At 33.0% G+C, this 72,089-nt stretch overlaps 2 protein-coding genes and 4 long non-coding RNA genes across 7 annotated transcripts; 2 read left to right on the top strand and 4 right to left on the bottom strand.

The window, feature by feature from the left end:
- The first annotated feature begins 5,390 nt into the window (after positions 1 to 5,390).
- Positions 5,391 to 7,277, top strand: LOC109818966 (glutathione S-transferase F10). The gene is made up of 3 exons (XM_020384524.2): positions 5,391 to 5,588; positions 5,699 to 5,747; positions 6,544 to 7,277. Exons 1-3 carry the CDS (start codon positions 5,445 to 5,447, stop codon positions 6,996 to 6,998), a joined length of 648 nt encoding a protein of 215 aa, XP_020240113.1. The 5' UTR covers positions 5,391 to 5,444; the 3' UTR covers positions 6,999 to 7,277.
- Positions 7,278 to 35,872: 28,595 nt separating this feature from the next.
- LOC145955303 (uncharacterized) lies at positions 35,873 to 38,674 on the bottom strand. The gene is made up of 2 exons (XR_014431930.1): positions 38,469 to 38,674; positions 35,873 to 36,060 (listed from the first exon to the last, which is right to left on the bottom strand). It is a non-coding gene; the product is annotated as an uncharacterized LOC145955303 (long non-coding RNA).
- A 4,677-nt stretch (positions 38,675 to 43,351) lies between these two features.
- On the top strand, positions 43,352 to 47,694 carry LOC145954361 (disease resistance RPP13-like protein 4). Of its 2 annotated transcripts, none has more exons than XM_083068428.1 (2): positions 43,352 to 43,467; positions 45,308 to 47,694. In XM_083068428.1, the coding sequence occupies exon 2, from the start codon at positions 45,490 to 45,492 to the stop codon at positions 47,170 to 47,172; it is 1,683 nt and encodes a 560-aa protein (XP_082924554.1). In that variant the 5' UTR covers positions 43,352 to 43,467; positions 45,308 to 45,489; the 3' UTR covers positions 47,173 to 47,694. The 2 variants fall into 2 exon arrangements, with proteins under 2 accessions (XP_082924554.1, XP_082924555.1); XM_083068429.1 differs by having other exon boundaries at positions 43,355 to 43,467; positions 45,401 to 47,694.
- Positions 47,695 to 47,853: 159 nt separating this feature from the next.
- On the bottom strand, positions 47,854 to 51,434 carry LOC109789705 (uncharacterized). The gene is made up of 3 exons (XR_014431564.1): positions 51,150 to 51,434; positions 49,617 to 49,868; positions 47,854 to 48,340 (listed from the first exon to the last, which is right to left on the bottom strand). It is a non-coding gene; the product is annotated as an uncharacterized LOC109789705 (long non-coding RNA).
- Positions 51,435 to 52,461: 1,027 nt separating this feature from the next.
- Positions 52,462 to 54,013, bottom strand: LOC145954359 (uncharacterized). The gene is made up of 2 exons (XR_014431562.1): positions 53,511 to 54,013; positions 52,462 to 52,627 (listed from the first exon to the last, which is right to left on the bottom strand). It is a non-coding gene; the product is annotated as an uncharacterized LOC145954359 (long non-coding RNA).
- Positions 54,014 to 57,321: 3,308 nt separating this feature from the next.
- LOC145954360 (uncharacterized) lies at positions 57,322 to 58,901 on the bottom strand. Its single transcript, XR_014431563.1, has 2 exons — positions 58,370 to 58,901; positions 57,322 to 57,487 (listed from the first exon to the last, which is right to left on the bottom strand). It is a non-coding gene; the product is annotated as an uncharacterized LOC145954360 (long non-coding RNA).
- Positions 58,902 to 72,089: the final 13,188 nt, after the last annotated feature.

Here is a 72,089-nt window from a genome sequence, read left to right as displayed (position 1 = left end):
ATGCACATGTGGATTAAGATTTGAATTCAAATTTCAAATTTGAATTCAAATCTTGGCGCCACATGTGAAGCCTCCACATTGGCACCAAGTGCTTCCTAAATCCGGCCTTTTAAAAGCATTCTTCCTAGCTTCTTGTAATCACTTTTTATATGCAATAGAATTTCTGAAATCTTCAGCCAAATTCTTCAAAGAGTCGCCGAGAGAGAGAGAGTGCCTTCAAACCCTAGGAACCTTGTCTAGCACTACAAGAAAAATGTTGATTTCCGACGGAAACAGCTAAATTTCTGACGGATTTTTCTTTTTTCAACAGATTTTCGACGGATTTCAATCCGTCGGAAAAAAAAAATTTGTCGAAATAATTTTTTTCGACGGATTTTTTCGTCAGAAAATTCTGTCAGAAATTTTCGATGGAAATATCCGTCAAAAAATTCTGACGAAAAACCCGTCAGAAATTCCTGAAATTATAATTTTTTTTAATTTTAATAAATTTATTAATGTAACAACCCTCATATTTGGTCTCTTAAGGGTTCTATTTCACAATATTTCACTATTTAGTGTGTTTTATCCTTACTTGTGCAATTTCTGGGAAACTTCCCAGGAGGTCACCCATCCCAGTACTACTCCAGGTCAAGCACGCTTATCTCTGAAGTTTTGATGAGTAAGCTACCGAAATGTATATGTATGTTGTCAGTATAACTTGTACAAATTAATTCATTTAAGTCATCCTCAAATATACAATTTCATATTTGTACTATAATAATAATATATAATAATTTTATATTACAAATAATAATAATAATAATAATAATAATAAATTTATTTATTCTTTATTTATATGTATTTACTTTTATAATTAACATCTACTTATTTCTATTTAAATTATAGTTTAAATTATTTAATTTTATAATTTATAATGATAATATAATTTATAAAATTATAAATATTTATTTATTACATACTTATAAATTAAATTTTAATATTTTAAATAAATTATTAATTAATTTAATATATTTATTTACCTTAAATCAAACATATAAAATTCAAAAAATGTATTTAGCCTTTCTTTTCTAATTATCAACTATTAATAAAATACTAACTTAAAATCTTATCTAATTATATATAATATTCTCATATCAAATTTAAAATCAGATATTAGTTATACAAAAATATTAAGATCATATAGTAAATTGTCAATAAGATTTTAGTTAAATAATTTAAAATAATTAATGTTTCAATTATATTGTTAATTAGTAAATAATTTATTCCAAAACTAATTAGTTTTTTTATATTAATTATTAGTAAAATTTAATAACGTTTAATTATAATAGATAAATAAGTCATACGTAAAATATATATTTTAAAAAAATGTTATGTTCAAACCAACTAAATTATAATAAAATATAGTGTGGCCTAATTTATTTTCATCTTTAATACTAATCGTAGATATAAAAAACTTGTAATAAATAATTATAATATATATTTATACCTTTAAAAGATATATAAAATTTTTAATACTACAAATATATATAAGAAATTAAAAATAATAAATTAAAAATAATAAATTAAAAATAAAAAATTAAAATTAAAAAATTAAAATTAAAAATTAAAAATAAGATTTAAAAATAAGAAATTTTCGACAGAAATATAAATCTGTCAAAAATTTCTGACGGATTTATTTTTCCGTCAGAAATTTCTGACGGAATTTTATGTCGAAAATTTTGGACGGATTTATATTTCCGTCGGAAATTTCCGACGAAAAATTTTTGACGGAAAATTTCGTCAGAAATTTCTGTCAGAAATATAAATCCGTCGGAAATTTTTGACGGAAATGTCCGTCGGAAATTTCTGACGGAAATACCCGTCGAAAATTTTCGACGGATCTATATCCGTCGAAAATTTTCCGTCGGAAATTTACATTTTTCTTGTAGTGTAGTTTCCTACCATTGAAGTGAGCAATCTCTTGAGCCTTAAGCTAGGATAGTCTAGGCTCCTTTGTTCCGAAATCTACCATCATTCAAGCCTTCTTCATTCGGTCATTATTCTTCAAAGAAGAGATCCTACGCAAGGTGAAGTCAAGGAGGAGTATATCATCCATTTCTCCTAGCTCCACCATCATTTACCCTTTAAGTGTTTGATCATATGAATGGTTTGAGGTACTTATTATATTAATGCTTAGGAAGGATGAATTATGGTAGAAAACAATTGTTAATAGGTTATGATCAATGTAAGTTGATTGTTAATGACTTGGGGTGTTTTAATGATAATGATGTCTAAGGACTTCTTGTTTGATAGTGATAAAGTTGTCAAACTAGTTAAGCAATTGATTTAAATTCTTAATGACATCAATCTCAATGACTGTGGTTGAGGTGCTAACATATGATTAAAAAATCTCATAATGATTCTTACTTGAGGTGTATTGGATGATGTTGTATAATCATTGTATTACTTAATAACTGGTTGTAGCATGTGAGTATGCAATTGATGTGACATATTGTAAGCTATGTATGAATTTATTGATGTGCTTTGACATTAATGCATTTGATGTGTATGGATCCTGTGAGGGTCATATGATGATATGTTTGAGTGAGGATTAATCATGATATTATATGATAAGATGTGTGATGTGTTATGGTATAAGACCATGTGAATGTAATGCATAAAGTTTATTTGACATGCATCATATGCATAAAATGTTTTTAAAGGGTACGATATGGAATACACCGCAAGGAAGGTCCCTTGTGCAAAAACTTAGGAACCAACCTTGGGGATAACTTGGTTTGAAAGTCTCAATCCTACCCTCATGAGCATGGAATGTGTCTTGCACAACTTAGCTATCCCGACCAGACCCTAGTAGTATGTCGTTCTAGTGAGAATGCGTAGAGAGTGTGACCCGACATGTACTCCTAGACTATTTTATGTGTATTACTAGCAACAATGCACAAGTGTGATATGTGATGTTTTTACTGATATCACATGTATGATAACATGTAGTCCATGTCCATTGCATAATGCATCTTAGTGTTATGTGGTATTTAGTTGTTATATTGTGAATGAATGGAGTATGTTATACAAATAATATGATTATGTTATGTTGATGTATGTCTTGTTTGTGTTTGTTTGTCTAGCAACATCTTACGCCGTGAACCAGAGTGAGACGTTTCTCACTCCCCTTATTTTGTATTGCTCTTCTTATATGTTGTTGCAAGTGATCTTCAACATGATGTTGAGGATGTTAGTGGTGAGACTTAGTCCTTATAGAAAGGTTATATGCTCTGATAAGACACGTGACACTAAGAAATTAGATAGGATTTGATTTATGTTATTTAATTTGAGTAGTTTAATTTTAATTCCTTTGTAATTTAATATTTTTGCTGAGTTCACCTGATGTTAAAATGTGATTCTTTCTATCGGTATGATTTTGAGTTTATCTATTATATTTAAGGTTATTCAATTATTCAATATATTATATGTTATGGCATGCAAGATAGAGGATGTCAAATAAAAAAATAATTGTTTGCACAGATTTTATAGAGGTCCAACTATCATTTTCAAGACTACATGGTTTATCATACAAAATCTACAAAGATTACTCACACTACAAGAAATACGATATACAAATAAATACAAATAATATTATTATATGTATATCTGGTCTTTTTGTAAAAATCTTTCTCACCACACTTTTAGGGGGCATTTGGTATGTAGGAAATAACTTTTTTCATACTCAAAAATCATGATTCACAGGAAATACAAATTTTGGGAATAACTAAAATTTGTTTAGTTACTCATTAAGGTTCCTAGGAATGTGATTTCTAATAATTAAAAACTTTCATGTTTGATTACAATAATATATTCTTGGATATATAAATACCTTTTACAAAAATATCCTTTATTAAAATAAACTGATAAAATATATTTATTTACTCAAATTTTATTACAAATATGACATTAAACTATTTTAAAAAGTTAAAAAACATATAGTTAAATTATTTAAATATAAGATTCAATAAAGAAAATAAACAAAGACAAATGCTACATAATAATTAAGAAGGATGAAAATATATTATTTCATTTCATTCAAATAAATAAATAAGTATTAATAAATATTATTAAATTATAGAAACAAAACATATTTTATAATATTATTAAAATTGACAAGATCTAAAAATAATAAAATATAACAAATAGAGCATGAACATAGGGAAAGGGAGAGCGGAAGAGAGGGTGTGAGAGTGAGAGAGAGATTTTCTATTTTTTTTAAAAAAGATAATATGATATTTTTATTATATGTATGAAACTTTCTTCCTAATTTCGAAAAGTTAGATTTTCACCCTCTATATAAATGCTTTTATAGGAAAGTAAGATAAAAATGATTCCTAAAAAATTATATTACTAAGAATTTTTATTTTTTTGAAAATAGTTACCAAACATGGAAAACCAAAAATTTAATTTAAGATTTTTAGGAATACCCTTTAAAGTTATATTAATATGATTTATTCTTCTTAAAGTAAAAAAAAAAAATAAGAATATACTTAATTTAAATTCCTAAGATTTTTAATAAATTTATTTTTTGTGGAAAAATTGATTTGATTTAAGTTGATAGTAGATGCAGTTTTACGTTTTTATTCTACACGTATATTTATTTTAAGAAATTAATTCTATATTCATTTTCAAAAAAAAAAAATCTATATGCGTGAAAATGTCTGATTTATTTTTTTCTTAAAAAATTGATCCTGATTTTATTTTCTTCAAATGTTAAATTAGTTTCTCAAACATTTAGTTTACTACTAAATAATTTTTTGAAAAAAATAATATTTTATATAATCACTTAAAGCATAATGTCATTAAAATATTTGAGGAATTATTTGATGATAAAATACTTGAAAAGATAAATACAATAAATTTGTTACATTTTGATGTAAAAATACATTTTTTAATAAAAAATATACATATATATAGACTTGAATATGTTAAATTTAGAATAAATTTATTTTTATTTTCTCAAATTTTAAAATTATTTTCTTTAGTGCTTTTATTTTCAAAAATTTTATGTTAATATCTCATATCACTAATAATATATTTAAAAGTGATAAATTAAAATAATTATGTATTATTAGTTAAATTTAATAAAATATTTTTATTAATAAAATATTAGTAGATAAATTTTACACAATTATATTTGACATATTCTCTAAAAATATATTTAAACATAAAATATAAAATATATGAAGCACAGACAATGGAAACAAAGAGCTAATTATCACTAAGTACTAAACATAATAAAATACTAATTGTTTATCCTCAATAATTTTCTAAAGAATTGAATTGAATCTTATTAGACAATGACGTTGGCTTTTTCTTCTGAGTGGACAGCATAAAAGCACAACTTAAGAGACTTAGAAAACCAAACCAAAACAAAGAGAAACAAAAGTTAAACACGAAAAATGGTGGTGAAGGTGTATGGTCCAACATATGGATCCCCAAAAAGGGTGCTGGTGTGTTTGATTGAGAAGGAAATTGAGTTTGAAACAGTGGATGTTGATCTCTTCAAGGGAGAGAATAAGGAACCCGAGTTCCTTAAGCTGCAGGTTCAAATTTTTTTCCCCATTTAATTCTTGATTTTCTGCTTTTCTGGGTTCATTTAATACTTTTTTTTTGCATGGTTATGGTTAATTATACCTGTGTTTAATAACTGCAGCCATTTGGATCGGTTCCTGTTATTCAAGATGGTGATTATACTCTCTATGGTATGACACTTAGCCCTTTATTATTTTCTGCAATTTTCCTTTTGTTTCCTGTGGCATGCAGTTAAGGTTGGTGGTTTTGAACTTTTGATCTTTCTCCTTGATGTTTTTCACCTTGTAGAGACCTTATTGATACGGGTAGTTCAAACTTTCAGTCAATAATGTTATTTTAGTTGTTGTGAGGTTAGGATTGTTCATTCTTACCCTGCAATATTATTGCCTTTCCTAATTATGATTCTTCTGCTTTAAAAGGAGGCAAAAGGGGGTTATAATTCAGTTACTCTGTGCAATTGGTATTTTTGTGGTTTGATGCATCTTGCATGTAACTACTGTAACAAACCTTGTTGGAAATATTTTGTGAAAAATATAGAAAAATTGGATATTGCAGACAAATTAAAATTAAAATTAAAGATGAAAAATTATCATTAAAAATTCATCAGAGAGGATATCTATATATAGATTTATAATTAATTTAAATTTTTTAACAAATTCATCTACTAACAATTTTATTTATTGAGGTTATATTGAATAACTAAAAATAAAATATAAAAAATAAAACTGTAACAATAACAAATATCTTATCTAAACTTTATTTAAAATTCAAAATTTAAATAAAGCAAAATCTCATAAATCTAACAAAAGGGGCAGTAAGACTTGGTTTTTGTTGTGTGAAATTTCCAATACAAATTCATTCTGAAAGGCTGAATGCCTACTCCCCCAACTTTATTTTCTTTGCTATTTGCAAATGTAGGATAATCTATATTCATACTAATGCGGTGATTGTAAACCAATTTTGCAGAATCTCGTGCAATAATCAGATACTTAGCAGAGAAGTATAAAGACCAAGGGACTGACCTCTTGGGAAAGACAATAGAAGAAAAGGGTCTAGTGGAACAATGGCTTGAAGTTGAAGCTCATAACTTTCACCCACCAATCTACAAGTTAGTTATTAATCTTCTGTTTGCCCCATTAGCAGGTGCTCCTTCAGATCAAAAAGTGATAGAAGAGAGTGATCAAAATCTTGTGAAGGTGCTGGATGTGTATGAGGAGAGGCTGTCAAAGACCAAGTACTTGGCCGGTGACTTCTTCAGCCTTGCTGACCTTAGCCACCTCGCATTTGGTCATTATTTGGTGAACCAAACTGGGAGAGGGAATTTGGTAAGAGAGAGGAAGCACGTGAGTGCTTGGTGGGATGACATTAGTAACAGACCATCTTGGAAGAAGGTTCTTCAGTTATATAAGTACCCAGTCTAGAGGCTTAATTGGTTCTGCTCCAACATTCCAAGTTGGTTTGAGTTTGAGGGAAGTGCCTTCAGTGCTTGAGAATAAAATGGAGGCTATCTGCAAGATGTGGACCTGTAGTGTGTTTTTCGATTTGGATCTTTTCCACTTGAATAATGTAACATTGAATTGTGGTAAAAACAAGTTTTATCATGTATGAACTATTGTGTTTAGTTATTGGGTCCATTTGTTGTAAACCAAGGGCCTCTTGTGTTGAGAAGTAATAATATAAATATCCGTATTTACATCTTACATGTTCGAGTTTCTTGACATAAATACTAGAATTACCATCTGCAAATGATGCTTATGATTAGAGGAAATGATACAAGAGTATGCATTTAGAAAGTTGTGCTTGCCAAGTCTTCTTCGGGCAACTTCAGTTTTGGGAGTTAAGTTGTTGTGTATTAGAACTATCAAGTATCGATGTATGGTTTTAAATTTATGTAAAAGTAGCTATCTTAAGAACATAAAGATGAGTCATAATCTCATATGTCCAAGATTCGGTCTAGAAGAAAGTTAAAGGATGGAAGGAAAATGTATTATCATTTCTCAAGGCAATGGCCTAAGCCTTGTGATGAGTTGTTTCAAACTCCTGGAGTCTGTGTGGTGAATTGGAGGGAATGACCAAAGAATTCTTGATGGGGAAAAGGAGAAAAAGATGCATTGGCCATGTTGGAATAATTAGTGCAGAAAACCAAAAAGAAATATAAAAAAATAGAAGGGTTGAGCTTTAAAATTTTCAGATGCTTTAGTTATGCTAGAAAATCCCTCTGGTTTAAGGTACGAAATGGCATAAATTTTCCCAAAGGAAACATTAAATTGGATATCAACCTAGTTATTCCTGGAGAGTTGGAGGAGCATTATATAAGTTGGTAAAGCAATTGTTTTTTGCCTTAGATGATGTATTAGAACAGGTTCCTCTGTTAAAATATAGGGAAATCCAAGGTTTCCAAATCAACCAAGCTTAAGTTTGGAGTCTATGTTGTTGGAGCCTACATCCTGATTCCAAGGTTCCTCTTCTTTTTCTCTATACTCCTTTCTCTTTGGACTCTGGCCTCCACCCTCATTTTTTAGAACAGAAAAGTTGATATAACCAAAATTGAGATTCTAGCTCCACTCAAAATAGAGTCACAAAATGGTACCTCGTGGACTCATAACAAGAAATGTAAGATTCTACTAAAATTATAAAATCCAAATGTATGCATATAAATTACTATATATGCATCTAACATAGTATAAATAATAAGAGGAAAAATCATCATAAGTTCATAGCACATAAAATACTTAATTATTTAAGCTTAAATTTATAATAAAAGTATCATCAGCATAAGAAAGGCAATATCTTATATCTAAACTTCATAAAAATTTGAAATAATCAACACAACTAAAAAGGGGTTAAAATAATGCTCTGTAGTAACTGAACAACTTAAACCACCTATTTAGACCTCTAATAGACTTAGGTAGCGTTTGACACAATTTTTTTTAACTTTTTTTTTTTTGCTTAAAGGTAAAAGGTATGACAAACATTTTTTTATAAAGGTTCTTACAAAAACTATCTATTCATATTATATATATATATAGGGAAGGATGCACTTGTACCATTTGATACATACATATTTTTTTATCTAAAAATAATAATATATTTAAAAAATATTTATATTTTAATAAAATAAATATTTATTTAAATTATCATATGTATAAAATATAAATTCGGAGGACATATTCATTTATTTGATGTCTTTCAAACTTTCAAAAGAAATTAATTCTTATATGTGATAAAGAATACTCCTTAATAACGAATCAGTTTTTTTTAAAAAGTTTAATTATAATATATATATATATATATTAATGCTCACTTGTATTATGTAATATATTAAAAAAAATTAATTTTTGATAAAATAAAATTTGCAATATACATGTTTTACCTTTTGTACTTTTTATTAAAAAAATCAAAATAGCAAATATGGAAAGATTTATATTCTACTTAGAATTTTTATTATACAATATATTTTAAAATAAACTATTATCTAAAACTTTATATTAGATATTATAAACATGTTTGTATCATAAATAAATTGAATTTGAATTTTATAAAATTTAATGTATTTGTTTTTATATTTTTATTAGTGATAAATTATTATAAAGCAGTTCTTTAAGGTTGTAGTTCTAACCAGACATTTAAAAAATGTCTATGACAGATAAGTAATTCATACTTAAAATATGTATTTTTAAATAAAGTTAGGTTCAAACCTACTAAATTATAATATAATCTAGTTTGACATAATTTATTTTCATCTTTAATTATAATCACATATATAAAAGTTTGTAAAAAGTAATTATAAATATATTTATACTTTTAAAAGTTATATATATAAAATTTTTAATACTACAAATATATGAATAGGTATTGTCCCTACTATTTAAATTTTATCGATCTATCACTATATATATATATATATATACCAGATGTCCTGGAGTGGATCTAGGAGGGTAAAAGGGAAAAAGGAAAAATGCAACAAAGAACCAGATTTATACGGCGGTAGTCCGCACAATACTGGGTATATCAAGGGCACACCTGACGAATCAGGCTTACAAATCCTAGGTTTTCACAAAGACTTTATGAAATAAATGCAAGAAATGATCAAAGAAAGAAAGTTTTATTAATGAGAAAATCTTACAAAGAAGTATCTCAGCAGAGCTTCTCTATCTAAACTCTCTCTCTAAGATGTTGTGTAATGAAAGGGTGCCTCACATCATGGTCGAGGACTCCTTTTAAAGAATTGAAAATGACACTGTTTCTACAGAACCGGTATCATGACTGGAACTGTTGTGAAAATGACACTGTTTCTACAAAACCGGTATCATGACTAGAATTGTTTTTACCAAAAGTATCACTTTAGACCGGGTAAATATCTACATAAATTGTTGGGTTGAAATGGTGTTGGCAAACAACCACAATGATATGTGGTGCAGGGTATTCACAATATGTAAAGTGAATATACCCACCATTAAATAAAAATAACATGATTAATATTTAAATAAATTTATAATTGTTAGATTTCTGCTAGGTTTATACCAAAGCAGTCATCTTCATTTTGATTGAAGTCTTCCAGTGATGATGTCGACTGGGAGGAGCTTGGTAAGGAGTGTTTAAAAGATTCTCCTTCTGTTTTGAGTAAGGCCAAAATATCTTCAAGATTCCTCGCAAAGCTCTCTTTAGTTTTTGTTGCTGCTAAAGAAGCTGTAATCCTGGCCTTTTGATTAAGAAATAAAGAAGTCTCTGGATTAGCCGCCTTTAAATACTTTGTATTTGAAGTAAACCAATTTCTGACTTCTTGAACACTTGCTTTGCTTGCATCAAACTGAGGCCACCATTTGACAAAAGAATTTCTTTGAAAACATGGTGGTCTAAGAGGATGATCTGGTTTCCCAAATTTTATATTTCCATGAAAATATCCATGATAAAGAAAACTTGAGAAAAATTGGAGGTCTGCTGGAATCCATGTACTCTGACTATCATACATAGATTTAAAGACCTGGAACCCTTCATCTGCTGGGGAGGGAAGGATTTCTTCTATTGGACCAAAGAAGTCCAACCATTGGAGAAACAAGTTGGGGAACTTATATTGGACATTGCTTTTAAAATATATTAGCCACGAATGACGGTTGGTCTTATTTTGATACCAGAATGTTTTATTTCAGGCATCAACATAATCCCAGTAATTGTAGCCAATGGGGTCAAAAAGCATTGAAAATTTCTGAGTGGTACTCGGGTTTTGGCCAAACTGGCTTGGAGTTAAAAATTTTAAAATTTGGAAGGTTGTATGAGTTATATTAGAAGGATCCTTAGGATCCTTATAATGCTTGATTGCTACAGAATCTGTATCAACCAGAATAAACTCATAAAACTTTCTTGTTTTGTTGAGGGCTAGAGGTTTGAAATGAAAGCCCTCAGGAAAAATTTTCTATGGAATTTTATTTGGGTTTTTATCCCAAAATTCATATTCCATTTGAGTAATTACCCAAAATTTATTCTTTGGAATGTAATGTGATTGAGTTTTTTGGGATTTGGATTGGGCCGAAACTGGATTTTGAGAGGTGGATTGGATCTGTTTTTCTGGTATTTTTGCAATAAGGAGATCCAAGGCTTTTGATTCTGCTTCATCTTCTTCTTCTGACATAATGTCAGCCCAAGTCTTGTTTGGAATTGAGGTAAGACTTTGGGTTTTAAGATTCATGAGGTTTGAGATTGAGATTGGTATGGCATAATCTAGCTTGGTTTGTTTTTGAGGTTGGTTGGTGTGCTGAGTAGATGACTCCGCAACTTGATTTGGTTGAGTCAATGACTCTAAGAGTTTGAGGACTGGAGTGGATGGTTCCATTGATTTTGTTGACCTTGTTAAAGTCATTTGATTAGTTGATGATTCCAAAGGTTGTTCCGTTCTGGAAGAGGCCATCTGTTTCCCTCTACCTCGGCCTCTAGTGGAGGCCAAAATTGCCTTTTTAGGCATCTGACGTATTCTGTAAATATTCACGAGTTAAATAGTCAGGGAGAGAGTTACAATGCCTTTGAGATATTCAATGTCAAAATCAAAAACACTTAAAATTGCTTACCATCTAGCAAAAATATGTTTTGATGCAAGATTTTTTACATCTTTTTTTAAAATTTCTTTGGCTGATTTGCAGTTAACCCTAATTATGGTTCAAAAGATCAGATTGAAATTTTGAAACACACAAAACAATTGCTAAAACCTCTTTTTTAACAATTGAATAATTCTGCTGTGCAGGGTTCCAACGTTTGGAGGTATAGGCAACTACATGCTCTATTTCTCCTAATTTTTGTTTGAGAATTCCTCCATAACCAAGATCAGAAGCATCTGTTTCTACAATCTTGAAGGCTTGAGGAATAGGTAGAGAAAGACAAGGAAGGTTTTTTTAGCAAGAGTTTGGCTTGTTTGACAGACTCGGTATGTTGGTCTTTCCAGGAGGGAGGATTTTTCTTTAATCAATCATGAAAAGGTTTGATAATGTTGTTTAAATTGGGAATGAAATTCCCCACATAATTCAAACATTCTAAAAATCTTTGGAGTTGAGTTTTATCAATAATTTTGTCAGGGAATTTATCGGCAAATTCTATGGATCTACTGATAGGAGTAATTTTTCCCTGATGGATAATATGACCCAAAACCTGGATCTTTGTTTGGAAAAGATTAATTTTTGAGCTTGAAACTGCTAAGCCATTTTGCATAATAGTTTGGACAAAGATGTTAACATGTTTGAAATGTTGATCAATAGATTGGGAAAAGATTAAGACATCATCAATATAGACAATGGAAAAACTTGTATAAGGATTAAAAATGTCATTCATAATCTTTTGAAATTCTGAAGGAACATTTTTTAATCCAAATGGAATAAAATTCCATTCATATTGCCCAAAGGGAATAGTGAAGGCGGTCTTATACCTCTCTTTTTCTTGTATCTGAATCTGCCAATATCCAGATTTCATGTCAAATTTTGAAAAGATTTTTGGCAGAATAAAGACGGTTGAGAAGATCTTTTTTGTTTGGAATAGGATACCTAATCCATTGAATAGCCTGATTGAGAGGCTTGTAGTTTATGACTAGTCTAGGAGTTCCTCGTTCAAGTTCAGCTTGTTTATTGACATAAAAAACTGCACAAGACCAAGGGCTTTTACTAGGTCTGATGAGATTTTTGCTTAAAAGATCCTTGATCTCCTTTTGACAATATTAGAGCAGTTGCTCATTCATTTGGATGGGTTTGGCTTTGGTTGGGATCTGACTTTCTTTGAAATATTTTTCGTAGGGAAGACTAACAACATGTTGTTTTCTATCCCAAAAAACATGAGGAAGGTCAGAACAAAAAGAATCTTGAATAGAAACCAAAAGATTATTGATTTTATTTTTGATATGGGATTGATTAAGCTGATGCTAGATAGTCTTAAAAGAAATTTCTTCTTTTAAATAATTGATCTGGTTTGATTTTTTTTCTACCATATTGATAATTTTGTTTATGGGTTTTTTGATAAACTTAATGGATATGGGTTTATTTCCCTTTTTGGTAGAAATTCCTTCATCAGTAATTTCTAAAGGAAATAAGGCTCTGATGAAAGGAGTTCCTAAGATAACTTCATTCCTAAGATCTTTGACTAATAAGAACGAAGTTTCAATTTGTTGTCCTTGATTTTCTATGGAGGCTTTGGATAGTTTGTATCTGATTTGGAGTTTGGATCCGTTAGCAATGCTAAGTTTTTCGGGGGTCTTTTCGAAATATTTGGTTGGGATAAGACCTTCTAATACCTTCAAAATCTTCAACAACAATCCTGATATTGATGAAGAATTTTTGAATGGTTAGACGATTTATAAGACCTAAGAAGTCAGTCCAATCAACTTCATTATTCTCCAAATCATTTTCAGAGGATGGCTCTTCATGGTCAGAACCATTATGTAATTGGGAAAGAATATTTTGGTGGAGGATCTGTTGTTCCTTAATATTCCTAATTTCTCTTTTGAGATTGTTAATCTCGGCTTGAAGATCTTGGATAGTAATTGGTTTGGTTGAGGCTTTTTCTAGTCTTTTGAGAATTGGGTTAAGATCAAACTTATTGGTGATAACTAGATTTTTGGGTTTTTCTTCTAAAGTTTGTTTGAGTTTATTCAAATAAACCTTTTTTTCTTCTGGGTCGGGAATGGCATTAATAGCTTCAAATAGAAGATCTTGTTCTTTTGTTAAGACATTAATAGTTGGTGTGTCAGAACTATTTGATGATGAAACTTCATCATCTTGTTGGATATTCTGAATTTCTTCATCAGAATAGTCATTTGTAGAATCCTCTTCAGAAGTAGCAATTAGGAGATTGTTGATTTGTTCTTCTAATTCACGTTCAAGGTTGAGGTTACTAATTCTTTTCCTAAGTCTGCAATATTTGCTGATATGACCAGGTTTTCTACAATTGTAGCAAATTATAGTTTTATTTCCCGAAGGAGGTTTGGCTTCTTCTTTTGACTCTTTTTTGGATTTTCTAAACTTTCTCTATGGCTTGTAACGGGGTTTGTATTGACTATTACTAGGTTGTTCATACTTAGAAACTTTCTTAGTTTTCTTCTTGGAACACCCAGGTAACCCAAATTGTTCACAAAAGGTTCCTAAGTCCTTTCTGTTTTGGTTCTTTTCCCTGGCCAATTGCCTTTGAAATTTTTCATTTTGACAAATTTCTAAGGTTGTTTTCTGGACAAAAGAAACCAATTGTCCATAACTCATGTGGTCATAAGGGATAATGTTATCAGGTGTTAAACTCCTAATTTTATCCCTAACCTTGTCTCCTAATGACCTAGGAAGGCCGGCTAAGAATTTTTCTTTCCAGAAAGGTTGATGGCTATCTTCCCTTATAAAAACTCTAGTGAGGAAAGTATCCTTATACCACTTAAAGTCTCCTAGGGTTTTACACTTGAGGTTGGATAACAATTCGGCAGATCTATCTTTCCGTAAATATGGATCTCCTATGAAATGTTGGGCAATCTTGAAAACTAATGTATTCACAGCATCTGGAATAGTTTCACCATTATGGAATATCTGGTCGCCATTATCATCTATCTTAATAGCTGAAAATATTCCTAGTTTTTGTTCTTCAGTGAGATAATGATCCCACCATCCTTTGAGTTGCCTTGTAAATCCTGAAACTATAACATTAGTCATGGCTTCTTCAGAAGTTTCATGGGCAGTTTGGTAAGCAGTACAAACCATGGTCATATGTTGTAACATATGTAGGATATTGTATTCGGATTTGCCATCAATATTCCATTCATATACATTGTTGGCATTGAAACTACTAGAGTTAAGATCTCTATCCTCTATAGCCAAATCTAAAGCTGTAGAGGGATAAGGCTTTGTAAGACCTTTCCATTTCTTAATAGATGTAGTCATTACTGGATTGATTTGAAGAGGTTGAGAATTACTAGAATTCGAATCCTGGTCATATCCTTGATTGATGACTCCTATGATTTTTGTGGCCAATCTAGTTTTGGGTCTAGAAGAGGCTTCTTTAGTGATTGAAGGAGTATCTGGGATTTTGGTTACTTTGAGAAAATTATTAATCTTGTTTAATAATTCACTATTATCATAATTGGCTTTGGCTTTGGCCTTTTGGAAATTTTGTTTTTCCTTCTGACTAAGCTTAAATGGTTGAAATAAGGGTTTTTCTAATTGGTTAGAGCTAGCGGCTTGAGTATAGGATATACTACTAAGCTTGATAACTTCAGGTTTTTGGACGGCTAATTTATCACCTAGAACCTGGAGATATTTATTGGTATAATTAGCCTGTTCCATCAAACTTTTGATATCTTTAGAAGACAGACTTTCTTCTACATCCTTAGTTTTGAAAGGTTCAGCTAAAACAGGATTATTCTTTTCATCCCTAATCTAAGGGAGTTGGTATTGGGTTTTGGAGGAAGTTCAGGTTGAACCTTTTCTCCGTCTTTGAGATGCCAAACAACATTTGTGGAATGTTGTCCTATAAGGTCATCTTTGAAAGGATAATCTATATTTTTCTTAATGGTATAAGCATGAAACCAATCAAGAAAAGGTATATTGAGTTTGACATGGCTCAAGAAATTATAATAAATCTCATGAATCTCTATTCTTTTTGAACCTTGATAATCTTTCAAAAACCAAGATCTTTGAGGTTGGTTTTCCTCCGAGGAAAAATCTTTACGGAGGGCCTCCTTATCAATTTGGAACTCAAATTGTATCATAATGATCATTAAGGGAAGAATAGGTTGGAGATTGGATAGACTTTTGGTCATCCTTCTCATTGGTTAGGTAAACTGGTCTAGGAATGGTTGAATTAATTTATATGCCCCTAAGGTTGGTTTCTGGAACGATAATCCTAGGGAACGAATTTTTACTAAATTGTGAGGCTACTGAAAAAGATCTTCTAGCGGAGGTGTATTCAAATCTAGTAGCTTCTGTTCTTAAGGAAAAAGAATTTCTCCTATCGAAAATGATTTCTACCTTACCAGCCTCAGACTGCCTAATTTCTTGGAATTCAGGGGCTTCTCTGGGTAGGGTTGGTGTTGCTCTTTCAAGTTGCCAAGCTGTAGGAAGTTCTACCTCATCCCATTTTATGAGTTTGGGAGCAACAACATTGGCTTTTATCATGTCTGTGATGAACAATGTGGTTTCCCTATCATTTGTTTTAAGAAGAACCCTTGAGTTACAAGTGTTCAAGACTTTGTATTGGATCCTATAAAGGAGAGCTGCAGGGATAGAACCTTCTTTCATGTTTAACCCGTGCAGTCTAATGTTTAAAAACAATGAATCTAAGACATTTCTATCTAAAAGACTCATAGTTTTATTTGGAAAACAATTGAAGTAAACGGGACCATGTCCTAAACTTGTTTCTACGGTTCTTATAAGGGAGTCATGGAAGTCATTGTGCCTAATATCTCTAAGACACATAAGGATTGAGGCATTAAGACCTTTCCTGATTAGGGGTTTAACAGCAACTTGGACACATCCTATATGGAGGTACTTGTACTTCCTAGAATGTTCTGTAACAGATTGTTTAGTAAGAAGATGAAACTCCTCACCAGCTTGGGGGTCCAATGGTATGTTGTTTTCAGCAGTCTTGATAATATAATCAGAACTGCGAACATGTTTGTTTTCATCAGGAATATATAACTGATCCTGGGGTATTTTGGGAATTTCCCAATTGTCAATTGCTTGGTTGATATCTTCAAAGCAGACTTCTTCTTCGAAGATGTTGTTTTTAGGAGGAATTTCCTCCATGGTTTGATTTTGCTCAGTGAGTATCATGGTGTATTAATATCTAGTATCATTACCCTCATTTGGTTCCATAAGATACCATAAACTAATATTAAATTAATTTCTATCCAATGAATCTGGGTTTATAGACGACGAGAAAGGGAGCATATATTTTTTTTAAAGACGATCTAAATTCAATTTTAAGATAACATCGACAAATTAGCCTTACTGCCACTCACGGGTCTTACTGCTACAGTTACTTAAGAACTGAAAACATAGATCGAAATTATACTGAAAAATTTAACTATACAAAATGAAATAAAGACGAACTAAACATGAAAGTAATACCAGATTCATAGTAACAGATATTAACTTAATATTAATAAATATTATCCTATTTTCCCATGAGGCTCTTAATATATATATATATATATATATATATATATATATATATATATATAATATCTCTAAATCATCATTGAAATAATTTTTTTATTAATATAAAGTAATTTTTAAACTTTTAAATATTTTAAATGATTAATTAATTCTAATATTTTTACATTAAAAAACTGTTAATAATTAATTAATTTTCCACAATTTAATTTTATAGATGTACCATTATATCTCAGGAGATTTTATTTTTTATAAAGTATGTTTTCATGTTAAAAAAAGAAAAATAACAAACAACTCTTTTACTAATTTTTAACTCAAACTTAAAAATAACTTTTAACTAAAATATAAGTGGGGCCAAACATATCATTACTCTATGGCTCAAATACTGAATAGGTTAAGTTTGAATGGCTATATTTTTATCAAGCCCATAATGAAAATGAGACCCAAATTCTACGCCTCAACACATGATTTTCACTACCTTAATCTCAAATCATTTCCATTATTAAGCATTTAACAGATAAAATAACTTATCATTACCACTCAAAAATGTTTTTTAAGTTTCTATGACCTCATATAGACTACACACGATGATAAGATTACTCTTATTTGATTTTCCAATTTAATAGAAACACAACATGAAATAACTAAGGAAAAACTATATACTACTAAATAATTTCTTCCCCTTTCCATATAAAAGACCAAAGATCCCCTAAATACAAATATGATGTTAAAACAAAAGGGTAAAGTAGACTAAATTATTCTAACAGTTAAATCAAGACAAACATAAACATAAGGACCAGCACAATAAAAGTTTCTAACGGCTAGATAAGCAAGCAAACTAACAATTGGACCGCCAAACATCTATTTTCATATATAGTTTTTAAGCCAATTAGGTTGTTTAGTTTCAAGTTTGGGCCTAGTTGTATTGATCTCCTCAACTGGACCTTCTTCCTTTGGACTTAACGTATTACTCAATATCTGAAGTTATACATATGTTATTAAATTCAAATTAATTTTGTTATAAAGTTAAGACAATTATTTACAAGTTATACATTGACCTCAAAAGTTGATTTTATCATCTACTATATTTAAAAATTATAAAATCATAGTGTTTAAGCCTAAATTTAACAGCTTGACATTCTCTTTGATTTTGTACCAATTCACAATTAAATAATATTCTAACACTTTCATGACTCATTACACGAACAAATCATTCCAATTTCAACAACATAAATAAATTTTAGCGAAACCCCCAAACCATTCATGAACCCTAAACTCAAATAACTAACACAAGACAAAGAAAAATCCAATACATTTTTAATAAATTCACAACAATAAACAATCACATTCATAACAATCAGTCAATAATGTCTACAAATTCATCAAATGCATAGGCTTAAAAATCGCCTCACTACCCAAAGTGTCCTTATACATACCTATATGGAGAAACAATCTCATTCCCCCTCTTACAGTGAACAATGATATTTGATGCACACAATGTTATTTCACACCTCCAAATGTCATTCCTCAATATTCTCCTCTAGAGTTTCCAAATCATAAAATCTCCATAACTCCAAAATTGACTTACGTGACTAACCCTTCCCTATTTTAAGAAGTTACACTCTGAGTTGGGTTTCTAAAGTCAAAATCCAAAAGCTAACTCATTAATTAACCCAACATATGTCTTATTGTGGAGAAAAGATAAACACTAGAAGGAGGGTTGAATAATGTGTATCAAAAACTCGCACACTTTTCACAGTAAAGTAGTAACGCTAGTTAGATGGAGTGCAAAACTCAGTCAGATGGAATATTGAATATTTTTATACTAGTTTATCTCAACTACTAAGATTATGTTCAATTTTCAGTTCAACTATATTGAGTTCTATTATCTTTTGACAAAAATACAAGCATTCTTTTAACAAGTCACTTCTGGTTCAACCCTAAATATTATTTGACTTGCCTCTGTAAGTGTACTATCCGTACCGCCTTACCGAGCTCGAGCTCGGTCTTAACTCCTCGACCTACCGCCTTCGGAGCTCGGGGGGCTAGTGTACTATCTGTACCGCCTTACTAAGCTCAAGCTCGGTATCACAGCGCAGGATGACCTCGGACATGCGCTGGGAGATCTCGGTCTAGACGAGATCCGCTATCTAATCAGATCATAACTGATCTCAGGCCCAAGGCCCAACGTAACCCTAATTCACACCAAGGTACGTGCATTACTTATACGAGACTTATACACACACAAACCCTAACTTTAGCATCGGAGTCTCTTTTGCAGGTACCACCCCCATCTTGGAGCATTCAAGCGTACCAGTGAAGGAGGCTCGCCGAACTTACCCAGCAGATCATCCACCACGACAGATCTCCAGTAAGAACATTTGGCGCCCACCGTGGGGCCGATCAAGACAGCTCTTATCGGCCACCTGTATGGTTTTCACCAGAAGCCATAGCAGACGAGTAACAGACGACGTTGATCACACGACAACCATGGAGAAAAAAGAATCATTGAGAAGACTGATCGAACAGGTCGAGCAGATACGGTAGCAGCACGCCGTCGATCTGCAAAGCATGCGTGCCAAGCACGAAACCGACCTGGTAGCAATGCGGACCGCTAATGACGCTGACTTGGCGGCGCTGCGCCCTGAGAATGAGCAGATTCGCGCCCAGCTCCCTCGACGCCCCTCCGATCCTCCTCAGGCGAGCAACCTCCACGAGGAAGAAGGGCATTCAGTTTCTCAACCTTGGACTGCGACTAGGGCACCGACTCCACGACCTGCCACACATCGTTCTCATGCACCGACGAACAAGTCGGCCCATGAAGTCAGCAAGGCCCCTACTCATGTCACTGGGGGTCAAGCAACCTTTCGTCGTCATCCTTTTGTGGATGGTATCATGGAGACGTCACTCCCTCACGGATGGAAGCCTCTCCACCTCGCCCGTTACGATGGCACGACAGACCTGGACGAGCACATCGACCTGTATACCACACAGGTAAACCTCTACACTAATAATGATGCTATTCTATGTAGGGTTTTTCCGACCTCGCTCAAAGGGGCCGCACTCAATTGGTACACCTAATTACCAGCTGAATCCATCGACAACTTCCACACTCTGGTGAGGCAGTTCACGGCCCAGTACGCCACCAGTCGACCCCACCATGTCACATCGGCCGCCTTGGCTAGCCTCTGCCAGGGTGGCGATGAGTCGTTGAGAGCATTCATGGAGCGTTTCGCCAACATCTCGGTCAAAATCCAGAATCTAAACCCTGAAGTCGCCTTGCATGCCATGCTCATCGCACTCTAGCCCGGACCGTTCATCGACAGCCTATGTCGTGAGGCCCCTCGCGACATGGACGATCGAGCTCCGTGCCCGTGCTGCTGGGTACATCCAAATGGAGGAACATTCTACTTTCTGTAACCAGGTTCGTAGAAAATCACAAGCAAAACCTGATAGTGGCCACAAAGACAAGATGAAGGTCACCAAAGACAGCCAGTTCAAGAAAATTGCTCGGACAAACAAGGGGGGGAGATACGACTTCTACACTCCCCTGAATACGCCTAGAGTTCACATCCTGGAGGAGGCCAATAACAGCAACCTACTCACCCTTCCACCACTAGGTCATACTCCCAACAGTGCGGACAAGTCCAAGCACTGTCGGTATCACAAGAACCACGAACACACCATCGGAGAATGTCGCACACTTCGAGATCACATTGAGGAACAGGTGGGCCACCTCGGCCAATATGTTCAATGACAGCAGGGTCACCGAGGAGGCCACGGAGGACGAGGGCGAGGCAGAGGCCGTGGTTCAGGAGCTCGCACGGACCAACCCTCTAGCTCTCAGCAAAATGTCGGCGGAGCAGTGCAAGCTGAGGTAAGCCAGGAAACAGGATCAGCTCCCCTACGGGGAGTAATCAACACAATTGCAGGTGGTTTCGCAGGGGGAGGTGCCAGCAGCTCGGCCCAGAAGAGACACTTGCGCAATATCAACAGCGTCCATTCCACCACCTCGGCCTCGCACCAAAGCTCACCGCCGATCTCTTTCATCAACGATGACTACGCTGGCGTCAGCCCCAACCAGGATGACCCCATGGTCATCGCCGTGGAACTAGCTAATTGGGAAGTCCACAAGACACTGATCGACCAAGGGAGCTCGGCTGACGTCCTATATTGGCCGACGTTCCTCAGGTTAGACATCTCCCACTCTCTCATCCAACCTCACACAGAGCCCCTAGTCAGTTTTGCAGGAGAGCGAGTACATACTCGAGGATACGTGGACCTATTAACAACCTTCGGGACCTCTACCGACACAAGGCGGATCATGGTCCAGTACCTCCTCGTGGAAGCCAACACTTCCTACAACATCATCATTGGGAGGCCGACCTTGAATCAACTCGGAGCAGTAGTGTCTACCCCACACCTCACCATGAAGTTCCTCGGGAGTGATGGGAAGATTATCTCTGTCAAAGCAAACCAGAAGATAGCTCGGTAGTGTTACACCAAAAGTCTAAAAATCTACTCGTACGGCGAGCGATGCAAGAGTGATCCCCCTACGGTAGCTCACATTACCCACGTAGATATCACTGACCTTGACCCGAGGTCCGACTCCCATGATGAACGGCCTAGTCCCATTGACGAGCTCGATGACCTCCAAATCGAAAAACTCCCGGGGCAGTGCACGAAGATCAGCAGGCAGCTGAATCTGGAGTTGTGACAGTAGCTCGAAGCCGAGATCCTCAAGAACGTTGACCTCTTTGCGGGGTCCAGCACCGACATGCTAGGTATAAATGCCGACTTCATCTGTCACAGGTTAGCAATCCATAAGGAGGCGAAGCCAGTGGCCTAGAGGAAGAGGAAAGTCGGTGACGAGAGGCGGGAGGCCATCATCCCCGAAACACAAAAATTGTTGAACGCTGGCTTCATCCATGAGGTCAGATACACCACATAGCTGGCAAACGTGGTGCTGGTAAAAAAGAACTTAAGGAAGTGGCGGATGTGCGTCGATTATACCGACATGAACCGAGCATGCCCCACGGACTCATACCCCTTGCCGAGCATTGACAGGCTGGTCGACGGAGCGTCCGGTCACGCCCTCCTCAATTTCCTCGATGCCTACTCCAGGTACAACCAGATAATGATGTACCCACCTGACGAGGTGCATACATCCTTCATCACTGATCACGCTAATTACTGCTACTGAGTGATGCCATTCGGTCTCAAAAACACAGGGGCTACTTACCAGCGGTTGATGGACAAGGTTTTCCACCAGTAGATCGGGAGGAACATGGAAGTCTACGTTGACGACATGGTGGTCAAAACCACCTTGGCCGAGGGACATGCTGCCGACCTCGCCGAGGTCTTCAGCCAGATCAGGAAACAACAACATGCGCCTCAACCTAGAAAAATACGTCTTCGGTGTCCAAGGAGGTAAGTTCCCGGGCTTCATGATCACTAGCAGGGGGATCGAGGCCAACCCGGAAAAGTGTAAAGCCATCATTCATATGCAGAGTCCCCAGACCGTTAAAGATGTCCAGCGTCTGGTAGGCAGGTTGGTCTCCCTTCCCCGGTTTATCCCCAGGTTGGCAGACAAGGCAGGGCCCATCTTCACCCTGCTGCGCAAGCCAAAAGACTTCGAGTGGACAGACCAATGCGAAGAAGCTTTCAAGAGCTTCAAAGCTTTTCTCACGACCCCTCCAATCCTGCAGAGGCCGGATCACAAAACCGACATCCTCCTCTACTTGGCCGTGGCAGAAAACGCCATCAGTGCAGTCATAGTACAAGAACACCAGAAAGTACAAACGCCAATCTACTTCATCAGCCGAGTCCTCCAAGACACAAAGAAACGATACCAAATGATCGAGAAGCTGGCACTAGCACTCGTTACCGCGGCTCAACATCTCCGACCCTACTTCTAGAGTCACCAAGTAGTTGTCAAGACTGATTACCCAATCAAGCAGATCTTGAGGAAGCTGGAGCTCGCCGGATGAATGATTGCATGGTCGGTCGAGTTATCCGAGTTTGACATCCATTACGAAAGTCGTGGTGCCCTGAAAGCTCAATGCCTGGTTGACTTCGTAGCCGAGCTCACGCCCACCTCTACCGAGGAACCACAGGTATGGACTTTACACGTTGACGGGTCCTCCAACTCTAAGGGTGGTGGTCCAGGTATCATATTAGAAGGACCAAACCAAGTCACTTTGGAGCAATCCCTAAAGTTTAGCTTTAAGGTGACCAACAACCAGGCGAAATATGAGGCACTTCTCGCAGGACTGAGGCTGGCTCGCGACCTCGGGGCCCGAAGAGTGAGTTGCAATAGCGACTCGAAACTCATGGTGGAACAGCTCAGTGGGACGTACCAGGCTAAGGATACCCTTCTACAATGGTACTTCCACATCGCATCCCGCCTGATCTCGTCCTTCGGCGAGTTCACCATACAACATGTGCCACGAGAACAAAATACCTGCGCCGACCTCCTATCAAAGCTCGCCAGCACCAAACGACCTGGACAACATTGTACCATCATCCAGGAGACCTTGCACTTACCCAGCCTCGACGACAAGGTCGTCAATACCAACAACAGCGAAGACCAGGGATGGATGACAGGCATCTAGAGCTACTTGAAAGAAGGAGTTTTGCCCGAAGATAGGGACGAAGCTTGGAAGATGAGGTTGAGGTTGGCCAAGTTCGTGACCGTCGACGATGAACTGTTCAAGCGTGGCATCTCCACGCTACTACTCAAGTGCTTAACTGCACCTCAAGTAGCCTATGTGATCGAGGAGATTCACCGAGGCATATGTGGCATGCATTCTGGGGCACGCTCAATGGCGACCAGAGTACTCCGAGCAGGATACTACTAGCCCACGTTGAAATCGGATTGCCAGGACTACGTACAAAGGTGCAAAGAATGCCAGCAGTTCGGCAACACACATCGACAACCACCCGAAGCTCTTCACCAGATGATGTCGTCATGGCCTTTTTCCCAGTGGAGAATGGACATCCTCGGGCCATTCCCCCCCGCAAAGGGTCAGCTCAAATTCCTCCTGGTGGCAATCGACTACTTCACCAAGTGGATCGAGGCATGCCCACTCGCCAAGATCACCATTGAGAACATACGGAAATTCACCTGGAAGAGTATCGTATGCAGGTTCGGGATACCCCATTCCTTTGTTACTGATAACGGGCGATAGTTCATCGCACAGGACTTTGAAGACTTTCTTCGGGAACTCGGAGTCAAGCATCTTCCGACCTCAGTGGAACACCTGCAAACTAATGGCCAGGCCGAAGCAGCTATCAAGGTGATCCTCCGAGAACTCAAAAAACACCTCGGGAACGCTAAGGGACAATGGGCTGAGGAACTTTCTAGCATCCTCTAGGCATACCACTGTACCCCCCAGTCAACAACACAAGAAACGCCTTACAGGCTGACTTATGAAGCTGACGCAATGATTCCAGTGGAAATCGGAGAGACGTCTCACCGACGCCAAGTCTTCAACAGCGAGCAAAACGCTCGAGAGTTAGCAGCCGACCTCGACCTAGTTGACGAGCTCAGAGACGAAGCTCAAATCCACGAAGAAGCCTACAAGCTTCGAGCTTCCAAAAGGTACAATACACGAGTACGACCTCGCTCTTTCCGAGTTGGCGACCTGGTGTGGCGTTTACTAGGCGAAGCTCGGAAAGACACATCAGATGGGAAGCTTGCACCCACCTGGGGTGGCCCATTCCGAGTGACAGAAGACTTGGAAAACGGAGAGTACCGACTAGAAGAACTCAGCGGAAAGCCCATACCACGAACTTGGAATGCCACGCATCTCAAGTTTTACTTTAGTTAAATTTGTATGAATGAGTTGTGCACTCTTTTCCCGCCTCAGTCTTTTGTCCCAAAAAACAGAAACATGGGTTTTGGCTGAGAGGGTTTTTAATGAGGCACATTTACACAATTAAATAAAATAACTCATTCTTTTCATCCATATTCTCCTAACTTTAATTTTATGATTAGACCAAGGTCAAGCTCGAACCTTGGCACAACTTATCTTATTTTACGACGAGGTCGAATCCGAACCTCGGTCCGACTTATCTTTCTCTTAGTTTAGGTCGAGTTCGAACCTTAACACAACATATTTCACACTACGGCGAGGTCGAATTCGAACCTCGGTCCAACGTATTTCGCTCATATTTACGGTCGAGTTCGAACCTTGGCATAATCCGCTCAAGGTCGAGTTCGAACCTTGGTGAAACCCACTCAAGGTCGAGTTCGAACCTCGGTATAATCCACTCGAGGTCAAGTCTGAACCTCATGGCAAAACATCTCAATGTCGCCCAAGATCGGGTTCAATCCTTAAAACAAATCATTTTGTTCTAAATCAAATCTAAGTGCCACACAGCACAAAAACACACAGCAAACGCTGAACGTGTCTTACAAAAATCGCGCAAACAGGAAAAAATCAAGCCTAAAGCGCAAACGCGAAATTGGAGGCCCAACCAAAATCATCAAAAGCTCGAAGGCAACCAACCAAAAAAATATATACACAACCATGATTGCAGAGTTCAATACTTGAGTTCAAAGAAAAAAAAAACAAAGCAAAGACAAATAAACTAAACTATTACAAAGCGGCCTAGGCGGAGGCGTTTTCACTGGAGCTATCCTCGAGGTCATCCTCCTTCACCAACTTCCCAAAACGAACCACTTTCTCCACGTGCATGGCGGAGAAGTCGAACCCTGGGGCAAGTAGCCTCGCCTGGCGAGCTGCCTTGAGGAAACCCCTCTTATGCTCGACCATAATAGACCGCTCGGTCTCCTCGAGTTTCCACTCCAGCTCCGCCCTCTCCGCCTCCAACCTTGCAAGGTCCACTCTCAAAGCGGCAACCTCCTCCTCTTTTCCACCGAGAAGGACCTCGTCACAGAGATGCTTCTCAGCTGCCGCCACCAGTTCCGCCTTCAGAGACGTCACGTCATCTTCCAGGGAGCGCACCCGACCTCGAGAGGACGTCACCTCATCCTCCAAAGAATGCACCTGCCCTCGAGAAGCGGCGGCAAGCTCCTGCAGTTCACCCACTTGGGAGGCGTAAGTCTCATTGGAACGCAAGGCGATCTCCTGAGACTTTTGAACCCTCACAAGGTCTCCCCTCGCAGCTCGAAGCTCGGACCCCTGCATTTTTGCTTCGCCAAGGGCAGAGGTCCACCGCGTCAGCATCAGCAACCTTGGAGGTCACCTTCTCGGCATCCGGAGGGGCAAAGGTCCCCCCGAACTCCTTCTCGGCCCTCTTTCTTTTTCTGTTTGTTTTTAGAGGGGCAACCTCCTCCTCCCGAGGCTCGGGGACCTCAATTTCAGTAACATTGTAGTGGTGCTTCAGCTCGCGCCACTTGTTCCTGCCCATTATGCCTGCAAACATAGCAAATCAAACACATCAGCAAGAAAAATAGCAAGAGACATTTTAAAGAACCCTCACAATCTAAAGAAGACGAGATACCAATAGAAGGGGAACTTCGGCAACCCACCGAAGTAGAATGCCCCATCCTCCAACGGGTCGACGTCCACAAGCGCCACCCAAAAAAATTCTTACTTGAAATTTTTATAAGATTGGGAGTAAAGGGTAAATAAACCCCTATCCTTACTCCCACTCAGAGACAACAAGCCATAAGGCGGAACGCCTATTTTTAATTGGTAAAAGTGGAGAAAAACGGGAAGAGACACCTCTATCCCTAGAGCTGAACACAGGACTTGAAAAGCCCGCAAAAAACCCCAACTATTTGGGTGCAACTGGCAAGGAGCCGAGTTGATAAAGTTCAAAAAATCGCACTCAAATTGAGTAAAAGGAAGGAAGACGCCCAAATCCCTAAAAAAACACTGATAGACATAGAAATAAGGAGGGTCAGTAGAACTCCCCATGTACACACCCTCACCGGCCTGACAAGGTTCAAGCCGGATCATCTGGGAGATGGAAGGGTCACAAATTCTATGCGATTTCCAAACCGCATTGACCTCAAGGAAGGACCTAAACACACTTTGGGCCTCCCCCACATCGCGCCTGACCCAGTCGTAGCCAGGAATGCCTGGAACGAGGTTTTTGGGCGGATTTTTCTTTTCAACGGCGGCTGCCCCGGCAGCCACTGCCTTGCCGCGCGCCTTTCCTTTACCCTTGACAGGCACAGAAGAACCGGCACCACCCTCTCCAGCCATCAAGAAACAAAGACTCGAAGAAGATTTGGGAAGAAGGAGAAAGAAAACTGTAGAAAGGAAGTACCTGGTACTCTTCCTAAAACAACCCTAACAATGACTGGGTTGCCAGAAACGGCGGCGGAAACAGAGAAAATGGAGACGGAGGAAGAACAGAAATGAACAAGAACAGCGTGCGCAAGAAGCCACAAGAATGAAAAGAGTAAAGTGGAAAGGGGAAGAGGCGCGAGAGAGAGAAAAGGGCACCCCAAAATTCAAAACGGTCACAACACGTGTCACCCAAGGGACACACCTGACCACGCATTAAATGAGGCCCATTATGATGGATGAAGCCATCATTGCATAACTGCCATGCCCATTAATGCGCCGACCTCGCATTTCGAAATGGGAAATGACAGTTGTGACACATGGCATCTCGACAGGCAAGCATACGCGAAGGGTCACGGCCACTTGGCGAGCTCGGCCTTAACTCCTCGACCTATGGCCTTCGGAGCTCGGGGGCTAGTGTACTATCCGTACCACCTTACCGAGCTCGAGCTCGGTCTTAACTCCTCGACCTACGGCCTTCGAAGCTCGGGGGGCTAGTGTACTATCCGTACTGCCTTATCGAGCTCAAGCTCGATATCACAGTGCAGGATGACCTCAGACATGCGCTGGGAGATCTCGGTCTAGATGAGATCCGCTATCTAATCAAATCATAACTGATCTCAGGCCCAAGGCCCAACGTAACCCTAATTCACACCAAGGTACGTGCATTACTTATACGAGACTTATACACACGCAAACCCTAACTTTAGCATCGGAGTCTCTTTTGCAGGTATACCACCCCCATCTTGGAGCATTCAAGCGTACCAGTGAAGGAGGCTCGCCGACCTTACCCAGTAGATCGTCCACCACGACAGATCTCCGATAAGAAAAGTAAGTAATTATCCAAGTATCCTTTTTACAACAAGTCTCTCTAAGCTTAACAATCAAGTATTGTTTTCAACCAAGCTTCTTCAAGATCAAAAAAGTATTGTTTTTCAAATTCTCTTTAGGCTCAATCAAGTATTGTTTTATAAACAAATCTCTCTAGACTCAACCTTATAACAATGGTTATAAAGGTTATGGATATGTTGTGTTTGTCTCACTTAGACATTATACAACTAGTATAGTGTAGTAAGCTTTTACAAAAAAAAAATGAGTAAGTATATTTTATAGAGTATATGTTTTTGTAAAAGTGTGTCTTCTCTTTTTGTTTTTGTTCTCTTTTTTGTTGTATTCTTGAGCTTCAAATATTCTTATGCAGTAGTTTGGAGAAGATAACTATTGCAACACTTTGATTCCAACTCACACTACAAGAAAATTGTCATATAGTGACACACATCATATAGTGACACAATACGTGTCACTAAAAACTATTTTTATCCACACAATAAATATAATATATGTTGGTATATTGTTAAAAAGTGTAGGTATAGACTATATTGACACACAAAATATGTTGTTAAATCTCATTCAAAATCAACACTGAAATTATATGTAGCTATATGTCAAATAGGTATATACCTACATATATTATACCTATAGTGACACTTTTTATATGTCACTATATGGAACATTTTTTGTAGTGTCACAAGTTTGCTTCATTTATCTTCAACGTCTTTTCTTGAGATAAGAGGTAATCATTGACTTATTTAATGCAAACGTTAAATACATTTTACCAAATGGTACCTCTTATATGATCTAGGAAGCTACTTATCAACTTTCCATACCAAACAGAGCTTGTAAAAGCAATGTTAGAGCAATGCAACAACAGTTGTGACTTTATCTACTTTTCTTTGTGATTTTAGGCATTTTTGTCCTTAGTTTTAATGGAAAGCATGATCTTGTACTCTCTAATAGACTTGAGAGTTCCAAGATGATTTTCAATTTCGATCTGTTAAGGAATGAAGTTTTTAAAAAGAACTTTGTTGTTAGTCTCAATAAATAATGAACATTTAATGAACATGAGACAAATTGTATGCTTCATCTAATTTACACCATCTTATAGATGATCGGCGTTTTACACTTCGTCCAATAAACGTTTTCAAATATATTTTTGAAGATAGTTTCTCTTATAAAAATGTTTTATTTGTTACTATTAAAACTATAAACCTAGAGGGATCCAAAATTATCTTTTAACTTAACACTTATTTTATTTTTTCTATAAAATATCCACTACTTATATCATAAACTCAATTAATAAATTAATTAAGCACATAATATAAATATTATTTAAGCAACTTTATTTTATTTATTTTTAAAATATGGGATATTACATTACATATGAAATAGGCATTATAAATATAATGGGTAGTAACTAAACACAAACAACAATAACTCAAGCTTATACATCATAAGACACAAGACATTTGAATTTCATGCTCTTAATCTCTATATGAATGTGGCATCAATCACACTTTGCATAAGGTGCATGCATATTAAGTAATCTAGAGGAGTACATGGACAAGAAAATGATTTTCATATTATGGGTAACCAACACATAATTCACTCTCACTAGAATGATATCTATCAAGAGTTAATTAGTTGGGGTATCACAATTGCACATGATTGCCTCTCACTCCACTCAAACAAGAGGTTTCCCGCCATAATACCATTGGGTTGAGATAAAATATCATAGAGACCCTTCTATATATAAACTCACAACTCACCTCCAAACAAACTATGCATGACTACATGGAATCCAAACATATCATACAACCACACAAAATGCATAACATGCTTATCACATGGCTGGTAGAATTTGCATGTAAAGGAGCCCTTTTTCTTATACTCCCATTGAACCCTAACCTGTCAATTCTACACTTCCCAGAAGTAGGAAAGTAAAGTAAATAGATCAAAAAGGTATAAGGTAGGCATAAGGTAGATGGAGTGAGTCGTGAAACCTACACTCACAACCTTCGCCACTCTTCCCAACAACACTCACCTCTTCACTTGTTCCTAATTGAGGCTCGGGCTCTTCTCCTTGGACAAAACCCTACTAGTTTCCCAAAACCCCAAGTTTGACAATAAATGTATTTTTCGCTTTCTCTCTAAGCTTACCTTAGAAAAAATGCTCTTTATTGTTGAGTTGCTCTTTTTTATTTTTGTTTTAATACGTGTTGGATTTTAAACTTTGTGCATTTCGTGGGGGACTAGGGGTTGAGGTTAAGGGACAATATTGTATACTGGGTCAATATTATATATTTAGAATGAGCAAGTGGCCATGTGTCGTTAGGTGACTAAAACACATTCACAAATGGTGTTGCTTGTGTGGTATTTTAGATTCTAATCTAAACTGAAAATGAGTGAAAATGTGAAGTTTTAAATGAAAATACGGACACAGAGGTTAGATTGCTTGAAATTTTGCATTTTAACTTTATAGGAAATGGGTGAAAATGTCAATTAGGATGCTAGTGAAAAATTTTGAATGTGAAGGTGGTTAATGTTTTTATTTCTTCTATTATAAGATGAGGTTTGAGGATTGCTATTGTTTAATCTGCATTGGGTTGAAGGTATTACTTATGTAGGATTTTAATTAATAAGTATCTTAAACCATCTTCTCTTAGAAGGATTGCAAGGTTGAAATGCTATTTCTCTACAAGAGTGACATCCCTATGTTCAATTTTTGTTTAGTAGTTATCTATGCTATGATGTTGAGTTGTATATGCAAATTACATTTGTGCCTTAAATTGAATGTACTTGCTCAAGTGGACTATGAAATGCCTACATTTATATTTATGTGGACAATTGACTGAACTTCAAATTTTGTCCCTCTATTCTACATTCATCACTACAAGAAATATGATTTGTAGTGACTAAAAAATTGTGACGAAAATGAAACTTGTCACTAATAATATATTATTAGTGGCTATATTTATTTTGTCACTGGTATTATTTGTAATAGTGACAAAAAATAAATTGTCACTATATTTTTATTAATAGTGGCTAAAATATATTTGTCACAAAAAAAATTTGACACTAATATTTTAAAAGTTACTTTTTTATTTTAAAATTTTATGGATACAAATTTTATTAAACATAAAAAATTGTTTTTGTGGCAAGAAAAAAGTTCACTTTGTCATAGATATTATATTTTAAGTGTGACTATTATAGTAGTTATAATTTATTTTTAATTATAAGTGATCATTTATTTATTATTTATATTTTAAAAAAATTCTTATTATAATTTATCTTAAATACTTATTATTAGTGTATTAACAAGTTATTAGAATTAAATTAAAATTGTTGGTTTGATATGAGACTGATTTGATAATTCTTTAACTTTCAAAAACACACCGTGAAAATAAGTTAAAATTTTCCAATTTATAAAAATTAGAAGGTTAAAATGGTGTCTAAGAATTGATTTGAATCGATCTCCTTTTACTTATTATTCAGTGTCTATGCAACTACCTAAAAAAATATTTTCCTTGATTATGGATCTCTGTTATTTTTCATTTATATGCATTTATTTTTATTAAAACATATTCATTTGTATTTAAAATTAATCTTATCTCAAAATTTAAATTATTTTTTAAAATTTTATAAACTTAAATATAAATTTTATATTTAAAATTTTTATTTTTATTATTTTTAATTATAATTTTAAGTTTATATCTAGTAATACATTAATGTTTATTTTTGTAATATACAAACTAAAATATTAGATGAATAACAATGAATAAATTTACAGTTTTAATTATATATTAAAATTAAAATTATTTTATTCGACATTAACTTTATTATTGTGTTATTTATAGCCTATAAATATAGATATTAAATAAATAAATTTGGAATGGAGTCAAACTAGCACAATTAATTTGTTGCAAAAATAGTAAGTAAATTTGAAATTTTATTCGAATAGAAAAAAATTAAAATAATATTATATTTTATTGATCAAAGAAATATACAAATTCAGTTGAAAATTTAAATTTGAGTGAAACTTGAGTCTTACGAGTATTGAGCCTTCTCCCTTTAGAAAGTTAAAAGCTTTTTAAGCACTAATAATTTATCACTATGTGAAAGTTTTAAATTATGAATAGTTTTTTTTATCATAAAAGAATGATAGATATATAAATTCATGAACTTAAATAAATGATTTAGTTATATATAATACAAGAACAAAAATATTAGTTGAATGACAATGAATAAATTTATAATTTTATTTAAATATTAAAATTAGAATTATTTTATACAAAGTTAATTTTAATATTGTTTTATTCATTAACCTATAATATAAATATTAAAGAATTAAATTTGGACCGAAGTTGCACTAGCACAACTAATCTTGAGTAATAATAATAGCAATTAAATTTAAAATTTTATTTGAAAAGAAAAATTAAAATAATATTATTTTTTATTAATAAAAGTTATACACAAATTCAATTAAATATTCAAAATTAAAGTGAAATTTTGATATCAATGGAATTTGATCCTTGTCCTTAATTAGAAGGTTAAAATAAATATAACCACTACACCAAAACTAATCATCTAATGTTATGTGAAAATTTAAAACTATATATAATAATTTTGTTAATTTTTTATATAGTTTTCATTTTCGGTACAGTAAAAAATATGTTTAATATATATTATTTAATGCAGTTCAATAAATGATGGTTTAAGTTTAATACAACATCTATTCCCTAAATTTTTTTTTTGAAAATTTTTAATTAGATACCTAAGCCAAAAAAATTAATTATGCCTTTTTATCTTTCTTATATTTTGTAACTTAGTTTTAGTTATAAAAATTTCATAAAATATTTTTATTATTTGTCTATCAAAACAATAATTTTAAATTATTATTTAGTTTCATCATTCATATATATCAAAAATATTTTGTAAAATGTCATAAAATGTTGCAGTACTAGGGACAAAATTATAAAAAATAAATGAAGCAGCAATTTAAAAAAATTACTTTAGGAATCTAATTGAAAAATCATAAAAAAAAATTAGAACTAAATAATATATTAAATAATTTATTAATTGAATTAGTAAAACCCAATATAATAACCAAGTCAATGATTGGCTTAGATTTGATAATATCAAATTTAATTATCCTCACCTTAAATTAATACTGCCAAAGCATTATCATCAATTTTAAATGTGAATTTAATTTTTCTTTAAATATATCATATTAAATTAGTTTTGTGTTATCTTTTATCAAAATATATTTTTTATTAATATAAATTATAATAATAACAACAACAAAATTTGAACATAAAATATTATTGAACAATTATCTTTAAATATTCCACTAAATTCAAAATAATTACTTTCTTCTTTAATACCATCAACAACTTTTACAGGTTTCACCAGATCTTAATTAGATATAGATTAGACTAAGCCATTATTGTCAAAAGAAAATTTTTATTCATTATTTAGGACATTAAAATTAGAAGTACAATAATATATTTAATTTTAAATTTTCATTTTAATAGATAAGTTATAAAAGATAACATATTATACTAAATATCTATAGTGTAGTTATGTGTGATATATTTAAAATAATATTATAATATCTTTTATTATTAAATAGTTTTTAATAAGTTAAATATATACAAATTTAATTAGTTGTATAAGAAATGAGGTTAAATTTATATGTATTTATCTCTAAAAATAAATATTATTATCTAAGAATAACTCCTAAAATGTCTTTTATTCAACATAATTTCTCTATATATCTCTACTATTAATAAAAATTATATATTTTGATCTAGGTCACCAACTAGAGTTGCTCCAAGTCTCTTGATCTTTCTTTAAGTTCATCCTTTGTCAAGATTGATTGAAGAACACCTTGAGAAGGTGCTAAACCTCTGGAGTTGAAAGCACTCAAGCTAAGGATTCAAGTGATTGTTCACAAAGATGGATGAACCTAGAGTAGGAATTTTTGGAATTCCTAAAGTTCTAAGCTCTAAGAAACCTAATTTAAACTAACTTGCCTATTTAATCTTTTCTCCTCAAAATTTAATCTAATGGCCCAAATACAATGACCTACATATCCTAAACATCAAGAAATAATAAAAGAAGCAAAACAAACTCAATATTAGATACCAAAAGACCTAAGACCCACTAAGCCCAAAATAGGCCCAATAAAGACCTATGGTCCCAAAATCCTATTCTACTAGGCCTAAACTACAAGGCCAAAAATATGACACGTAATATATGATAAGAGACTATATACAAGCATGTATTTGGGAGGTATTGGACTTTTAGTTAGTGACCCATAACACAAGACAAGCTAAGACCCACTAACCTAAAAATGGACTCAATCCTCCTAGAGTCTTCATGACTAACCCATTCCTCTTCGATCCTTCAATGTGTCACTTCTTATCTTTTTTGTCATGATTCCATCATCTTTTTGGTGTACACATTCTGTTAATGTTTTTGTTCTTTAACTTTAAAACACTTATTTTCTCCCATACTTTTATTTATTTAGTTTTCATAAATTTTTTCTCTATTTCTCTATAAATTTATTTTTCAATTTTGTTATACTTTCAAGCAACAACTAAAAATTGCTCATACTCTATCTCTAGTTGTTAATCATTCACACATATTTACCTTCAATTATTTTTTATCATTTGTTTATTTTAAAATGAAATATACTGAGATATAAAATGTTTTTTTATGCTAGTAAATTAGAATGACTATCTAGATCGATTGATTTTTTAGTGTCTAAAAAAAGTATTTTTAACTGTATTTTTATGATGATAACGTTTTTATGTATTTTTTCTATGTTGTAAATTCATTTTTAAATTACAATCCTCTCGGAGAGGTCAATTTACACCATAATAATAATTTTTTTTTATCAATTATTATATTGTTCAATAACTTTTAATTAAATAATGTTTTATCAAAACCTATAGCTAAAGTGAAAGTTTCTTTCACCTAGATTACATATAAAAATTTGATATAGATTTAAAATTATTTGATATCTCATTCATATATATCAAAATTGACATAATATATATTTTTTAAAATATATTAAGATATGAATAATTTGATTACCTTTGTATCATTGTATTATTGATGATGTAATAATTGGTAATAGTTACATTGATTTTTTTTTCACTTTTTATCTAATTCAATTTTTTTAGCTTTGTATCTAATTTGATTTTTATTTATTATAATTATTTATAAACTAAATTTTAATATTTTAAAATAAACTATCAATAAATGAAAAAAATTATACTATAATATAAATTATTTATCATATATCTAAAATATCATTTATATGTTTAAAAATATTTATATATTAAAATTTTAGTAATATAATAAATATTTAGCCTATTCAAATACTAGTACAATTTACATGTTTTAAAAAATTATTATAAATTTTAATTAAAAAATTATAATATAATTTATGTATTTAAATTTAATTATAAAATAAAAATTAAATCTGTATATCAAACATACTAAAATTGTAACGACCCAGCTGGTCACTACACTCGGCACAGCACACCGGAAACACCAGACAGATAGAACAAGTATATAGATATAGGATCTAGAATATAAATATATACAAAGTTCCAATCCGACTAGAGTTAGAGTGTGCACAAAATACAACAAAGCTATTACACCCAGTAGCTAAAACAACAAAACATCTACACCAATCAGCTCCGTCTGCCAGCTACAGACCTACCGCCAGCCACCAACCTATCCCTGCTCTGCTCCCATACATAGTATGATCATCGCAGTCCAAACATCATGGAAACAACAAAGGGTAAGCTAGTGTGAAGAAATCAACATACATATATAAATATGTGAATAAAATAAAATAATAAAAAAAAAACATCTACAGCTATCAGCACGTCCGCACAGCTTACATTACACCACAACAATTCAGCAATATCAGCACCGCTCAGCGGCTACAACAGCACCACAATAGTGGCTAACAGCACCGACTTAGCGGCTATAACAGCACCACAATAGTGGCTAACAGCACCGACATAGCGGCTATAACAGCACCACAGTAGTGGCTAACAGCACCGACGTAGCGGCTATAACAGCACCACAATAGTGGCTAACAGCACCGACATAGCGGCTATAACAGCACCACAGTAGTGGCTAACAGCACCGACGTAGCGGCTATAACAGCACCACAATAGTGGCCAAACACAACATATAGCTCAGCAATAGACAGCACAACAAAACAGCTCACAACGCAGCACAACAAAAAAATAGCATACGACACAGCTAAGTAGTATTCAAAACAGATTACTACTCACAACTCAGCTCATCATTCTAGAGCACAATCATATTATAAATCAGCATTTAAAATCATCAATAACAGCCCAGTTCAGCACAGAGATATACATCTATTACAGCTTAACATCATTTTTCAGCTTTTACATCTAGTCAGCACAACATATTTATCAATTACATCTCAGCTCAGCAATTTCAGCATAATTCAACAACTATCAGCATATAATTCAGCTCGACTCAAACAATAAAGTTCAGCATTAGCATCACACAACACAACTCAGCGTTACATCATTAACAACATACAACACAACACAACTTTTCATCACACGACATTGGCAGCATTAATCAGCATAAACAACATTCAGCACAGCTCAGCTTGATAACACAACCTATCAACTTACAGCACATCTAAGCATCTTACAGCAATATACACCTAACACAGTTCAACATCATCAAACAGCAATTTCAGCTAGTCATCACATCATATTCATCAATTTCGGCTTAGTTCAGCATAAAATAATATTATCATCAAATTTGGCATATAACTTCACATCCTCATACACGTCCGGCGCACTCATGGTCGCGCCCGGCGTGGCACAACCAGAGGGCTCCAGGGCCAGCGCGCCCGGTGCAAGCGTATCTGCGCCCGACGAGACTTATCCAGAGAGTCCAAAGCCCTCTCTTGCGCCTGGCGCAATACCCAATTGCGCCCAGCGCAGGCCAGACAGAGACTCCAAGGACTCTCACACGCCCGGCGCGCCCCAACCCGCGCCCAGCGCAGGTAAGGCAGAGACCTCCCTTGGTCTCGCGCCCAGCGCAAACCAAATTGCACCCAGCGCCCTCGAGGCAGAGACTCCCAAGGAGTCTCACGTCCAGCGCGACAAGGGTCGCACTCAGCGCAGCACATCAATATCATCATTCAGCTTAATAATCATTCATCACTAACAACTTAAAACAACATGATCAACACCTAATACGACCCAAACATCTTGTTTACAACTCATCTATCTTGTCAAATTACTCACCCAAACAACAAGAGTACACCTAAGCACCTAAAACAACTTTCAAGTTAACCAAATTCACTAAATGTGAAATGGCAACCATCACAGCAAACAGTGCATCAGGAGTTATACTACTCCTATCATGCTCATCCTTATCTCATATGAAAGATAATCAAATTTCCTACAACTCTCATGAAGACACCAAGTCTTAATTCCTTCGTCTACCATGCTAAAAATGATAAAAACCGCAACAGCTATAAACAAAGCTAGCAGCTCGACCCCTCTTCACTAAAACAGCCATATCTAGAGTTCTAAAACTCCTTTTTGAGTGATTCCAGCGCCATTTGAAAGCTAACATCCAAGGCTACAACTTTCATGAAGACTATAAAGTAAAATTCTGAAAACAAAACAAATGCGCGCCCGGCGAGTTAAAAGCGCGCCCGGCTCAATTCTCAACCAGAGACATATAAAGGTCTATTGCGCCCGGCGCGGTTCTCCCCGCGCTCGGCGCGATTCACCCAGAAATTACCCAGTTCAAGTCGCGCCCAGCGCGAAGAACTGAGCCCGGCGCAAATTCAAACGGAACCCTTACCAGCTTCAAAAATTTCATCAAAACCTGCGAAAAATACTAGGAAAACAACATGCAAACCATCCAAAAGTTTACACTTCCATCAAACCTCAAGAAAAACAGCTCATTTGCAACATGCATCCAAAATCAAGGGAAAACCCCAAAATTTCACCCAACCCCGAAAAACCCCGAAAACTAGTTTTTCTCAAATCTCAGCCAAAGATCAACCACCAACGAACAGCAGATGAGTTTCTAAGACACATTCTCAACCAAAAACAGCAAAGTAACTAGCTTCCCTTACCTCAGTGCGAAGATCCGAGCTTCCGGGAAGAGAAACGGAGAAGAAGAAAAAGAAAGCTCCACGAAGAAGAAGGAAAGAAGCTCCGCACAGTTCAACACGAAATCTAACCTTCACTCAGCACCTTCAATCCAAAAGAGCACCACCCAGAGAACAAAATCAGCCACAGTAGAAGAGTAAAGGAGAAATGGGTGAGAGTGAAAAGGAAATCCGGGAAGGAAGAGAAAAGGGGGAAGGGTCTCACAAAAATGATAGTAGTTATATATTTAATTTAATAAACTTAAGAGGGTCGGTTAACTTGAGAGACTACGAAGTTGATGAAAAGAAATTAAAATTTTTAATATATTTTTATATATTTTTAAAAAGGTAGAGAAGTTAGAAAAACAAAAAAAGAGAGAAAAAGAAGGTCACGTTTATGATAACTTCCTTTGTGACACCCCAGCAACCCGCATGTGGATATTGTCCGCTTTGGCCGCAGCCCTCACGGTTTTGCTTCTGGCAATGACACGCATGCCACCCCAAAACGCGTCCACACAAGGAAGGTATTCACACCCATATATATGGCATGCTTCGTTCTCCTTCCTAACCGATGTGGGACTTCACAATCTACCCCCCTCATGGGAGTCCAGCGCCCTCGCTGGCACACCGGCCCGGGTCCCGGCTCTGATACCAAATGTAACACCCCAGCAACCCGCATGTGGATATTGTCCGCTTTGGCCGCAGCCCTCACGGTTTTGCTTCTGGCAATGGCACGCATGCCACCCCAAAACGCGTCCACACAAGGAAGGTATCCACACCCATATGTTGCTGGGGTGTTACATCCTTCACGTTCATGATTGTTTATATTTCCAATTTGTGTTAAATTGTTTATGCAATTGTTGTGCGTAGTGCGTCTTCTTCTAATATCTTTTTTTCTTTTCTTTTCTTCTTCTCTTCTCTAAAACATTGCATTATTGTATGCTAATTTGAATAGTGCCACTGCCATGCTATAATTTTGAGTTTTCTAATTGATGGTCATCTTAATAAGTCATGGTCTTGTTTTTGCAGATACTTCGCAAATACTTTGGTTCACCTCAACAACAAAACTCTTGTAGTTCTTTGTCTCGTCAAGAATGGAAACTTCAAAATAAAAACGTGAGTTTAAATTGTACATTAAATTTATTTTTCTTTTATATTGAACACTTACTCTCATGAAAAAGAGACTATTTTGTTTGTCAATAGTATCTAATATTTTGCTTATGGTTTTATAGTTGTAATTTCCTGTAGTACTACGAAATTGTATCCAAGTTTTTCTTGATAGAAGATTGAACCAGCAAACGATGGATATGTGAACAAGATTATCATAAAAGCGTATAATTTGATTAAAAGATATAAAAAGAGATTTTTTTTATCATGTATCTTATTGGCATTTGTTTCAAAAGTGATCCTTTATCTAACATTATATTTCTCTTCCCAAATATTTATTTTAAATGCGAGGTTCCCACATTTTGAAGGAAAGTGATCTAACGAGATATGTTTGACTTCCAAACAAAATAAACTATTTATTAATGTGAAATTGTTGTTTATGTCATTTGCAGATATTTTTTTTTCAATCATGATGACCTATCTAGCACCTTAAATGATTAATTTATCATCTATTGAATTATCTAGCACCTCAAATGCTTCGGTAAATTATGAGTTTTTTTTTATTTGAAGTCTTTTATATTAATATTTGTATGTTAACTTTTTAAGTAATTATGTTTTTTTAAATACCAATTACTTTATTTTTGTTAGTACTTACTATTCTTTTGGGGTATTTTTTTTGCAGGTTTGAAATTCATGAAGATGATTATTTTGCTATTTTAACTGTTTGTTTAATTTAAAAATTATAAAATTTGTGATTTTATAATAAATTAATGTATAATATTATGGATCAATGAATTTGTTTTATTATAATGTTATATTTGAATTATCAAAATATATGTTTATTTTATTTCATATCGATTTAATATTTAAAAAATTGATCGTATGAAATAAATTATAATATTTATATTTTAATTCTTGTGTATGAAAAGAAAAAAAAACTCAAGCTGAAAAGTGATTGATGGTCGTCAAATTCTCAAAAAGATAAGATATTAATTCTCGTGATTGATAAGAGATACTCCATCGTAATGAATAAAAAATAATATTTAAAAAATAATTTAGTGATAATTATATAAAATATTATTTAAAGAATTTAATGATAAAATGATAATAATTAATTGTGAATTTTTTTATACTAATAATTGTGACGATTGATTCATCATTATTATTTATTATATTTGTGGCAACTTGATTTTGTCACTATTACATATGAATATTAGTGACGATAATTTTATCACAATAAATATTATTTTTTGTGACAATAAAAAATTTGTCACTAATTTATTAGTGACTCGCATATTAGTGATGATCGGTGACAAATCAAAATATCGTCACTAAATACATCTAGTGACAAATTTTTAAGTTTTTAATGACAAATATTTTCATCACAAAAAACACTTTTTCTTACATAATGGGAATGCAAATGTTGAAAGTATGATTTATCTAATTATTTTTATTATTTGAGTTTTTATGGATGAACTTTGTATATTTTGAGTTGTCTGATCTATGACCAATATGTGTTTTTTTGTGGAAATACTACCACCAATTATATGTAAATAATTGGCTACATGGCTTTTTTAGATATGTAGCATGTAAGGTAGTCTATATGAATTAAGAGATTGCACAGATTTAAAATACTATAATCCTGTTAGAAATCTGTTGATTTTGATTGAGAAGGCTATTTATCAATATGAATTGCTACCTATGTAACTCTGTTAGATATGTGTTTGAGAAGACTGAACATTTTTGTTCTTGGCTTTTTTCTGTATGAATAAATAACTTTTGATTTTTTTCTTAATAAGGTTGCTCTTGATTCAAAAATAGGCTAGGAACAATAAACTACTTTAGAGTACATGCAACTTAGAGGTAAAAAGCATTGATATGATTACTATTTAAGTTTTACCTATGTCAACTCCATTATAAAAATACTTGAATGCGAGGTGACCTATTTCAATTCATGTGGAGGTGAAATAATTACTTATTTGCTTAGAGTACATATAAGGTTATTATATGGGGTCACAAACACTTGAATGTCACAGCTGTTTTGTGCTGTTGGAGAAGCTATTTGAATAGATAATGACTAGAATGAGTTTGGACCTTAATTTGGGAGTTAGTCACCTCAAACACCCATGCTATATTGAACATAGGACCAAAAATTCGCACAGCTCAACTGCATTGTCAAAGTCATGAAGCTACAAGCTATTGATATCAGCAATGAGGATGGTCAAGGAAAACATTCTATTTCAATTATTAGTTTATATTAGTATGTTATTTCAATAAATATTTACACTCCTTAACTTAAATTATTTATGACATCTGTCTATGCTGAACTTATATAAGTTAATTTTTACAGATTCTTATCAAAATTTGTGGCTTAATGAGTTCTGCATCTAAGTTACTATCATAGTCATACCTTAAAAACATTTGTAAATAGAACATCATTTGCATATTCAATTAACGTACATGCGGCATTGTTTTCTTTAAGGAATTCAAATTCGGGATTAATACTTTCAACATTCATTACTTAATTAATTCAATCCAATTTACATTGGCTTTAATCGAGCATTTGATTCCTTTTAACGTTCATGGAACTATATCATAGTATCATTACAAGTTATTAAAATTTTGGGTTTCAACTCCATTATGCAGAAAATGTCGATTTCAACTACATTGCTTTGTATATGATTAAATATATCAAACTAATATAATATAAAAACAATCATATTGGAGTAAATGAAATAAAAATATCACTTGATTGGAGTTTCTATTGTTGATATTAATTCCCTAATTTAAAAAAAAAAATCAAATTTTTACTCACAAATTCTATATTAAATAAATAAATAAAATTTGCGTGCACTGCACGGATAAAACAAACTAGTTTATATAATTTCTTTAAGATCTTTAGCTGAAACTGATAAAATAAGTTCTGAGTTGTTTCCATCCTCTCTGGAGAATCATATCACTCAATCTCAAATCCTAATGTCAACCCAACTCTTTTATTCATTTTCCATTTGAAAATTATTGGTATTCTTTTAGGTCTCGATCAAGCAATGGATTCCATTCTTGAAAGGAGTAATATAGACTATTGTATGTGGCAACTCTTCAAGGGAAAAAGAATGATGTCAAACATGTTTTTGGATTCTTTGCTCTTATTGTCTGTAGGAATAATTCCTTGCAAAAGTTAAACCAAAGGAAAGATACCATTCTTTCATCAGTTCCCCAAGCATAGAATGTTCTTCATTAATTATTGCCACCCTTAATGATTTTCAATGTTCCAATTTAATAAATTCTTTATTGTGTTATTTCCCTCCTATTTTTAGCTCATTAAATTACAAACATATATATTGTATAAAATTAAAAAATTAATATTCTAAATGTAGATTATATATTTTTAAATTATAAACCTTTTTAGTTTTCTTTTCTTGAGAGTAAAAAAATTACCTGAGGCACCATTTTTTTGTTATGCATAAATTTTATCAGTTTATAATTGTTTTAATATAAACAAAATCATATGTTTTTATAAATTTAAGTTTATAAAAAAACTATACATGATACTAAAATACAATAATTTCAATTATAAGTTCTAATTAAATTTTATCATTCAAGCAAGAAATCAAGAATTTTCAACTTTACTTGTAAACATGGATCCATTGATTAAATGCTATGTTAAATTAAACTTCATGTTAAGAAAAGAATAACCTTAAACTTTGTGATTCGATGTCATAATTTATAATTTATTTCAGTTATATATATTGTAGTTCTTTCATGAGGTTTTCATAAAGTCACAAAATCTCAAAACATTATTCTTTACAATTGTAATTTTTGGGGCACAAACATAAGGATAATCCAGAAATTGAGAGAGTTGACACACAAGTACAAGGTAATTTTTTTTTCTAATTTTTTTCTTAAATTTTTTTCTTTCACATGATTTGAGATTTGATAACCTACCTTTATTTTTTTGTATTCTTTGCCATATGAATCTTTCTTTTGTGAAATTTTATGAAATTCCTATCAAACTTATTTTTCTTATTTATTTTGTCAAAATATGTATGTTTCACAATTTTTTTTTTATTTTTTTCCTTTTATTCTCTTCTTACATCACTCTTTTTTTTTCCAAAGTCTTTTTTCTCTTAAAAGAGTTAAAATATGTATCTTTTTATTTAAAAATTTTAGTTAATTAAATTTTAATTTTTATAAAATTAATATTTGTGATAACTGGTTTAAGCAATATTTTCATTGCTAATCAGTATATATATATATATATAAAGAGAGAGAGAGAATTGGGTTCAAACAACATTGGTGTAACTTTTATTAAGTATTACACTACTTAATAACTTTATATTAAATGTGAATTTTTTAAATTCAACCATTAAATTATAACTTCATATCACTTTGTATGTTTACATCAAATTTTGTTAAAATTGAATAACAACTTGAAGGTAATCAAAGTGTTTATATTTTATTATATTTTGAAATGTATATATTACGTAAATTTTGTTTTATAAGAATAAAGTATCAAATCATCTTGGATTAATATAAAATTTTGTATATATAATCTAAGAGTAAATAACTTTCAATTTAATGGTTAGATTTATAAAATTCACATTTAATATAAAAGTTATTGAACAATGTAATACTTAGTTAAAGTTACACTGGTATTGTTTGAACCCTCCTCATATATATATATATATATATATATATATATATATATATATATATATATATATATATATATATATATATATTATTGATTACATTAACTTTAAATTAAGAGACTAAATTTAATTAAAATATTAGTTATAGAAAAATAATAAATAGAAAATAAATATTATTAATTATTAACAAAAAAATGTAATTATTAATTATATTAAAATATTTATATTTGTTATGATTAGTATTGAGTAATTTGAAATTAGTATATATATATATATATATATATATATAATTACATTAATGTACAATTAATAAATTGAATTTAATTAAAATGTCAGTTATAGAAAATAATTAATAGTATGTAATTATTACTAATTATAATTGAAATAAATATCTATTTATATTCATAATTTATTCTTATTAATTAAAAGTTATAAACAAAATGATACATTATACTATTTATTTATTTTTTAATGACAAATGAGCTAATATGATATTTATTGTTATATTATATTATTTTTTTATGACAATAGAATTAATGGTAACCTTTCATTTTATATTTAAAAATAAAAGTTATAAAGTTTTCTAAAGTTAATTATTGTATATATAAGTTTGGGAAATGAGTTTAATTTTAGAAAAATGATTAAAAGGAAGCTGATAAGTTGATGACGAATGACTTTTTTTATTACAATTTTTTCTTCTCTAGATTTTCTTTTTTACTTTTACTTTACATATTAATTTGGAAAAGATCAACATATTTCAACATATTTCACAAACATATATATTGTAAAAAAATTAAAAAAAAATTAATATTTTAAATGTAGGTTATATATTTTTAAATTATAAACATTTTTTAATTTTATTTTCTTGAGAGTAAAAAATTACCTGAGTTACCACTTTTTTGTCATGCATAAATTTTATAAATTTATAATTTTTTAATATAAGTTTTTTTGTCAAACATGTTTTTGGATTATTTGCTCTTATTTTTTAATATAATTTTATCTCTCAGTATTGTGGCTGTCAATCTTACCCTGAAAATATATTGTTTTCATTCATCAATTTCTCAGAGTCCTACCCCACAATTTGTTGTTGCGAAAATATATTGTTTCTCTCATCAGTATCTGATAGAGTCTGAATATCTCACACCATTGTCCTTGAAGAAAAAGAATGTCTATTCGAACAAATCCCATGAAAGCAGTGCCAACATTGTTGAAGCGGCTGGTGAGCACAGAACGACGTACGGTTGGTGATGACCGAAGAAGAACATGAAAAGTTGAAGGATTTGAAGTCTATGCTGAATAGCATAAAGGACTTGTTTTCCATGGTGAAGAGAAATGAAGACGAGCTCCTTGACACGTTAACAGTTGTGGAAGGCTATCTTCGCAACTCCAACATACGTGATCTGATCAAAGAGAAGGAAGAGATTTGCAAGAGAATAAGTGTTTCAACACAACAGTTGTTGCCAGCTGGTGCTATCCAAACTAGTAACATAGAAGCTGCTCAATCATTAGCAACAAGAGAAACATTTCATGAAGTAAAAGGTTCACTCTCTTCAAGCCCAACACCTCAGGACTTGGAAATGCTTAAGGTTAATTATAACAACGTTCTTGATTATCCTAAACGTTGCTTATTGTCTCTCTTACTTCTCCCTGATAATGCTGTTATAAAGAAAAGTAATATAATTCTCTGGTGGAATGAAGTGGAAAACAACAATGGAGAGGAGCATGGTATGAATGTGTTGGATGAGCTTTTGAATAGTAAGCTAATTGTACCACATCGTCGGGGTAAAAATCTTGTGAATAAATTTAAAATTAATCCTTGGGCCTATCATATGTTGAAGAGGTCATTGTTACAAAATGGTGTAAAGGAAAATTTAAAATTATATTCACAAATAATAAGCTCATCTCATCGTCATGATTTGTTGTATTTAACTTTAGCACTTGACCAACAAATGGTTAAACTAAGTGATGGATTTGATTTTAAGTCTAACCATTGGAGAGTTGTTTTCAATGTGAGTGCTAGTTATCTTAATTTTGAACCCCAATGGATAACAAAAATGAAGCATTTGGAGGTGCTTCAACTAGGTCGTTGGTTGCAAGACTCTGCTTCACATCATATCGAAGTTATGAGTGAAGAGTTTCTGAAACAATTGAAGGGTCAAAAGTATTTGAGGTATATTAGCTTTCGTGGGATATCAGGAATATCAAAGTTGCCACCCTCCATTTTTCAACTTGAGAGCCTAGAAACTCTAGATCTCAAGGCATGTCACAATCTAGAAACACTACCTAATGATATTTCATCATTGAGAAATCTCAAACATTTGGACTTGTCTGAGTGCCCCTTGTTGGAGAGAATGCCAAAGGGGATTGAAAAGCTAACTAATCTTAAAGTACTCAAGGGCTTTGTAAAATGTAGTTCTAGCATGAGTCCCTATAAAATATCAGATCTTGCAAATTTGAAGAAACTAGTGCGACTCATCATATATATAAAAAGAGGAGCTGTGATCTATGATGGGGAATTTGAAAGCTTGGAAGAGTTGTTAGAACTTAAACATCTCAAAATATCATGGAGTGTGTTTGACGTGAGGTATAGTGTTCCTTATATTAGTTTCCTTCCAAAGATTGAAAAATTGCATCTTGAAGGCTTTCCCGGAGAAAATATTTCAGACTTTTTGCGAACTGTGGTTTCACATTATCTTAAATCTAGCAATCCAACTAAAGTGCTAAAGATAACAGGAGGAAAACTCAAAAGTTTAAATCGTGTGTACATTAAGGAATATCCGGAAGTGAACATCCTAATTCTCAAGTACCTAAAGCATTTGAAAGTTGACTTAATAAGTTTACACTTGATGTTTCCTTCACTAAGGTATCTTGAAATAAAACAAATCTCAAATTATGCATACTTTGAATGGAGCAAATTATGCATACTTTGAATGGAGCAAAGATGAAGACAGATAAAATTAAGTCTGTGAAATTCTCCATATACATCTATTTAAAAGAACAGTGTTATTTACTTTATTGTGTTTACAAATGCATGTCTTTATATATGTAGAGTGTACCAATAAGAGAAAGAAAAGTAGGAAAAAAAAATGTCTAACCAATGTAATTAGGGTATAAATTTTATCTCCCAATTAATTGTGTTATTAATGATATTCTTCTGCATATCTTCAGCATGTATTATAGACAGTCATGTTATGTGATTAATCAACAAATTATTTAAAATTATATTTCAACAAACATTTCTATAAAAACAAAAGAACTTTTAGATTTGAATCTAAGTTGTAAGATTGTTAAAAGTGAAAATCCAATCAAATGAGTCAACTTTTTTCCCCACACAATATAATAAACATTTACGAAGACTGGTTTATACTATGAGTCATCTAATATTACAAATGAACCTTCTATAAATAAAATACCTAAAACTAGTCTACAACATAAATTAGTTAAACATTTTTTTAGGTATACTTAATTTAATTAATGCAAAATCAAAAGAGAGAACATGAAATCCATCGTGCTTTTGTTTTTAAGAATATCATTATTCTTTGACAACACAAGATAATATAACTCCAAATTCAACAAAACAAAAATAAGAGAAGAAACGAACAACTTCAACATACTATAGGAAGGAAAAGTTGTGTTTTATTCATTTCCCTATGAGTTTGATGATGTTTTTTCTTTAGTCACATGTTCGTAGATAATACAGTTGGCAGATGCCCTCTGTGAACTACTCACCCTCTTGCATGTTGTACTAATCCCATCCATCATGCATTGTCATTCTTTATCCCCTTTATTAAATACTCTTTTCCTATGTTTTCCACAATACTTGATCTTTGATACGATCCCTCATTAATTTCCAACAACTTTTTCCAACTTTTCTTTTGCACTCTTGAATCACTTTAGGATCCAAGATAATACCAGATATTGCAGCAACAAATTGTGAGTGCTTAATTTGTATTTTGTACGTCAATAGATCAATCTTCTATCTTTGAACTTCTGCAGCCAATGTTTTACAAAAATCAAGAGCCATGTCTTTTATTCTTTCCCTGGAAACCCAACCCCATTGAGACTATTTTTCTGCATAATACCTCATTACTAAAGATTCTGCAAAAAAAAGTTAAAAGCACGACATTAACATGAACTAGTATCAAGAGAAAAAGCTAAAGGAAACACTAATAAAATAAAACATGCGCTAAATAAAAAAAAATATATATATATATATATAACAATGCCAAATCTAATCTCTAACTGTATTTTAATAATATATTAAGAAAAATACACATAATCTCAAAGAAGAAAAAGAAATGAGAAGGGCTTAAAAAGTTATTTTATTATTATTATTTGTTACACCCTCTATCTCATATGTCATAACACATACAAAATATAAAATTGAAATACCTCATGAAATAAATAAATTCAAAATCCATACAAATAGAAAAGTTCACATTATATCTTAAACAAATAAGATAACATAACTAAAAGATTTACAAAGAAACTAGAAATTGATGTTTTCCACATGAACCAATAGAAACAAAATCATAATTACATCCCGATGTCATATGTCCTATTAGAGTAATCCAACATGAAGCCTAAGCCTCATCACCGACATCTACAGCATCATGTTAATCATCACATGTAGAATCAACATAAGAGCAATAACAAAGACAAAAGAAGTAAAAAAGCATCTCACTAAGGTTCACGATACAGGAATGCAAACCAGATAACCAAATACAACCAAAACATACAAGATATAGTATACACAAATAAACATTATCATCACAATTGTTCAATCATAGCATTACAAATAATAATAATAGATACATTATAACACATTATGCCATGAACACGGACTATATATTATTATACATGTGATGCCAGTAAAAACATCACTTGTGCATTATTGCTAATTATACACGTAAAGTAGTCTAGGAGTATATGTCGGGTCACACCCTCACTAGGAGGGCATACTATTAAGGTCTGAGCAAAATAACTAGCCACGTAAGATACAGCCCATGCATACAAGGGAAAAACTAGGACTTTCCAAATTGAGCTATCCCCAAGGACTGATCTCTAAGCTTTTACACAAAAAAATCTTCCCTAACGATGTATTTCATATTGTACCCTTAAAAAAATACTTTTATACATATGATACATGTCAAATAGACTATATGCATAAAACTTCACATGATCTCATAATTCACATATAACAAATCTCATTATATCATATTCTTCATCAATCACTTGTATACACCCGTATATAGGTTCGTGTACAACTAAACTTCATAACAAAAGAAAAATATCATGCAATCCAGGCAACATCACACAACATTCGCAAACGAAATGGCACCCGACAACACATGTCCTACACCTAGCACAATACCTCCAAAGGACAACGTTGGTCTCTATCTAGACCATGCCCAACGTGACCAAACTCACGTCCAACAAAAACACAACAGAGAGCCCTTGTAGCATCTACACTCGATGGAAGCGCCACAACAACCCCCTAGAGCTTTTGCGCCCAATGAGAGTCATTTCACACCCGACGATAATCATCCCATGCCTAACATGAGAGACTCGGAGAGTTGTCTTTTACTCTCGACCTCAGCAACACTTCGCACGCCTAAAATGGTGCCTGACACCGCATCAGAGCCAACACATTAGAAAAACGCAATTTATGAGTCATGCACCAAATCACCAAAATTCATAATCCAATTCAGTAAACGTGTTCTATAGCATACAATAAATATTCTATATTGCTCAATTTACACATACAACCAATATCTTTACACAATTATCACAACAAGTTCTCTTAAGATTTCCATGGAAACCCACAAGGACCTCAAATCACCCAATTACAACTCAAAACATACAATTAATCATACATTCAAACAATTCATGTAATCAAGAACATGTAAGAAGAAGAGACAAAATAAATGCATTAAGAAAACCCCATAGTATACAACAATGATAAGATTGAAAGTCAATATCACTACCCATCATATAATTCCACACCCAAAACGAGATTTCTCACATCTCCCTTACCTAGATATGCACTAGACGATGGATGCAAGACCTTGAGGTGATTTCCTTTTCTCTCAAATTCTTCAAGCACTAAAGCACTAGCACGTACGTGAAAATAGAATAAGCGTGAAACTAATCAGAAGAAAACGCTCTTTCTAAAACTTAAACCCCCTCTTTAAATTTATAGTTAAATTATTTAACCATAGTTACTAATTCTTTTTCCTTCACTGCTGGAGTGCCATGGCAAGTGGCAGATTGACACTAACCTTGGTCACCAAATGAACTAAGTCAAAGCATTTCAGGCTAATCCACAGTTATAGCTGCTACTGTCTACCATAAACATAACTATACTGACATCAATTTTTAAATCTCACTTCATTTTAAACTAAGACAACAGAATTCATCCAGTTCATTGATGTGACATCAACAATCCCATTATCCATATTAAAGCCACATAAAAGAAATGACATAGCATAAACAATGGAAAATGACAAGAAGTTAGGATCCAGTTGAAATAAAATGAATCTTTGTGTTAATGTTCCTCTCAACTCCATTACTATTGGACAAAACCGAAAGAAGCCAACCTCGGAACCCAACTCTGGTCATTCTCAAATTGTTGAGACTGTTTGCTTATAATTCCATAGAACCCAAATTCCAAAAACAAAAAGGTAACGCGAATATTCATAACCACACATCAAACAATTGCTACTTTGTCAACATTAGCAACAACAGAGTAGACAAACGGATTTTGAAAACCACAACGCAACACCCACTCGAATTTTTCAATGAAAACTAGGTTTCAAAACCCTGAATGTAAAAGTTTCAAATCAAGCTTACATCCTGGAGCTTGCAAATAAAAAAATTGAAATATTGAAATGGAAGATTGTAGAACCTTCAGGTAATCATCACGAGGCCCAAGGGTTTTGGCGAGAGAGAGAGAGGAAGTGCGAGAAGGCGAGCAGCGAAGAGAGCGTGGAAGAAGATTCAGATTGAAAACTACATTAGGAAACATCATTGAACAGAATGATAATCTCTTTGCTTATTTTCAGGTTGCGTTTTACTCTCCACATGTTTCTTCCTTCCTCCATTCGCCGCTTCCAGAACTCTCTTCACTTCCTCTCTCACCCACTTTTCTCGCTACCCATTCTTCTATCCCTTCTTCCTTACCTTTTTTATATTTTTGTTCTAATTACCTGTTATAATGGTTAAGAAACCTAAAATAAAATGCTTTTACTCAACCTTATAATATTTAATATTATTTTTATCATTATTTTTATTAAATTTTAATTTATTTACACTTTCATATAAAAGTTATTTTTGTATATCTTTTATATACAAATTTTAGATTATTTTATCCTTAAATTTTTAGTTAATAAAAAATATTATTAAAAATTAACTAATTTTGTAAATATTAATGAAATTATTTTTGCATATATTTTAATCTATTTTATAACTTTTTTGTATTGTTCGTGTTTAAACATTTACGTTTATACTTATTATAAATAGATAGATTTTCACAGCCACCATTTTAATTTTTATTTTTTATATTAAAATAATTATACTTAGATTTAACAATTATTTATTTAAAAAAAAACTAAAAATAAATATATAAATACAAGAAATGTCTCATTTTCTATTAGTCTTTAATAAATTAAATACATTTCTTAATTAGAATAAAAAAAAGTCTAAATGATTTTCATATTATTATTTTATATATCAGCTATCATTCATAGTAAAATTATTGAGTTATATAATTATAATTATGTTAAAATTTATACTTGAAATATATTTTTTCGATTGATTGGCAATTTTGATTTTTTATATTAACCCTAAATAAGTCTCTTTAAAAACATATGAGTACAATGTTACATACAAATTAATACTTATCTGAAAATATTTTATTTTTCTGTTGAGATAATTTTTTAAAATAAAGCACGATAAATAAGTGGCGAATTTTGAATTCTAAATGTGACACCCTCTACCCCAACATCATTAATAAACATAAACTATATTTATAAAAGATTTTCATAAAATGATATAAAACAATAAGTATCATTGAGTAGAAGATGCACATTCATAATTTTCAACTGTAAGTATCAAATTGTCAAGAAATAATAAAATAAAGATTATAGATTAATCCCAGTAAAGGTGGCAGGGCCTCCTAGTTAGGAATTAACTTATAATCTTTTAGTAAAATTATAATATGACAAAAATACACACTTTCAACATAAATAACATAAAAATTACAAAAGAAAAATAATAATAATTTAACAATTAGTCTAGCTAATCCCGATGTCACATCCTATCAGAGCGAAACCCAAACAGAAGCCTAAGCTTCACCACCAACATCCTCAGCCTCATGCTAATTATCTGCATCATAATTTAAATATACACAAAAATGACAAGGGAGTGAGAACTTCTCACTCAGTTGCAGATATAGAAATAAAAGTTAAATAGCACACACACACGCAATATAATTCACATATATAATCAATCTCACATATATGCTTATGTATAATGATTTTCTTGACTTGACTCACTAATGTATGCATGTGGCGCCATACGGAAGTTCACATATCATCATTGGTGACCCGAAGGCACACCTATACAATTGTCGGTGACCCTAAGGTACACCTATCATTGGTGTTCATACACCTCGTTAGCATATCGTGGGTGACCCAAAGGTACACCTTGTTAGTCGTGGGTATGCGGCCTCAGCGGCACACCTGGAGTAATATGTGCATATGATGCATGTCATACATTCACAGACTCAACCTTTAGCATGTTACACATATCATATTCATATTTCATAATTAAGAATTATTTCAATAATCCAATTTAATAGTCCAATAGTCCAACAGTCCAAACAGTCCAACAGTCCAAACAGTCCAATAGTCCAACAGTCCAACAATCCAACAGTCCAGAGGTTGCTTAGGTATCATATTTTTCAATAATAATATATTAAGATCTTTTAAGTAAAGTAGGAAGCTTAAAAGGTAATATAAGATAATAAGGAGGCTCAGCCTTCCATTTAAATAATAGATTACAAATTTATAAATACTTAGGAGGCTTAGCCTTCCATTCAAATAACAGATTCTGATATGTAAATAAATAAGATATAAAACAAAACACATCAATAATACATATTCAAAGAAATAAACAACAGGCAAGGGATCGGGAGCCAATCCAACAAACAGACTATTTAACAATTATTTCTACACCCCCAAGCAAGGTTTCCCACTCCCCCCCTTACCTGGGTTTACAGAAATTTGGGCAGAAACTCCTCTCTTCTTTCCTTAAAAGGAATCGGAATTAGGGCAGAATCTCTTCCTCTTTCTCCTTAAACAAGGCACTAGAGCAGAACCTCCTTTTCTTTCTCCTTCTCTCTCTCTTACTTTCTCTCTCTATTTCTCCAGAATTTCCTTCTCTCTAGAATTCTAAATTTTCAAAACCTTAGGCCCCTATTTATAGAATTTTTGAAGTTACTATGCACTATGCACTATTCATTAAAATAATATTATAAATTACTATGCACTATGCACTATTCATTATTATATTCAAATTAATTAAAATTTTGAAACGTAAAGAATCCGCAGCCCACGTTTCAGCCGCCCTTCACTGTGCAATTGCATAGTAAAATACTATTCATACATACGTATTCGTAAATAGTAAAATACGTATACATAAATAGTAAAAATATGTATACATAAATAGTAAAATACGTATACGTAAATAGTAAAATACATAAATAAAATACTTATTCACATAAAAAAAATATTTCTTTTCATTGAATAAAATTTGGGATGTTACAATTCTCCCCTCCTTTTAGAAATTTCGTCCCCGAAATTTTTGCAATGGTAAACTCTTTGCATTCTTACTTCTAATTCTTATGCAACATCACTACCTTGTTGATGTACAACTTTTATCAATTTCCTCAAAGGATTTGCTTAAGGAAAGATCTTGACGAATTTATCCACTTAAACACAAACAAAATCAATTTCTTAAGCGTCTTAGACAAATCTTCCACTAGGGTCTATCTATTCACCATCTTACTTCCAAAATGGAGCATCTAAGTGCTACAAGATTCTTAAAAACTTCTAGTATGCTAGCCATAAATATACAATTGCTTTACTCCTCTCTTCATCTTAGGTCACAAAATATCTTCTTAAGATTTTGGTACATCTTAGTAGTTTCTGAATGGATACTAAAGATACTCTTATGACCTTCTTCTAGGATTGCTTTATTAAATTCTAGCACACTAGGAATGCACAACTTATCCTTAAATCTCAAAACTCCATCCACTCCAAATTTAAACTCACTCTCCATACCTTGATTCAAGTTCTTTACTTCGCTTTCCATATTAGACCATCACGCTTCCCTTGCGCCACTCTGATACATTTTAGTAACTCCTAAATAAATGTTAAGAGTACTCTTATGTCCTTTCAAGTTTTATAACTAAACATTCAACTGTGTCCTTTCTGATCTCTTGCTTATTTGGGTCACTAATAAAGGATCTAACTCCTAGTTCCTCTAATCTCATCTATTAATCTGATAGTTACTTCCAACATAAATAATTCAATGCTACTAGGGTAATCTTACACATCAAGCATAAGTTTCTAAATTCTGCAATCAAATTCAATCCTTAAATCATCAAAATAATAATTTGGTTATCATTGTAATCCAGATATTTGCCACAACATCAACACCTAAGCATTAGATACACATATCAGATCACTAATTTTACTACTCTATCTACAACCAATTCAAACTCTTCTATGATCAATTCTAAAGATCAGGTACCTAAGCATAATGTACACTCGGTATCCATATCAGTTCTCTAGTTTCACCATTTCATCTTCACCCAAGTCATAATCATATCTATCACCTTAACCTATAGCCTTATAACTTGTTACCAAAATAAATCAACTAATTATGCTCCTATAATTTTCTTCAACAATCCATTCGTTATTCATACTTAATCTCACAATACTAGAAGTAACCTTATAATCCAAACTTAAATTTCTAATTTAAGCCAAAAAGATTCATCTCTCTAATCATAATGAAAGATAAAGATTTCCTCAAAACATCAATCACCACAATGGCTTTAGCCAAATAATAAGATCAAAATTTTACTCCTTAAGAAATTTCAACTATTTCTTTTATCTCGTATTCAACCCCTTTGGTCAAAATATATTTAAGGTTCTTATGATCACTAAATACCTCAACCATAGAATCATATAGTTAGTGTTTCCAAATCTTAATATAAATGACAAAGTCGCTAACAAGGTTATGGGTAAGGTAATTTCTCTCATGAATTTTCAATTTCTTAGAAACATAAGCTACTATCTTTTCTTCTTGCCACAATATTCTTCCTAAACCTATTTTCAGAGACATATTTATATATCACAATAATCTTACTAAAATCTAGTAATATTAACACTAGTCAATCTTTCCTTAAGAGTTTGAAAACTACTTCCTCAATTGTTATCCCATACTAATGTAACTCCTTTCTAGTCAATTCAGTCAAAGGTAATAGTAAGTAATTCAAAGAAGTAAGCAACGAAATGATTTGGGTAGTTAAAAATATACACAGGTTCAAGAATTCCTGATATAGATTATCCTTACGGTTGATTCCAAGGGGTAGGCAAGAAACAACCTAGTGAACTGAAAAATCTTAATAACCAAAGAAACGAAGGCAAAAGCAATTTTTATAGTGAGAGCAGTTTAAACCATGAACAGTTGTTAAAAAAAAAATTACTCACTGAATTTTCATATAAACTATCAAACAAGACTCCTGATTTTACTAATTGACTCAGGTATCTCTCACTTAAGCACAACTTAAGTAGATCTTCCTCCGCAAGAAATTTCATGGTCTAAAATACTCACCTCATACAATCCAAATTCATACTTAGACAATCTAGTTTAAATCTATTTTTATGCCTAACAACTCAAAATATCATGATAGCATATATCTACCTGACAAACCGAGTTGTATTCATCCAAGTGATTTCAAACCTATCTCAAACGAAAGTTAAGTGAATAAGCTACAACTCTTTATGAAAACATAAGATTTCCAAGAGATCATCTCTTTAGCTAAAGATTCAAATATCACCACTAATAAATTCAGTGCTTACTAAATTTCTAATCACCAAGGCAGTCATAACTTGAAGTTCTAGATTTTTGTTTCATCTTATCCTAGTTCTATTGAAAAGATAATATCTAAAACCATATTCTTCATAAAGACCTCAAAATATAAATTTTGTCGATATAATACTCATACTATCATAACAAACTATAATGAGAATATTTTCGACACCAAATAGCAATAATGTATCAATATATCTAATGCCACAAAATACCTCAACTTTTTCCAAATTCACTACTTAATTTCTCATTCAAGTCTCTCCTTACTTTTCTCAATCAAAACAACTCACATGCTACCTAAACCATAAATAATTAACATACCAATAATAACACTTAAGGGAATTAACATCATTTCGATCTCTCACCAAAGAGACAACCACCTTTAGATTCAACCTGCTACAACTATAGATGTCAGAAACTTCACCAATCATAAACTCTTAGTACACTCAATATATCACCTCCCATCCAAGGTTCTAATAATTCGAGTTGGCTAACACTATCATGATTATCATTCCTCTGATTACAAACTAACTTAACAATCTCAAACTCAACAATATCAACACAGGACGAACATCATCATCATAGTACACAACAAACAAGACATAGTCAGAGTACACAACAGAGTCATGATAAGCACATAACACACACGGTTGATAAAATCGACTTGCTCTGATACCACTAAATGTGACACCCTCTACCCCAACATCATTAATAAACATAAACTATATTTATAAAAGATTTTCATAAAATGATATAAAACAATAAGTATCATTGAGTAGAAGATGCACATTCATAATTTTCAACTGTAAGTATCAAATTGTCAAGAAATAATAAAATAAAGATTATAGATTAATCCCAGTAAAGGTGGCAGGGCCTCCTAGTTAGGAATTAACTTATAATCTTTTAGTAAAATTATAATATGACAAAAATACACACTTTCAACATAAATAACATAAAAATTACAAAAGAAAAATAATAATAATTTAACAATTAGTCTAGCTAATCCCGATGTCACATCCTATCAGAGCGAAACCCAAACAGAAGCCTAAGCTTCACCACCAACATCCTCAGCCTCATGCTAATTATCTGCATCATAATTTAAATATACACAAAAATGACAAGGGAGTGAGAACTTCTCACTCAGTTGCAGATATAGAAATAAAAGTTAAATAGCACACACACACGCAATATAATTCACATATATAATCAATCTCACATATATGCTTATGTATAATGATTTTCTTGACTTGACTCACTAATGTATGCATGTGGCGCCATACGGAAGTTCACATATCATCATTGGTGACCCGAAGGCACACCTATACAATTGTCGGTGACCCTAAGGTACACCTATCATTGGTGTTCATACACCTCGTTAGCATATCGTGGGTGACCCAAAGGTACACCTTGTTAGTCGTGGGTATGCGGCCTCAGCGGCACACCTGGAGTAATATGTGCATATGATGCATGTCATACATTCACAGACTCAACCTTTAGCATGTTACACATATCATATTCATATTTCATAATTAAGAATTATTTCAATAATCCAATTTAATAGTCCAATAGTCCAACAGTCCAAACAGTCCAACAGTCCAAACAGTCCAATAGTCCAACAGTCCAACAATCCAACAGTCCAGAGGTTGCTTAGGTATCATATTTTTCAATAATAATATATTAAGATCTTTTAAGTAAAGTAGGAAGCTTAAAAGGTAATATAAGATAATAAGGAGGCTCAGCCTTCCATTTAAATAATAGATTACAAATTTATAAATACTTAGGAGGCTTAGCCTTCCATTCAAATAACAGATTCTGATATGTAAATAAATAAGATATAAAACAAAACACATCAATAATACATATTCAAAGAAATAAACAACAGGCAAGGGATCGGGAGCCAATCCAACAAACAGACTATTTAACAATTATTTCTACACCCCCAAGCAAGGTTTCCCACTCCCCCCTTACCTGGGTTTACAGAAATTTGGGCAGAAACTCCTCTCTTCTTTCCTTAAAAGGAATCGGAATTAGGGCAGAATCTCTTCCTCTTTCTCCTTAAACAAGGCACTAGAGCAGAACCTCCTTTTCTTTCTCCTTCTCTCTCTCTTACTTTCTCTCTCTATTTCTCCAGAATTTCCTTCTCTCTAGAATTCTAAATTTTCAAAACCTTAGGCCCCTATTTATAGAATTTTTGAAGTTACTATGCACTATGCACTATTCATTAAAATAATATTATAAATTACTATGCACTATGCACTATTCATTATTATATTCAAATTAATTAAAATTTTGAAACGTAAAGAATCCGCAGCCCACGTTTCAGCCGCCCTTCACTGTGCAATTGCATAGTAAAATACTATTCATACATACGTATTCGTAAATAGTAAAATACGTATACATAAATAGTAAAAATATGTATACATAAATAGTAAAATACGTATACGTAAATAGTAAAATACATAAATAAAATACTTATTCACATAAAAAAAATATTTCTTTTCATTGAATAAAATTTGGGATGTTACAGTAATAAATGAAATGTGCTAATACTTTTAATTTTAACTCTCGTAAAACAATATTTTTTAATTTTAAACATTTCAAATTAAATTTAGATATTAAATTAATATAATTATTTTAGTGGTAGAAGTTGAAATAGTATATCTATGATCTTAAGTTTGAATTTTTTTGTCACATTTGTATTTTTGATGAATAAAAAATTAATTAAAATTAGATATTATTCTTTAAAATATGAATATCTATAACATTGGGTCATTAGTTAAAAAAAACTCAAAAATAAAAGACCTTTTTAATGAAATAACCATTTATCAATATAAATCTTTTTAAGAAAGCAGAAGCAGAAAAAGAAAATTAGAAGAACTCCAAATAATAAATTTAGTTATGATATATCCTTTATGATTTAATACATTAATTCTTATATATTAAAAATGAACGATTATTTTATATAAGAGTATTTTTAAAAAAAAAAATTTTGACACATTTTTTTTTAAAATTTTATAAAAATTATTTATTAATTAAATTTTAAAATAAATATTCAATAAATAAAAAATAATTATTTTATAATATAAATTATTTTTTATAAATCTAAAATATAATTTATATATTTAAAAATATCTATTTATACAAATTTTAAATATAATTTATATATTTAAACATAATATTTATTTATATATAATTCATGGTATATAATAAACATTTAACGTATACATTACACATATTTATAATGTTAGAATTACTTAAATCACTTTATAGGTGAGTTCTACACACCACATCATGCTTGAGCTACTACTTTTTTTCCAACGGTCAGTTGCTTATTTCTTTTAGTGTCTAATTTTTATTTTTATCTCAACTTATTTTTATTTATTTATTTATTAAAAATGGTTAAACAACCAAGCAAAGCGTTGTTTATATAAAGAATTCGAAAAGAAATGTCATCATTTGTTCCGATGACAAAAACTGCTTAGTATTAGACAAGTCCAAAACAAAAGGTTTTTAATAAATTAAAATTAAATTTTAAAGAAGCTAACACGAGTCTCTAAAGAATAGCTTATGTTAACTTTTGATTTCTAATTATTTTTAATTTATTTTTATAGCATAATGTCACCCTTTTCAAAATAATTTAAGAGAATAGGAATTACGAACCATTCCTACAATAGCGACAATCACCATTTAGATTGTTTATTAATCCTCGATAATTTTGTATTATTAGGTTATCCTTTTGATTAATTTTCTTTTTTATTTTATACAATCAAGTGTTAAGACTATCTAAATTTTTAACATTTATTGTGAATACTAGCATGATCCACAGTACATGGATTCAGGATCCACAAGCTCTTTTTTCATGTAAACCTCAAATATGGAAGAACTCCTTCAAATTTTTAACAAAATAAAAATATCATCACCAAACTCCCAATAAATATTCAGCTGCTTGTAAATCTTGGCAATATTTGTTCAATTACTCTTTTGCCCGCAAATGCAATATAAGCATTTGGTTCGGCAATAATGATATCCCAACATGCCAAAATTAGCTGTCATCCCGTCAGTAATAGGAGATGTAAGTATTGATACATAGAATAACTTTTTATTTGTTTGATAGAACAGATTTTATTATTTAATGCAAAAATTTTCATCACTTATATACAATACAAGCGATGTGGCACACAGCTTGATAGCTCTACATTACCACAAAATTTGAATAACCAATTCTCTGTTCCAACCAACCAGCATGTTGAATGAGGTGGATTCAGACTTAGTTTCCACAAATGCCAAAATACCAGACTAAAGAACATCGACAATAGACATATCAGAATGACACCACGGATTGTGGATGAGTTGAAGATTGCAGCTGAGACAATGCAGTGTCACTTTCTTCGTTCTCACCAAAAGGAATTGATTTTCCACATACATCCTTCCTGTTAATCAAAACAAATAAAAAATTGGAAGTTACTACTAACTAAAGACAATGCTGGTTGGCAATGGTAAAACAATAAATTGTTCATACAAATGGGTGTTCCATTACAATTAGTAATTCCTTTATATCCCCATAACCTCATGCTGAACTCAGTAACTCAATGATACAGAGGGACTTAGCAAGTTATCATTCAATAATATTTGAGAAAAAATGCATGAGACTGACTGTTTTATTTATCAGATTTATTTTTTACAAGTGGATGTAGTTGCATGCCAGTTCACTTTCTGATCCTGAAAAACAATCAGCAAAAATTAGATGCATCTTGAAGGCTTTCCTGGAGAAAATATTCCAGAATGGTTGATGCCTAGCAAACTACCTTATCATGAAAATTATCCAGGAGATATTCCTGTCATTCCTAGAGATCCAAGAGATATTTCTGTCAACCCAACTAAAGCGCTAAAGATAACAGGAGGAAAACTCAAAAGTTTGAAACCCGTATAATCCGATCCTATATACATCAACATATTTTGGGGAGTGAGCATCCTGAGTCTCAAGTACCTAAAGCATTTGAAAGTTGACTTAAGAAATTTACGTTTATAGTTTCCTTCACTAAGGTATCTTGAAATAAAACAAATCTCAAATTCTGCATACTTTGAATGGAGCAAAGATGAAGACACGTAAAATTAAGTCTGTGAAATTCTCCATATACATTTATTTAAAAGAACAATGTTATTTACTTTATTGTGTTTACAAATGCATGTCTTTATATATGTAAAGTGTACCAATAAGAGAAACAAAAGTAGAAAAAAAAATGTCTAACCAATGTATTTGGGGTACAAATTTTATCTCTCAATTAATTGTGTTATTAATGATATTCTTTGCATATCTTCAAAATGTGTTATAGACACCCATGTTATGTGATTAATCAACAAATTATTTAAAATTATATTTCAATAAACATTTCAATAATAACAAAGAACTTTTAGATTTGAATCTAAGTTGTAAGATTGTTAAAAGTGAAAATCTAATCAAATGAGTCAACTTTTTTCCTCACACAATACAATAAACATTTACGAAGACTAGTCTATATTATGGGTCATCTAATATTGCAGATGAACCTTCTATAAATAAAATACCTAAAACTAGTCTACAGCATAAATTAGTTAAACATTTTTTAGGTAAACTTAATTTAATTAATGCAAAATCAAAAGAGAGAACATGAAAGTCATTGCTTTTGTTTTTAAGAATATCATTATTCTTTGAAAACACAAGATAATATAACTCCAAATTCAACAAAACAAAAATAAGAGAAGAAACAAACAACTTCAACATATATAGGAAGGGAAGCTTTTGTGTTTCATTCATTTCCCTGTGAATTTGATGATCATGTCTTTTCTTTAGTTAAATGTTCATAGATAATATGGCTGGCAGATGCCCTGCATGAACTATTCACCCTCTTGCATATTGTACTAATCCCATCCATCATGCATTGTCATTCTTTATCCCCTTTATTAAGTACTATTTTCCTATGTTTTTCACAATACTTGCTCTTTGATAAGATCCCTCATTAATTTCCAACAACTTTTCCCAACTTTTCTTTTGCACTCTTGAATCACTTTAGGATCCAGGATAATACCAGATATTGCATCAACAAATTGTGAGTGCTTAATTTGTATTTTGTACGTCAATAGATCAATCTTCTATCCTTGAACTTCTGCAGCCAATGTTTTACAAAAATCAAGACCCATGTCTTTTATTCTTTCCCTGGAAACCCAACCCCATTGAGACTATTTTTCTACATAATACCTCGTCACTAAAGATTTTGCAAGAATAAGTTTAAAGTATAAGATAATGAGAGGAAGCTATTGTATTTTGGATAATAACACAGTACACGGGTGTTGCACTTATATATATATATTGAATATAAACTGATAAGCTAAATAATTATCAGTGTAATAACAAACCGATAATAATTAGTATCAGTATAATAACAAACTATATATAATAACAGACTTATGAAAATAACAATTGAAAAGATAAAAAATTTAAAGAGATAGAGTACTACGTTAGTATTCCTACATCCCCCCGCAAGATCGAGGTATCTTCAACAACGTTGATCTTGGATTTGAGAAAGTGATGTCGTGAAGATGAAAGTGGCTTGGTGAGTAAGTCGGCAAGCTGATGACTAGTAGGAACATGTGAAACATTAAGCTTCTTTTCTACAACTAATTCACGAACAAAGTGAAAATCTATGGCGACATGTTTCATTCGTGAATGAAATACAGGATTAGCACATAGGTAGGTAGCTCCAATATTATCAAAAAAGATTGTTGGTGTGGAGATAGAAACTCCATGTTCATGGAGTAATTGTTGCACCCAGAGAACTTCAGCAGTGGTGGTGGCAATTGTGCAGTACTCTACCTCGGTAGAAGATCGGGCAACTGTGGGTTACTTTTTGAATGACCAGGATATGGCATTGGGGCCAAAATAGATCAAGAAAGCACCAGTGGATCTTCTATTAGTTGTGTTTCCACCCTAATCTGCATCACAAAATGCATAAATGTGTTGATTTGATGACTTGCTAAGATGCAACCCATGATTGATGGTGGATTTGAGATAACGTGGAATCCATTTCAGTGCTTGCATGTGAAGGGCAGTAAGAGACTGCATGTGTTGAGCATGTTTCTTGACGGGAAATGTTACATCTACACGTGTGATAGATAGATAATGTAGGGAGCCAATGATACTGCAAAAGAGACAACTATCACAAGTTGTGGAGTCCAGAACAGGGTTTGAAGAGAAGGATGTGGCCATGGGTGTTGACACAGGCTTTGAATCAAGCATGTTTGCTCGTTGTAAAAGGTCCCTTATGTAATGGTGTTGGGTTAGGAAGAGACCAGAGGTGGTAGGAATGATCTCAACACCAAGAAAGTGACTCGGTTGCCCCATGTCTTTGAGGGAAAATTTGGCTGCAAGAAAAGTCTTGAACTGACAAAGAAAGCCTGTATTGTTTCCTATGAGTAATAAATCATCAATATAAACTAAAAAATAAGCAATAATGGATCCTTTGTTATAGATAAAAAGGGACGTGTCTGATTTGGCATTGGTGAAACCTTGGTGTTGCAAAAACTCACGTAAGGATTGAAACCATGCTCGAGGGGCTTGTTTAAGCCCATATAATGCCTTGTGAAGCTTGTAAACATAATTGGGAAAGGAGGAGTGAGTGAAACCGACAGGTTGAGACATGTATATATCCTCCTGTATAGTGCCATGCAAAAAGGCATTATTAACATCCATCCGGGTAAGGGACCAACCATGAGATATAGCAAGGCATAACACCAACTTGATTGTTTGGGGCTTGATCACGGGACTGAAGGTGTTTTTGAAATCAATTCCTGGTCGTTGGTGAAATCCCTTTGCCACTAACCTTGCCTTATATCGTGATATGGAGCCATCAGGATTCCGCTTGAGTCTAAACACCCACTTATTTCCAATCACGTTGTAATGAGGACGAGGGGGGACTAAGGTCCAGGTTCTATTTTGCATGAGAGCCATGAATTCATCACTCATTGCTTGTTTCCACTGTGGTGACTTAAGTGCCTAAGATACAAAAGTTGGTTCTGTGGAGTTGGGTAGAGGATATTTGGTGACAAGATTGGCTTTTTTTGGTTTGTAGATTCCATTCTTTGATGAGTGGGTTTGCATAGGGTGAGTGAAGACGGTAAGTGGTTGCAAGGGAAGTTGAGTAAGGGGTGGTTGTTGAGGATCTGAATGTGGTAGGGTGATGAGGTTGGGAGAAGGATGTGGGGTTGATGATTCGATTGTAGTAGAGGTGGTGGGTTGAGGGTTGTGGATAAGAGTTGAATGTGGTTGTGGTTTATGGATAATAGTGAGAGGTAGTGAATGTAAGGAATTGTTGGCAAGGGAGTTAAGAGTATGAGATTCATGTGATTGAGAGGTTGAATTAGTTTGAGAGAACGGATAGACATCTTCCAAGACTGTACATGACGGGAATGGTAGAATTGATGATGCTTGAGACTATAACAAATATATGCATTTTGGGTTTGACTATACCCAAGAAAGACACAAGGTTCAGAGCGGGGTTGAAGTTTATTAGTAATGTATGGTTTTAGCCATGGGAAGCATAGACACCCGAAGGACTTGAGTTTTGTGTAATTGGGCTAACTATGGAACAAGGTGCAATATGGTGAATTCATGTTCAAGGTTGGGGTGGGGAGACGATTAATGAGGTAGGAAATTGTTTGGACAGCAAATGACCAAAAGCTTGGAGAGGAAGAGAAGCGTGATGAAGGAGACATCTTGTAGTTTCAAGCAAATGAAGGTGTTTTCTTTCACAAAGACCATTATGCTCTAGTGTATGTGGTGGGGTGGTTAAATGAGTTATGCCATGATTTTGAAAAAAAGATTTGAGTTTAATGAACTCTCCACCATTATCGAAATAAAAATTCTTGATTTTGCAGGTGAATTGATTCTCAGCAATATTTTTGAAGATAGGAAAAATGATTGCCACATCAGATTTCAATTTCATAGGGAACAACCACAAATACTTGGAAAAATGGTCAATAAAAATCACATAATACCGAAAATCATTTATTGAAGTGAAAGGGGATGGTCCCTAGACATCAGAATATACAATCTCTAGGGGATGAGAACTAGATAAAGATGACTTATTAAAAGGTAACTTATGACTCTTATTTGACATGCAATGAGTACATTTATTGATTGAGCCATGAAAAAGAATTCTATTTGATTAAAGAACATGATGTAAGACACGAGAGGATGGATGACCAAGTCGGGTATGCCAACATTGAGAAGATGAGGTGGAGGTGGTTGAGTAGACATGATGAGTGTTTGAGGTGGGTGGGAGTTTGTAAACATGATCATCCTTCGGACCTCGAAAGAGAGTTGCCCCTGTGCTCAGATCCTTTACCTCAAAAAATGAAGGAAAAAATTTAATGGAAAACTCATTAGTAATGCATAATTGAGACACAAATATAAGATTTTGAGTGACTCCAGGGGCATACAAAACATTGGTGAGTGATAAAGGACGTGTGGGTGGGTGAAGGGTAGTGGAACCAACATGTGTGATGGGAAGGGACATACCATTTGCCACATAGAGTTTGTCATTACCAGTGTAGGTAGAGGTTAAGGAGAGATTGTTGAGGTCATTGGTAATGTGATGTGAAGCACCAGAGTCAAACAACCATTCAGGTGGTGGAATAGTAGCGTGGGTTGCATAAGTAGCAGGGTTGGAAGATCGTCGGTTGTTCTTAGTGAATTTGTAGCAAGTTTGGGAGTCGTGTCCCTTCTTGGAGCAAAGTTTGCAAACAATGTTGGAGTTGGAGGAAGAATTGTTACGTTTGTGGAGGGAAGTGGATGAACTAGAGGAGTGATTATTGTTGCACCCCTTGTTGGAACGATGGACGCGTCCTTGATTAACATAATTGGCAGTGATGGAAGGTTGGTGGTTGACATGTTCATCATGTTTAAGATACATTTCATAATCTAGCAGCTTGATAGACAACTCGTCAAAGGAGATTGGTGTGTCCCGAGTGCGTATGGAGGCTGTGAAGTCACGAAAAGAAGGATCAAGACCATTAAGAGTATGAATGACTAGATCAATGTCATCAACAGCGTGGCCTATCAAGGATAACTCCTCAGCAATCGAGCGAATTGATTGCAAATATGCAGCAATAGTGGAAGATCCCTTGGTGCTAGAATTCAGACGCTATTTAAGGGACATGACACGAGAGCGAGAACGAGCGGCAAAGGCACATTCCAAGGACAACCAGGCAGCGCGTGATGTTTCTGCCATGGCCATGACAGCACGGGCCTCAGTATAGCATGAGCCAAGTACAACGATGTAGAGGTATTTGTCGTGACGAATCAAAAAATTATAAGATAGATTGAAAGACACACCAGAGTCAGTGGGGGACAAGGTGTGTCACTCGTGACGTAGCCTTCAAGGTCACGGGCTACAAGCAGAGAATGAATCTACCAATACCACATGGGTTAATTGGAGGAGTTTAATTTGATAGGTAATTAGGTGGTGGTGTTAAATTCCACAAGATCCTTTGGATCATAATGGGCAGTAGGTGTGGACAATTGAGACGCCATTGGATCGAAAGAAAAAACTTGTTAAGCAATAGGCTTTAATCTGATACCATATAAGATAATGAGAGGAAGCTAGTGTATTCTGGATAATAACACAGTATATGGGTGCTGCACTTATATATATATTGAATATAAACTGATAAGCTAAATAAATATCAGTATAATAACAAACCGATAATTATTAGTATCAGTATAATAACAAACTATATATAATAACAGACTTATGAAAATAACAATTGAAAAGATAACAAATTTAAAGAGATAGAGTACTATATTAGTATTCCTGCAAAAAGCACGACATTAATATGAACTAGTATCAAAAGAAAAAGCTAAAGGAAACACTAATAAAATAAAACATGAGCTAAATAAAAATAATAATTAAAAAATGACGAATCTAATCTCTAACTATATTTTAATAATATATTAAGAAAAATAAACATAATCTCAAAGAATAAAAAGAAATGAGAAGGGCTTAAAAAGTTATTTTATTATTATTATTTGGAACACCCTCTATCTCATATGTCATAACACATACAAAATATAAAATTGAAATACCTCATGAAATAAATAAATTCAAAATCCGTACAAATAGAAAGGATCACATTATACCTTAAACAAATAACATAACATAACTAAAAGATTTACAAAGAAACTAAAAATTAATGTTTTCCAAATGAACCAATAGAAACAAAATCCTAAATTAGTCCTAATTACATCTCGATGTCATATGTCTTATTAGAGTAATCCAACATGAAGCGTAAGCCTCATCACCGACATCTCCAACATCATGTTGATCATCACCTGTAGAATCAACACAAGAGCAATAACAAAGACAAAGGAAGTAAAAAGCATATCACTCAGGTTCACGATGCAGGAATCAAACTAGATAACCAAACACAACCAAAACATACAAGATATATATAGTATACACAAATAAACATTATCATCACAATTGTTCAATCATAGCATTACAAATAATAATAGATACATTATAACGCATTATGCCATGGACATGGACTATATATTATTATACATGTAACGTCAGTAAAAACATCACTTGTGCATTATCACTAACAATACACGTAGAATAGCCTAGGAGTACAATTTGGGTCACACCCTCTATGCACTCTCATTAGGAGGTCGTACTATCAGGGCTTGATCGAAATAACTACGCCACACAAGATAAATTCCATGTACACAGGGGAAAAACTAGGACTTTCCAAACTGAGCTATCGCCAAGGACTAATCTCTAAGTTTTTACACAAAAGGTTCTTTCCTGAAAATATATTTCATATCATACCCATAAAAATAACATTTTTATGCATATGATACATGTCGATTAGACTATATGCATACACTACAAGAATGCTTGAAAGTAGCGTTGGCTACACAGCGTCGGCCATGGAGCAAATGCATATAGCTTTCGATTAAGCTAACTCTAGATGGACAATAAACAAAAGTCATGTAATGCTTTATATTATTTCATTATTTTTTTCATTTGCGTCGGTCAAAGAAGACGCTAAATAATAAATTTTATTTTAATATATATTATAATAGAGGTTAGTGTCGATTTAGCCAACGCTGTATGTTTTTAAAAAATTTATAATTATGGACGAAACTCATTACTCAATCAGATTATTTTATAAACGATAATATATTAAATATTAGTGACTATTTAGCTAACACAAAGAATTGAAAATAAAATAATAAAACTAATTATATGAACAAAGAAATTCGAAAAGGGCCGAAACTCACTAAAATCGTCCAAGTCAAAACCTTTCACACATTAAAGATGAACCCCAAGTTTTAATGTGCCTCACGCCCCCTTCTCCATCAACTTTGAACTCCTTCCCGAAAGTAGAACATGAACCCTGAGTCCTAATATTGCTCATGTACCTTCTATATTCACTCTCAATGAACCCTACTTGTCAAATTTTCCCTTCCCAAGAGTAGAATATGAACCCTAACTGCTAATGTGGCTCCTGCCCCCTTTTTCTTATACTCCCATTGAACCCTAACCTGGCAATTCTACACTTCCCAGAAGCCGGAAAGTAAAGTAAATAGATCAAAAAGGCATAAGGTAGGCATAAGGTAGATGGAGTGAGTCATGAAACCTACACTCACAACCTCCGCCACTCTTCCAAACAACACTCACCTCTTCACTTGTTCGTAATTGAGGCTCGGGCTCTTCTCCTTGGACAAAACCCTACTAGTTTCCCAAAACCCCAAGTTTGACAAGAAAGGTATTTTTTACTTTCCCTCTAAGCTTACCTTAGAAAAAATGCTCTTTTTTGTTGAGTTGCTCTTTTTTATTTTTGTTTTAATACGTGTTGGATTTTGAACTTTGTGCGTTTCGCGGGGGACTAGGGGTTGAGGTTAAGGGACAATATTGTATACTAGATCAATATTGTATATTTAGAATGAGGAAGTGGCCATGTGTCGTTGGGTGACTAAAACACATTCACAAATGGGAGACATGGGTTGCTTGTGTGGTATTTTAGATTCTAATCTAAAATGAAAATGAGTAAAAATGTGAAGTTTTAAATGAAAATACGGACACACAGGTTAGATTGCTTGAAATTTTGCATTTTAACTTTATAGGAAATGGTGAAAATGTCAATTAGGATGCTAGTGAAAAATTTTGAATGTGAAGGTGGTTAATTTTTTATTTCTTCTATTATAAGATGAGGTTTGAGGATTGCTATTGCTTAATCTGCATTGGGTTGAAGGTATTACTTATGTAGTATTTTAATTAATAAGTATCTTGAACCATCTTCTCTTAAAAGGATTGCAAGGTTGAAATGTTATTTCTCTGCAAGAGTGACATCCCTATGTTCAATTTTTGTTTAGTAGTTATCTATGCTATGATGTTGAGTTGTATATGCAAATTACATTTGTGCCTTAAATTGAATGTACTTGCTCAAGTGGACTATGAAATGCCTACATTTATATTTATGTGGACAATTGACTGAACTTCAAATTTTGCCCCCCTATTCTACTTTCTTGTCTATACATAATGGGGATGCAAATGTTGAAAGTATGATTTATCTAATTATTTTTATTATTTGATTTTTTATGGATGAACTTTGTATATTTTGAGTTGTCTGATCTATGACCAATATGTGTTTTTTTGTGGAAATACTACCACGCACCAATTATATGTAAATAATTAGCTACATGGCTTTTTTAGATATGTAGCATGTAAGGTAGCCTATATGAATTAAGAGATTGCACAAATTTAAAATACTAATCCTATTATGAATCTGTTGATTTTGATTGAGAAGGCTTTTTGTCAATATGAATTGCTACCTATATAACTCTGTTAGATATGTGTTTGAGAATACTAAACATTTTTGTTCTTGGCTTTTTTCTATATGAATAAATAACTTTTGTTTTTTTTCTTAATAAGGTTGCTCTTGATTCAAAAATAGGCTAGGAATAACTAACTACTTTAAAGTACATGCAACTTAGAGGTAAAAAGTATTTATATGATTACTATTTAAGTTTTACCTTTATGTCAACTCCATTATAAAAATACTTGAATGTGAGGTGAGCCTATTTCAATTCATGTGGAGGTGAAATAGTTACTTATTTGTTTAGAGTACGTATGAGGTTGTTATATGGGGTCAAAAACACTTCAATGTCATAGCTGTTTTGTGATGTTGGAGAAGTTGTTTGAATAGGTAATGACTAGAATGAGTTTGGACCTTAATTTGGGAGTTAGTAACCTCAAACACCCATGCTATATTGAACATAGGACCAAAAATTCGCACAGGTCAACTGCATTGTCAAAGTCATGAAGCTACAAGCTATTGATATGAGCAATGAGGATGGTCAAGGAAAACATTCTATTTCAATTATTAGTTTATATTAGTATGTTATTTCAATAAATATTTACACTCCTTAACTGAAATTATTTATGACATTTGTCTATGCTGAACTTATATAAGTTAATTTTTAAAGATTCTTATCAAAATTCGTGGCTTAATGAGTTCTGAATCTAAGTTACTATGATATTCATACCTTAAAAACATTTGTAAATAGAACATCATTTGCATATTCTATTAACGTACATGCGGCATTGTTTTCTTTAAGGAATTCAAATTCGGGATTAATACTTTCAACATTCATTACTTAATTAATTCAATCCAATTTACATTGGCTTTAATCGAGCATTTGATTCCTTTTAACTTTCATGGAACTTTATCATAGTATCATTACAAGTTATTAAAATTTTGGGTTTCAACTCCATTATGCAGAAAATGTCGATTTCAACTACATTGCTTTGTATATGATTAAATATATCAAACTACTATAATATAAAAACAATCATATTGGAGTAAATGAAATAAAAATATCCCTTGATTGGAGTTTCTATTTTGATATTAATTCACTAATTTAAAAAAAAAATCAAATTTTTACTCACAAATTCTATATTAAATAAATAAATAAAATTTGCGTGCACTGCACGGATAAAACAAACTAGTTTATATAATTTCTTTAAGATCTTTAGCTGAAACTGATAAAATAAGTTCTGAGTTGTTTCCATCCTCGCTGGAGAATCATATCACTCAATCTCAAATCCTAATGTCAACCCAACTCTTTTATTCATTTTCCATTTGAAAATTATTGGTATTCTTTTAGGTCTCGATCAAGCAATGGATTCCATTCTTGAAAGGAATAATAGACTATTGTATGTGGCAACTCTTCAAGGGAAAAAGAATGATGTCAAACATGTTTTTGGATTCTTTGCTCTTATTGTCTGTAGGAATAATTCCTTGCAAAAGTTAAACCAAAGGAAAGATACCATTCTTTCATCAGTTCCCCAAGCATAGAATGTTCTTCATTATTGCCACCCTTAATGATTTTCAATGTTCCAGTTTAATAAATTCTTTATTGTGTTATTTCCCTCCTATTTTTAGCTCATTAAATTACAAATATATATATTGTATAAAATTAAAAAATTAATATTCTAAATGTAGATTATATATTTTTAAATTATAAACCTTTTTAATTTTCTTTTCTTGAGAGTAAAAAATTACCTGAGGCACCATTTTTTTGTTATGCATAAATTTTATCAATTTATAATTGTTTTAATATAAACAAAATCATATGTTTTAAAAA

The sequence above is a fragment of the Cajanus cajan genome, chromosome 2 (genome assembly GCF_000230855.2).
Source record: "Cajanus cajan strain Asha chromosome 2, NIPB_CcT2T_4, whole genome shotgun sequence".
NCBI classification, from domain to species: Eukaryota; Viridiplantae; Streptophyta; class Magnoliopsida; order Fabales; family Fabaceae; genus Cajanus; species Cajanus cajan.
The sequence above is the reverse complement of the archived record's forward strand: the minus strand, read 5'-3'. Positions and strand labels throughout refer to the sequence as shown.

Coding starts and splice junctions, on each gene's coding strand:
- LOC109818966 (XM_020384524.2), top strand. CDS start 5,445: ATGGTGGTGAAGGTGTATGGTCCAACATATGGATCCCCAAAAAGGGTG. Junction 5,589..5,698: donor CCGAGTTCCTTAAGCTGCAG/GTTCAAATTTTT, acceptor TAATAACTGCAG/CCATTTGGATCGGTTCCTGT. Junction 5,748..6,543: donor TGGTGATTATACTCTCTATG/GTATGACACTTA, acceptor CCAATTTTGCAG/AATCTCGTGCAATAATCAGA.
- LOC145954361 (XM_083068428.1), top strand. CDS start 45,490: ATGACCGAAGAAGAACATGAAAAGTTGAAGGATTTGAAGTCTATGCTG.